Source organism: Oryza glaberrima, chromosome 11, assembly GCF_000147395.1.
Source record: "Oryza glaberrima chromosome 11, OglaRS2, whole genome shotgun sequence".
In the NCBI taxonomy this organism is placed as follows: domain Eukaryota; kingdom Viridiplantae; phylum Streptophyta; class Magnoliopsida; order Poales; family Poaceae; genus Oryza; species Oryza glaberrima.
The window spans coordinates 17,528,918-17,590,159 of record NC_068336.1 but is presented as its reverse complement, the minus strand read 5'-3'; the positions used below and the strand labels follow the sequence as shown (position 1 = coordinate 17,590,159).

The 61,242-nt window shown below is 42.4% G+C and overlaps 2 protein-coding genes and 2 pseudogenes across 2 annotated transcripts; 2 read left to right on the top strand and 2 right to left on the bottom strand.

Annotated features, from left to right (window-relative positions):
* Window positions 1-964: 964 nt before the first annotated feature.
* LOC127755639 (uncharacterized) lies at window positions 965-4,051 on the bottom strand. Its single transcript, XM_052281329.1, has 5 exons — window positions 3,940-4,051; window positions 3,743-3,857; window positions 3,341-3,650; window positions 2,540-2,650; window positions 965-1,158 (listed from the first exon to the last, which is right to left on the bottom strand). Exons 1-5 carry the CDS (start codon window positions 3,995-3,997, stop codon window positions 1,078-1,080), a joined length of 675 nt encoding a protein of 224 aa, XP_052137289.1. The 5' UTR covers window positions 3,998-4,051; the 3' UTR covers window positions 965-1,077.
* Window positions 4,052-4,187: 136 nt separating this feature from the next.
* On the bottom strand, window positions 4,188-5,197 carry LOC127755734 (uncharacterized). Its single transcript, XM_052281401.1, has 3 exons — window positions 5,156-5,197; window positions 4,543-4,913; window positions 4,188-4,227 (listed from the first exon to the last, which is right to left on the bottom strand). The coding sequence occupies exons 1-3, from the start codon at window positions 5,189-5,191 to the stop codon at window positions 4,188-4,190; spliced, it is 447 nt and encodes a 148-aa protein (XP_052137361.1). The 5' UTR covers window positions 5,192-5,197.
* Window positions 5,198-5,907: 710 nt separating this feature from the next.
* Window positions 5,908-25,863, top strand: LOC127755038 (uncharacterized; annotated as a pseudogene).
* A 24,872-nt stretch (window positions 25,864-50,735) lies between these two features.
* On the top strand, window positions 50,736-58,284 carry LOC127755567 (protein HASTY 1-like; annotated as a pseudogene).
* The last annotated feature ends 2,958 nt before the right edge of the window (window positions 58,285-61,242 follow it).

Genomic DNA, 61,242 nt, shown 5'->3' with positions numbered 1-61,242 from the left:
TTTTATAGCCGCCGATGTGTAGTCGGTTAGACCGCCAAACCCGATGAAACACAAACCGAAGAACTCAGAGTAGATGACAAATTTATTGCTTCTCTCTATGTTTACAAAGTGCAACAACAGCACTCCTTACAAAAAATCTCGACTAATCTCGAAACCCTAACTATACTATCAACTCAATTGCTCTCAAAAGCGATACCGGGAAGCCTCACGCTCCCTCTCTGTTTATACATAGAGTAGACAGCCTAGAGCCACGAACCAAACTCATACTAAAAGTCCTAATCCACTTAGAAAACCTTCCCGTACAAGAAACAAACTTTACAAACTCCAATTATACCAACTTTGGACTCCTTCCAAATTCGACTCCGCATCCCATATGCACACAATACCTCTATCGTATGACATATGGAATCTTCACCAACCACGTGCATTGAACTCTAGCATAAGTATCCCGCATGATATCTGACAGTCACGGACATCGTCTTATTCCCAAGCTGACTCCCGATCCATCACGGGCAATGCTCTCCCGAGGCATTAAGTCACCTACACATGAATCAAACAAAGAAACCATATTTCGAGACCAAGCTATCCTCAACTTGACTCATCGTTAGCAAACAACATTATTACACACGTATAGTTTCCATCTAGAAGCCATAAATATGAAACAATCACGAATATCCAAACAAACAACCCAAAATCGAAACTGATGCAGAATCGGCCGGTCAGACCGCGGGCTGGCCGGTCTGACCACTCGATCACCTCTGGTCTGACCGGCATACATAGCCCGGTCTGACCGGACCCAAATCATAGCAGTTCCTGTAGATCACCTGTAAAATCCAATCATCTCCAAAACCACTTCGCAAATAAGTTCCAAATATCAAAACCAATAATCATAGATGCCAATTATTCATCACAGAATAACAATAAAAAATACTTTGATTTTACAGAACACTCTTGATTTCCTTGCCATCCAAATGATCCAGCAAATCAGCATGAACACGCTGTCGAAAGCCATCCTGTAGCTCGTCCGAAAACGCAGTCTCGTGTTAATCAACCAATCTGGCAGCTTAGCACTGGCGTCTAATTTTGTAGGTTGTACCACCAAAATTCCTGAAAACCGAACTGATTTTTCTCGGATTGTGGATTCACCTTCGTGTGTTTCTGTGGAATTGCAAAGGGATCATTGAGCAAAGCAGTTATCTTGTATTGGGTAAAATGAATGGCCTTCATAGACCATCCAATTTGCCAGAGAACATTATATATCACGGTGAAAAGAGGCTAACTATACAGATATTTTTTTTAATGGAAAACTGTACAGATATAGACAATTAGGGATTAAAATACTGATGTGTACTATCACACCATCCAAACTAGCATGACCAAATAACGCTGTCATGTCAGCTAGATCGGTATAGCAGCGTTGTTTTGCCATGCTAATCCGGCTAGCATGACCAAAAAGTTTAGATCTTATAAATAAGTTTTAAAAGGATTTGTGTTTAAAAATTAAAAAGGTCCAAAAATATAAAAAGAATTCACGGCAAGGAGGCCACGTGCAAATTACCGCCCCCTCGGCTAGCGACCGTAGCTGAAGCCAACGACCATATGCCAAGTCACAAAAATATAAAAAACGCCCTCCCAAAAGCCTGAGGCAATTACATCTGTAATTTTTTTAAATGATTTAATAAAAAAATCAGCGTTAGGCAGGTTTATACGTAATACTCCTCAAACTGCCTAAATTAAATGAAGGACATTGATATTTAACGGTCTATATTATAGGTGACGTGACCTCATATGTGATCAGTTTTACAGGAGTTAAGGCCTCTTAGGCTGCCTTCGGATGGAGGGGATGGCTTATTAGAGCATAATTAATTAAGCATGAGCTAAAAAAAATTGAAAAAAATATTTTTTCTAAAGCAACTTTTATATTTAAAAAAAACACATTGTTTAGCAATTCAGGAAACATATACATGAAAAACGAAAAAAAAAATGAGAATATCCGTGCTAAACAGTGTTCTAACTATATAGAAAGAAAGGATACGATACATCCCACTCCACACGCAAAAAAGAACACAAGTGTGCTACAGAAGTGGACCAAAAACATCATATTGTAGTCTTTTTCCATCAAAACAAGCAGAGATATGGACACAATACGGCTTGTATCTTACATCTACTTGAAGTTCTGACAGCCCTTGTCGCAAGAGACAGGTGCACATGAGAATCAGCAGTTCTGCGGCATGCAGGCTCACACAAAAGAGATTATATTGTGACAGTCCCGGAACGAATTCAGCTACTGGTTGGTAAAAGCATGCAAAAATATCTCCAGAAAAAAACAGAAAATGTACCAAGCATACAATACAAGAACACGACTTGTATTGTAAGTGCTAGGAGTGGTTTTGGTTTCTAGCTGTTGTAACTAACTGTTGCAAGGCAAAGATTTTCTGCTTACTGCAAGAATTAATTTAGTGGAGTGGAACTGTTTTAGACTTCAAATCACAACACTTATGTACCAGGTGTGTTAGTAAGTAAGCTTTGATTTCCTCACAAAGTTCTGCAGTTTCAGGAAAGCTTCTGCCCATGCTTTCCTCATATACCATTCAAGATCAACTTCTTTTTCACCTTGTAATCGATCATGGTGAGTAATTCTCTTGATCAACTGCAACACATTATGGAAAAGGTAGTATTAGTGATTCAACTGCAACACATTGGGAGCATAAACGGTTGGAGTGTATTCATCAGATAATTGGCAAGCTTTGTGGCTAAAATAAGGCAATTTACGAGAGGTTGGGCTATGAAGGGGGCTATTCCATAAGAAGAAGAAAAAAAGAAGCTCCTAAGACAGATTGGAGATATTGATTTGTAAGGAGAAACAAGACAGTTATGGCCAAAAGAGTGGTAAGAATGGAACAGATTAGAATCTAAACTTGAGAATATACCACCCAATATATTCTACCGACAGCAAAGGGGCAATGAGAAATGGATTCTGCAAGGGGATTTTAATACAAATTACTTCCATGGGTGTGCTAATGGCAGGAGAAAATGCCATGTTTTCTACGGAAGAGGGATTTGAGGTTATTACTGACCAACGAAAAAGATACAGGAGCACATATATTTATTGTACAAACAATTATTTGGTTCAAAGCAGAACAAGTCCACCTCAATTTGAACTGAGGGGGGCAAATTGAATAGTTTTAGAAGTTAAGGATGAACAGTGTTTTATCGGGGTAAATTGAATGGTTTTAGATGTTAAGTGGTGAATAGTGCATGGTATATGAATTTAACATATCATGCATCACAACTGGCGAAGTAACTTAAATTTAACACAAGTATGGAAAGTAGCTAATACCATTGGTGACAAAAAGTCGACCTCATGTTCAATGAGATGCCTGATCATTCTTGAAAATCCTCTGTATGTATTAGGCGGATCTGTTAGGCTTGCAGCAAAAATCCATGAAGGCCTTGTGGAACTCCAATTAAAACTTGCATCCAGCCATTCAGGAGCTTGCACATTTTGCATCGTTGAAGCTGCTTGTGTTGAATCTTGTGCTTGTATACCTTCCTTTGGCCAATGTGTCATTGCGTGAAAGTCAAACACAAGCATGTTTTCAAACTTTTTCCTCACTGTCAGAAGAGCGCTGTGGTCTAATATGTCCATCCTACAAAAGAGGAATTGAAAGAAAGAAATGAATGAATAAATTTTTGTTTCACTCCACTATTGGATAAGAGGATTTTATAATGAAATCCTTACCCTTTCAAATTGCCAGATGACAACGAAGTATATAGATCGCGTGCCTCAGGGGTCCAAAGCCCTGTTAGCTTAAGCAATGTACCAAGATTTTTCCAATCTTGGTCTTTGTCATCATCTTCATTTGCAACAATGGAACAAACAATTAAAAACACCACAGCAGTTCAGGTAATTTCATTTGTCATACGAAACTTACTTACCAGATTTACACTTCTCAAAATTCCAAATCTTTGCACACATGGAATTGTGTTGTTTCATCACCGCGATGTTCTCGCCTTTCAGATTACTGCAACAGAATCCGGCGTTGTGTAATGCAATCATAGCCCTTACAATCTGGCTGTTATAAAAAGTAACAAAATGTTAGTCAATGAGAAACCTGAGTACCTGACTAAAAAAAATTAGTAACATCATCTGCCTAAGGAGGAGAAAAGTACACTAGCACTCCTTCCTAATGGCCATCTTTCCATGGTTTGATTAAGCTGATAAGCCTGAGTGGGATATGTGTCAATAGTAATAGACTTATAGGGAATATCTAACTAAATTCTCTTGGCTTATTATACTCATAATAGGATGATCCAATTACCATTGGTGCTATATGAGTTAATGCATGTGCCATTAGTCCACTACCCTAACTTTTTTTGTAACAGAAAAGCCTTAAAAATAATTCACTCCCACCATTCATCCATTCTGTTTCTCCTTATAACACTTAACCAACAATTAATTGCTCATTTGGTTAAAAAAACATGCAGATAATCATCCATATAAAAATGGAAATATAGATATATAAAGGTGGTAGTACATACCCAACAATGTCAATGAATTCCACTGTGAATCTATCCATATGAATGCACAGCCTCCGTTCCTTTGGAAGATACTCCGCGAGCGTGGTATCAAAAAAAGGAACAGCGAGGAATGTATATCTGGAGTGCTTTCCTAGTCCTCTTCCATAGCCTAAGCTCCTGATCACATAAGGATGGCTCAAACAGTTTAGATGATCGTGTGCAGTTTTCGCTGTATCACCTTCAAAACAGAAAACAGTTGCTTTGACTCCGGGTAGCCCTTCCATTTCACCACCAGATTTCGCTTCACCAACAAAATACTGAATACAATTTCTATGATTACTCATTTTCTTGCTATTGAAATCTGTGATAAGTATCTCCGTATGCCCATCAACCTACAAATATGCAAATATGATGCCAATTTTAGGTGAAGGCCGGAACAGCAAAACTACTAGAGCTAACAATTTAGGAGATAAATCCGTAATGTTAGGTCCTTTTTTTGGCATGGAACCTTACTCCATGCCCTGTACATAGTTTTCTCTTCTCTTTTAACACATACGAGGCAAACCTTTTGCCCTTCCTTCAAAAAAAATAATAAAAAGAAAAAAAGAGAAAAGTGTTGCAAAGAATTACTTACCAGAATTGGACATGTCGCAATCCTGCACTTGACCATCGTGAAACCGTGTTTCTGTTAGAACAATAATAACCGCTTGCAATGAGTAATCTTTTACAGGAAAAAGAAGATGGAAATTATTTAAGTAAGCGTCGATGGAGTTGAAACGAATGCACATACAGCAGGCTTGACTTAGGGCGGGGATTGGCCCGGCGAGGCTTTCACGGTGGGGACTGGAGAAAAGGTCGAGCACCGGCGACGAGAGGGCGCCCCCTGTCGAACCACTGGTACGAGAAGAAGAGACGACGCTGGTCGAGGTGGCCGAGAGGTCCGCGCGTCGGGCGGGCCCTCCAAGTGGAAGCCGTACGGCGACGGAGGGAGCGAAATGGAGGGCCTCGGTGGTGGCCGCCGTCGGCGGCTAGGGCTGGGCGGTTGGCGGAGTTTGTGAATTTGCGATTCGGGGCTTCGGCCGCTTGGCGAACGCAAACGGGCACGCGGATTCCTCCGGGAACCGGATTTTTTTTACAATCTGGTCCTTTATGAACATTCTATTTTCTAATAACCCCCTGTCTCCGGCGTGGCGTCTGCTAACCGCAATTTACCATTGGTGCCGAAACACGCCACCCGTGGCAGCGAGGCCTAGTCGCCGACATCCGGATGAACCCTCTTTCCTCCCCCTTCAAGGCGAGAGACTGTGTGGAGAGAAAATCGGATTTAACAAACGGGTGTAAGCCCCGTAGTACGATAGCTGGAGCACTAATCTTGGAAGAAATCGGATGGCCACAAATTCGGCTGACAAAAGGAAAAAAAAAACAGCAGAGGCAACTCGAATATCTTCCCCGTCCCTTGGCGTAAAAAAGAAAATCTCCCGTCCCGTCTCGCAGGCTCCTCGCGGCTGAACAGTGGAGGGGCGCTGATCTCCATCTGGCGAGCGGAGCAGGGGAGGAGAGGGGATCCTGGTGAGCATCCCCATCCTCTTTCTGATTCATCTCTCTCCCGCCGGGAGTAATTTGCTTGCGTTAACCCTAGCTCTTCTATATCTGCCTCTTTCTGATTCATCTCTCTCCCGCCGGGAGTACTTTGCTTGCGTTAACCCTAGCTCTTCTATATCTGGAAGAAGATCTTCTCTTAATTTCAGAGCCTAAACCTTAATACAAGTAACAGTTTGTTTGTTCCCCAAAAGTTTGGGGGTCCCAAGTTGGATCCGCCCCTGCGCACAAGTGTTAAACTTATTTGCATTTACATGTTTATGATATATCTGTGTAATAAGACTATTATTTTCTTACTCAAATGTCAGTCTAATTACTTTTTGTTTCTTTCATAATTGTATATTTCGGATGAATCATATACAATTTACACCTACATGTGTAGTTCAACTTGCAATTTGATACATGTAGTGCTGTACTCTGTTTGGTACAAATTTCTTAATCTTTCTCTTGAATGAATCCACCGGTAGGAGAAAATGGTGATGATGAATTTTTAATGCTCGCCAGTTGCACAACCAAAAGAAATTCTCAAATGGACGTGGCTCCTGTTGAACAGGATCAGGTGTTATTTTTATCTTGTGCTCATTTCCATTCCATGTAACAAGTTATCTTTGCAGAAACTGACTTTTTACTCTCCCAATCCCATTTATTTTGTTTCTATGTTCATTAGGGTCTAATGAAAATCAACAGCAGTGACTGCTCTGGCGATGGTGCAAGCTGTGAGAATGAAACTAATTACACTGATCATGGCAAACAGTCAAATGAGCTTGGTCATGCAAGAATATCGGTAAGCACATTATTGTTCCATTTGCTCTCAGTAGTCTGCACTTTGTCTGATATTGGTCTGTATTAATACTTGAAGAAAATAAGTTCTCTCTAGCATGCTTTGAAATGCGGGGACATGCCCAATTCTAACACTTAGATTAGGACACTTAAATCAACTTTGAAATTTTCCAAATATTTTACTGAGATAGGATCCAAAATCATTGTGTAACGATAAAAAAGAGGAGAAATTTGTTGTGAACAGTTATTTTCTCTCTTCCATTTTAAATATCAATCATACTTTTTACTCATTTCTTTTTGCACAAGTTGTTTTGAGCATGAATTTTCTACTCTTGCCGATGACTGTTAGGTGTACTAATGGCTGTCTCGTTAGTTTTTCTTTTGAATTGTATGTTACATCCTATTATTGCTGAAACCACTTATTGGTCCTGGATCGAAACACAGCATCTATGAAACTTAGGCCCCATGGTCATAGTAGTAATCATCATCTAGTGCCTCATATTTGCATAAGAGATTACATGTTATGTTGCATGTGGATATGGTTCCTCGAACTTAATATGAACCAGATCAAACTTTCCAGCATGTACTTGTGCAAGTTTATGGATGCTCATGTTGAGTTATCAAGTTCATAAACCAAACAGAACATCGTGCAAACTTAATAACCTAGCGTACAATCCAATAAATTTTAGTATCTGGAATCTTTTTGTTTGGGAGACTTTGATTAGTCATATTTTTTTATGCATATCTCCTATTTTGAAGGTGTTCTGTTCATTACACAGGTTACTGGTGGGGGTAATTTTCATCAGCTGCTTGCTGAGCATACCATTATCTCTGAAGCATTTCTTTCTGCAGCAACCTATTCATGGTACGTGAAACTGACATGACCTACAGTTACATTGCTAGATATGAAGTGTATGATTCGCCTTTTGAATGCAGGTTTGAGAAAGAGAAAGATTTGCTTTCCTCCCAGCTTAGTTCTTTGAAAAGAATTTGGTCACAACCTCAGTGGCAAGCTTGCCTAAAGCACTTATGCTGTCATGGTGAATTTAGGAGTGCTGTGCTGAAAATTATAAAAATATTTGAGGAAGAGCTTTCAAAGTGCAGAGAAGAGACCAATATGTTACATCAACCAGACCAAATAAGCCATTCAACTTTAATGTCCCTTGTTTCATTGATCATTCCTCCACTACTTAAGGTAAATATCATATAATTCTGTAAGTTTAATTAGATTAGTTGAATATTGTAAGTCTTAACAGTTGTTTGTATTGCTAATAACAACACTTAAGAATTGAATATGACTGTTGAATTTCAGTTGATTCGATTTGTACATGCACTATGGACGGATGGAGCTGTACTTAGATTCCCAGAAGAACTTATAGAAGCTAGAAAGATGAAAAATGTTGATCAGATCTTGAGGTTCCGAGGAGAAACACTGGAATTTCTAGATGTTTGGCCTGAAGAGTTGGAAGAGGGATTAGCACAATGGTTACAGCTAATCCGAGAGAGTGGGTACGCATATTGTTTATGATAGCTGATTTAGATTCTTTTTTTTTTCGGTGTTTTTGCCTTTGTTTTGTTTCCTGCTGTCAGAGAGTGCTTACTACTGAGAAATAGGTTTCATGAATTGCACCAACGTTTTCATTTTTCTTCAGAAGTATGTATTTCCTTGAGTCAAATTAGTTACTGCAGGAATGAACTTGATTTGTTTAATAGGCATGTTCTCTTTAATTTAGATTTAGAGAGAATGAGAGGAAAGAGATCCACAGGTCAAGTGGTAGAGGGGGAGAGAGCGAGCGTGAACTTACCCTGGCCTAGGTTCTACCGCCTATATCACCAGCCTAGTCACCTTGCAGTTGCTCACCTCTATTTGGTTTGAGTGTAGTGGATTTGATTGGAACTCTTCTTTGTTTCCACCAGATTTGATGCCACAATTCTGGGTTTCTGAGTTTATTGGTTTGACTGGATCTTTCTCCATTGCTTATTACAGTGCTTATTGAGGGAAGGCAAGTAATAATAGGAGGGAGACCGTATTTGTGTGTGTTGTATGGGGTGGTCCAGGGTGTCTAATCTACCCTTGTTAACTGTATGCACCTTGTCCATAGTAATGCATCACTCATTTTCTGATGACAGCTATTTAGTGGCAATTCCATCACATCTTGTCCAAAAAAATGATTAGCATTATATATGTAATTAGGTCAATGGAGGCAATGATTTTATTTGTGAACTGAGGTAGTAGTGCAAAAAAGTTATCATATATTTAGCCATATGCTGGTGCCTAGTTGGTAAATTTACAATGCAGTAATATTTAAGTATAAATGATACTGAATGAATCATAATTTGAATGTTATGCATAATCTAGTGTAATTACCATGTAGAAATTCATTTCTGTTTGAGTGTTCAACTTTCCGTTTTGCTCATATTTTGGCATGTCATGAAACTGTGTTTTCATGTGCTGCACATGAGCACATCCTATTAGTGGGAGTGACTCACTTGCAAAAAAAGAAGGGAGAGGAGAAACAATAGAAACATTTTGTAACCTTAAATTGTATGTACCATGTTAGCTGTTAGCACTGAAATTATTTAGTTATAAATTTTATTTTTTTCCATAGAGCTTTTTCATGTCATTGTTCACAACAAAGGCGTTCCACTCAACATTCACTACTGCTGGCATTGACCTAATGTTGTACTGTTATAGTTTTACTCCATTCCTAAATCTGTACTATAAATGGAGTTGCTGTTTTATTAGTCCGTTGTTTATTCTTTCTTTAGACTTTAAACTGATATGCATAGTTTTTGTTACAGCTTGTACTGTAGCCTTTTTTCTTATTCTTATTCCTTTAAATTTAAATAGGATATTTACAATACCTTTTTTTGGCAATTTGTTTTTTTGTATTTGAGCATCTTTGTTTATACTTTGCTGCAGGTACAACTTATTAGGTTTATGTGCAACTATCAAGGGCGCATTCTCAGAGCTGTTAGACAATTCATCAATCAACAATGCTATCATGGAAAACATAAGATCAATGGAAATTCGGCATCTAACCAAACTTATCGATCTTGTCATTGTTCCATTCATCAAGCATTGCCCTCATAATCTATGGGTAGAATGGATGTTGAAGCTCTTACTACCCTTATTTGACTACTGTGGAGACGTGCTTTACTACTCATGGTTCAGTCTTGTACATAATGGTCAGGCTAATGTTCCACTTTTCTTTGGTTATATTTGTGGATCAGAAGAAACTGTAAGCAAAATGGAAAATTACCTACTTCTTGACCTGACTCGTAAAGTATCCAAGTTGCTTGGGGCCTTAGCTTCGCAAGAACTGAATCAAGGTGTTTACCGTGCGGGTCTTGTCCTTGACATGAATAGTGCTTCTCATGATTTCAAGTGCACACCCTCTACCTCTTTAGTTGGGTATGCAAAAAGAGTAAACTGTTTTTATTTCCTTGGTGGCATTACATTATGTTTATGTGTCATCATTTGTAAATGTGGCTCTAAGAGAGCATATGCCCTTTATTTGCAGATATATTTTACTCAATGATTGCTTTACAAGGTTAAGCATGAATCTCTTTGGATGGTGGGTGGATGGTGAAGCAGCAATAGATTCCATTCCCTTTTGTCATTCTTTGGTTCAAGTCGCGGTTGCTACAAACAATGAAAAGCTCAAGCGATTTATTAAAGATGATATGCTTCCTGCTATAATCCGACGCATATATGATGATCTTCCATGTGCAGTTCAAAAGACCATCAGAAAGTTATCTCCCTTGATGAACTCAATCAATTGCAGGAAAGCCACCAAGGATCTCTTGGTTCTATGTCAGGAGATCTATAAAGTTTACATACGATGTCAAGTAGTTTTTCATGGCTTTGTTCTCATCCCCTTCTTATTTGTCGATTATTTGTATGCACACAGTGTCATTTGCTTATCAAGTCACGCAGAGAAATGATGATTTACTATTGGAGTCCACAACTGACATGATGTAGTCCCCAAACTAGCCTGAGCTAGTCAATGAGTAGTCAATTAGTCACCTAGCTGCACAACTAGATGCTCTTGTTGAGACCATAGTGCACCAGTCATGCTGCTAGGCCAACTTAGCAACTAGCTGCATGAACAGGGAACGGTTAAGCTTTGGGACCATACATGCTTTCCTGCTTTGCCTTTCCCTGTTCTAGGCACGGTCAGCATAGAACAGGGAACGGTCAAGCAGGCAAGCATCAAGACCGTGAGGCAGCTGAACCTGGTGGCACTTGGCACTGGTTCACTGGTCTTCAACTCTTCATCCTCTGCGCTGGAAGCTATATTCTGGTTCCCTCCTAATGCACTGCAGAGATTCTTCATGTGGCAGAAGGCGGATAAAAAGAGAAGCTCCAAGAGAGAGCTTTCCATCTTCCTCTCTCTTCTGATAGTTAGATATTCTTTATTTCTTTCCTTTTTCCTGATCTTGTCCTTCTTTCTATTTCTGCTATTCTGTTTTGCTCAAGATCCACGGCAGCAGCAGTAAGTAGTTGTATCGGTAAAAGCTACCAATATTAATAGACTAGTTGATGACTAGTCTACTACTGGTTGGCAAGTTGGTAGCATGGCAGCTTGACTTTATGACTTAACAACCACTTAACAACCATTTCGGGATGTCGTCTTACCTGATTGTAATGTCATATGTTATATCAGCTAGTTGGATTAAATTAGTTTGTTATAGGTTCGGTACATATAAGGCATGCCACATATTCCCCCCACATTGAGCAAAGAATAAACCAAGACTGGTTGGTAATCGGAGAAGTGGGGAATGCTACACCTGAGAGTAATAATATAGTAAAATGTAAACTCTGTATTTTTAGTTCCATATAAAGTGGAAAATGGTTAGATTGTGCTAGCTATACTGATCAGGATTTAACATTGTAGGACAGTAGATTCTATGAACAGTCCAGGATCCTGTAAAGGGGTGTGTAGTTGCTCAATTTATATATATCGCATTAACTCTTTACTCTTATATTTTGAAACATTGATGTACATAACTTCATATCTTTGTGTATATCCATTAGAATTTGGAAGGTGAAGACCAGGATACTGATAACATAGCATACTGGTTTGATGATTGGTTAACAAAGCAGAAGAAAGAACTTTGTGTAAAGGCATCCTATGCTATTCCTGATGAATTTCCAGCTACGCTGTGGAATTGGGAGGTTCATTTCTTGTTAACTTTGTCTTAAATATAATTTTTGAAACATTGCGTAGCCTAGTTTTTGTGCTTATTTTTTCTTTTAAAATGGTTTTTTAATGCTCTAACCAGTTTGAAGAAGAATTTCAAAGGTATCTTCCTACATATCTTGATGTGCTGCATGAAGTTGATACAACGGATTGTCAAGAGGTAATTGTTTTGTTTGAACTGGAGTACCTGCACCATAATGTTCATTTCTCAGTTAAATTCATTTCCCAATAGAAATAGCTAACAAAATTGTATAGTTGATCTTACACTTGGGAGTAGCAGTAACTATTTTAAGTTGAGGAAAAAAGAACAGGTGTAGTACAACTTCCAGCTTTAAAGCTTATTTATTCTCACCAAATTACTTGATCTAAAACTAGTTGAAGTAACTAGTTTCTTGGTGGTAGTCGATCTTGCACTTGGGTGGTAGCAGTGACTAGTTGAAGGTTGCAGAAATATGTAATTTGGAAAAAAAAAAAGAGAATAGATCGAGTGTGGCTTCCACCTTTCAAACTCATTGGTTCTTGCAAAATTTTCTGACTATTTCGTGTGTCCACAATGATATACTACTACAAGTTACCTTGATTTTTCATTATATAGTGCTTTGCTCTATATGAGCTTGCAGAACTTGACATAACCATGTCAACTTCTGTCATAATCTCATTTTTCTAAAGTAGTATTTACTAGTAGAATAGCTTATGTGGTTTTTTAATCAGATTATTTATGCATATCTCATATTACCCTTCAAAAAGAGTCAAGGGTGAGATAGGTTTTCTTTTGTCTACACCCACCCCCCACTTCAGATCTTCTGTGCCTGCAAATATGTAGGCATGCATGTGTTATTTGTAAGATTTTTACAGAAAAATATTGAACAAATCCACTATATGCCATTGACAAGGCTAATATTTTACAATATACAATCAACAATGAATGATTCTATTATATACCATGGTACAAGCCATTTTCTTCCTTATTGTATACCATCACCATTATTACTCCATCCATTAGACACGGTAAAAGACTGATTTGCTCATAGGTTTGGGAATTTTCAAAAGCTGAGAGTTTATGTAAAACAGCTTTGCAGCAAGCAATTTGCTTATGCTTAGTAACACTCAGATGACTTTCAGAAAGGGATTTAGAAATGTTGGACCATATGCAATGTAAAGATATGTGGTAAATGCCTTGGTGATTTCCTTATGAAGAGAGCAGTTTGTCTAATAATCTTTTCATTTGCAGTGTTGTTGTTTGGATAGCGCCAAGATTTTTGAGAATCTGAGCCTGGAATTTCGATCCAGGCATGGTGTTAGGAGCCATACAGATCATGTTGTTTGGATGATATCAAATTTGTTACAAGTATACAATACTCGGCATAACTTCACACATACATTTGTGTGCATGTATCTTGCCTAACATTAATTAATCTTTTTACATTCTAAAGCGGAAGATGCCTGGAGCATATTCAGAGCAACGTGCTGATCGAATTTCCAAATGGACTTGTGAACTTATTAAATCGAAGCCTTACATCAAGGTGCTTTTCTTGCTTACTATTTTTTTTTGAGTTAAAGTATCATAATATACCTGGATGTTTCAATACTGTATGTGTACTTGAATTCTTTGCAGCTCTCTAATGGTTGGAACAATGCTATGAATCGATTGAAGGAAAACTTTGTGATAAATGTAGATACTAAACCAGATGCAATAGATGCAGTTAATGTGCGTATTATCCTTAATTCAATGTTGTTGCTAAAAGTATTATTTGGAAATTATTCTGACAATTGTTGCTCTGTTAGATCTTCTACAATTCAATATTGCTTCTTTGGGAACCTCAGTTTCATCCTTTAATCAGGGAGGTGAGCTGCCCTTACACCCTCCAAAAGTCCCTCTCTGTTTCTTACTGTGCATCTTGTATAATATTTATAATATACAGGGTCAAATGGATGTACTTGTAGAGATAGCTCGTCAGTTAGCTTTTGCAGAAGAGAGAAAAAACTACGAGGTTTTTTATTTCTCCTCCATATCCATTTTCCTTGTTTTTTTTTTTGACCTTGTCCCTTTTCCTTGTTGGACTATTCAATGTTAATCAACGTTTTTTCAGCCATTGGAACCAGATTCATTAGATTTCTTGGACCATTTGCAACCTTATGCAGAATTATACATCTATAGAAAGAAGACAGAATCTGGGGTATGTTCTCATTAGTTTGTACATTTACATGTGCTTTTGATTTCCAGTCTGTTTGTAAACAACATTTGTGCTGTCTTAAGTTAAACTATACAATGTGCTTCTCTTTGCCATTGTTGTGTTGTTATTCTTCTATTGTGGTTCTTGTTGTGACTGTAGATCACTAGATCCGTGTTTACTCTTAGTGCCTTTTACACTGCAGTTTGCAAAAGATCGCTTTAGCAAGTACCTTGCGCTATCTCTCTACAAACTCTACATTGTTAATATAGGCTCATTACAATCTAAGGATCCACTTCTTACGTGTTTCAAAAATTTTCCACATTGAGTTTCCAAACTTGAAAGCTAACTATATCGAATAATACTATACCACTCTTGGAGAACTGTTGCTAGTTGTGGGCTGCTGCTTATATGGTCTTCTATTTAAATAGTTGCCACTTGGGCGCTTAACTTGAATAATAAATACTCTACTTACTTGCATTCAATTTCTACTGAGAGTCAGTTTGCTGCTGCTGTTTAGTGCTGCACAGCATTGTTAATTATGGATAGCATTACAAATTACAGTAAGTGTTTATTGTCATGGCTCTAATCCTGTGTTTGAGAAACAACTACAATGCCCAATGGAGCCTATGTTAAATGTGTAACAATTTACAACTGCATTCATCATAATTGCATAAGTTGTCATTATGTTCTAGTGTAGGAAATTTAAATAACATTCAAAAGGAAATCTTTGAATATCTTATTGTAGTCAATGCAGAATGTGAAACCAAGGTATCAGATGTGAAGTAGATTTGTGAATGTGAATCAAATAGTCAAATGTATCATACTCGTTACAACATCAAGAAAGTGCTCATAATGCTATCCAAAATTTTCATTCTCATAACACCTAGAAAGTATTGTGCCAGACAGATGCCTCGCATTCATAACAGTCCTATAAAGTAACTACAGCACTGATTGGAATTCTTTTGAGCCCATGTGTTGCTGCAGGCTTGTTTATGGTCTCAATCTTTTAAGTAGCATTTTCCAATTAATTAGAGTATGTGGTCTAAGAAGGATTTTTTTTTTTGTAATTTTTGGCCCCATAACTTCATTATGGACCACAAAACAGCTCTTCAATAAAATTAGGAGGATTTATTGTGATAAATGATTACATACTGCAAGCACCTACTAATTTCTTTTGCATCTTATCATAATGCCAAGACAACACAAATGCTATGGATAGTAAAATTCAATGTTAGTGGAATATATCACATAGCATAAGATTTGTGATTAATGAGGGCATTTATGTTTGTGTCAAATTAGAAGCAGCAAAATGTCCAAAGGAATTAAAATGTGAGTTGTTTTGGCTGAAGAAAACGGTAGTATTTACTACTTGCGGAGCATATTATATACATGACTTACGAATTTATATTAAAGACCCACCATCTGGCAAAGCACCACATCTGATGTGGTCATCAACTAACCCAAGAGACTTGTGAATTTATATTGGAGACCCACCACCTGACAAAAGCACCAAGTCTGATGTGGTTCAACTAACTCAAGAAATTTACAGGGCTGAAAGTCTATTTTCTTGGGGCAAGGCTATTTGATGATGAGCTAAGCTGGTTGGCCGGCTTCTCCTCAGTTGCCAATTTGCCATCACAAAGTTACCTATATGATGTCACTGTCCATGACCAGAGGTTGCAGAATAGATGCTAGTAGTACAAAGATGTGTACTGATAGAGAAGGGTCTGTAGATTTGTTTCTTAGGTCAAACTTTTGGGTTTATATTTTGTTAAATCAAATGGTTCTGAAAGGTGTAGAGATGTAGCAATGAGCCATAAATTATGGAAGGCAACTATACAAAGGGCCTGTTTAGTTCCCCAAAAACTTTTCCCAAAAACATCATATCGAATCTTTAGACACAAATATGGAGCATTAAATATAGATAAAAAGAAAAACTAATTGCACAGTTTGCATGTAAATCGCGAGACGAATCTTTTGAGCCTAATTAGGCCAGGATTAGACATAAGTGCTACAGTAACCCACATGTGCTAATGACGGATTAATTAGGCTCAAAAGATTCGTCTTGCGGTTTCCTGGTGAGTTATGAAATTAGTTTTTTCATTCGTGTCCGAAAACCCCTTCCGACATCCGGTCAAATGTCCAATGTGACACCCAAAAATTTTCATTTCACCAACTAAACAGGCCCAAACAGAACGGAGAAAACTACACAACCAGCTATACAATACAGCAAACAGGATCAACTTCCAGGATTGATATGTTGCTTTCGCCTTTGTTAAAACTTGGCATACTTCCATAATACAGTTGAGCATTTTGTCAGCAGGTGCGCTCTTGGCATTTTATCTTGAAGAGTTATAAAAAGATTTCTTGTGACAGGTCGAAACAGAAGCAAGCACAGAAGTGTATTCTTAACTGTTTCTTTTTCATCACTATATATATGTTGATTTTATCTCTGTTTTACTAGATAATCTAAATCAAGACTGCTGTTTGCCTTTGTGAATTTAAAGTATTAATGTGCAGTGATTTTACAGTATTTTACAGCAATAGAACAAGTCCAGTTGCATAAAGAATTTGACAGATACTTGGCTTCAGGCGTTTTGGATGGTGATATTTGTAAATTTAGTTCATTCCAGGTACCTACATTGTTGTGATACTTCAATGGTACCATCATACATAGCAAAGCTAATATGTCATATTTGGGTGGTGGAGGGGGATGATTTTATTTTATGTATTCCATTAGGCTATGCTAAATTATAACTACAGTGAAAGGAAATGCATGTTAGTGTTTCTCTTGGTAACCTAATAAATAACCTCAGACTTGCTTCCTGTCAACTGGGTAGAACTAAACCACGTGCTAGCAAATCTAGCTCTTCAATTCACCACTCCTTCCTTGATTGCTTTCAAGGTCTTATATCCCCTAAGCTCCTTTACCATGTGATTACTCATCCCTTGTGGTTCTGTTCTTTGGAATCATGTGAATCATGTGGGTCCATTTGTTGCAGAACATAACATTTTAGTGGTTTGTCTCCAAATTAGCATCTAAATATGCTATCCAAATCAATTCGATGTAGTTACTTGTTTAGTGTTTTGTCGCTCGCTGCTGTTGGATAAGTCTTTGTGGTCCTTGGTCATGATTCTTTTTTTTTTTTTTGCTTTTGGGTAGTTTCACCTTTTCAGGACAGCATCTACCTTTTCGCATATTTTTCAGTTGCTAGGACAGCTGCGGTTAGTAGGACAGCAGCAGTTAGCATCTCCTTTATGCCTCCTTTATGCTTTATTCAGTTTGGATGCCCTCTAGGACAGCATCCCATTCAAATTTCGAATTTTAGACTAGGAGGGTGCAGCAATAGGCTAGCAGCCAACTATGGCTATATATATGTATCCAACCTCCCTCGGGTAGGTATGGCTTTTGTGTTTTGTGAATGAAGAAAACCAGAAAATTGCCCTATCTCGAGTGCCATCCTCTTCTCAATGAGAGTAACCATTGAAATTCTAACATCTGGTATCAGAGCTACACTTTCCTGTAGGCTAAACATCTCTTGTTCCACCCCTTCCCAAGCTCGGTTGAGCTCTCAGCCAGCAGCAGCAGCAGCACCGGTTGCTCCTCCTTCCCCTTTCCCTTCCCCCTCTCCACGTAGCACCCCCTCGGAGGTGCGCCATGTCCGACGCTCGGTCTCGGCGTTCGGTCGCCTCGAGCACTCGGCGTCAGCAGGACGCCGAGCTCGCCGCAGCAGAAGAGCGCAGGCGAGCAACGGCTCAGACCGCTGCAGCAGCAGCGAGGGCGGCCAGACTGGCGGCAGCGGAGTTGGCAGCAGCCAGGGCGGAGGCGGAGGCGGAGGCGGCGGAAGATGCGGCACGTGCGGCGGAGGTAGAGGTTGAGACCTTGCGCAGCAGCATCAACGGCTCCATCGCCGGGGACATCACCGCCGACAGGGAGCTTGAGGAGCTGGCAAGAGGAAGGGCACGGGAGCGGGCAGAGCGGTGGGCAGCAGCCCACCTCCACGGCGGCGGCGGCGGCCCAAGGGACCGTGCGCCCACCGACGGGAACCCAGACGGGCGCGGGCGTGCCGGCGGCAGCCCGGAACCCACACGCGGCCCTCGCAGGCAGCGCGGCTCTCTCTCCCCTGACCGGCGCCATGGTCACCATGGCGTCCAGACGGTGGTCAGGGACTTTGGTCCCGGCGGTGGGTGGCCTACCCTCACCAAAACCAACTACATCGAGTGGGCTGCGGTGATGAGGGTGAGGCTCCAGGTGCGGCACATGTGGGAGGCAGTCCGGTACGGCGACGTTGACTACGACGAGGATCGGCGGGCACTGGATGCCCTCATCGCTGCAGTCCCGCCCGAGATGCAGTTCTCGCTTTCCCAGAAGCGGACTGCCAAGGAGGCCTGGGACGCCATCGCTGCGGCACGCATCGGCAGCGACCGCGCCCGCAAGTCCACACTGCAGGCACTCTGCAAGGAGTGGGAAAACCTGGCCTTCAAGCCAGGTGAGGATATTGATGACTTTGCTCTCCGTCTCAACACTCTCTTGCAGAAAATGGTGCAGTATGGCGACGACACCTACGACGAGGAGAGAGCTGTCGAGAAGCTCTTCCGCTGCGTCCCTGAGAAGTACAGGCAGATCGCTCGCTCGATCGAATCTCTGCTGGACCTCTCCACGATGTCGATCGAGGAGGCGTTAGGTCGCCTCAAGGTCGTCGATGGTGATGAGCCACAGCCTCTCTCGGGGCCCATCACCATCGGCGGGAAGCTCCATCTCACTCGGGAGCAGTGGGAGGTCTCTTAGGGTGACGGGAGGAAGGGGGAGTCATCTTCCCCGACAGGTGTCCAGCTACGGTGGGCGCGAAGACGTGCCGAGGGTGGCGCCCGCAGAGGCGCCCAGGGCGTTGCCACCGGCAACCACAAGCCGGCACGAGACGACGCCTGCCGCAACTGTGGCAAGCTTGGCCATTGGGCCAAAGACTGTCGACAGCCACGACGCGGCCAGGCCCACGTCGCACGGGTGGAGGAAGAGCCAGCTCTGCTCCTGGCTCACGCAAGCATCGAGCTACCTCCAGCGGCACCGGCCGCAGCGGCTTTCCTCCACCTTGATGAGCCGAAGGTACTCGTCTCCCTCTGCAACGGCTCCAGCAACGACAAGGCTGATGGGTGGTACCTCGACACCAGCGCCACCCATCACATGACCGGCCGACGGGAGTTCTTCACCGAGTTCGACTCCAGCGTCCGAGGCTCCGTCAAGTTTGGGGACGCCTCCGGCGTGGAGATCAAGGGTGTTGGCTCCGTCACCTTCACCGCCAAGTCCGGTGAGCACAGGCTGCTCACCGGAGTCTACTACATCCCCACGTTGAGGAATTCTATCATCAGCGTGGGACAGCTGGATGAGAACGGCTCACGCGTGTTGATCGAGGACGGACTCATGAGGATTTGGGATCGCCGTCGTCGCCTTCTTGCCAAGGTAACCAGAGGCACTAATCGACTCTACATCCTCAGCGCGCAGGTCGCACAACCAGTTTGCCTCGCCGCTCGTCGGGACGACGAGGCGTGGCAGTGGCACGAGCGCTTCGGGCACCTCCACTTCGAGGCCCTGAAGCAGCTCAGTGCCAAGGAGATGGTGCGAGGCATGCCGTGCCTTGACCACGTGGAGCAGCTCTGCGACGTCTGCGTGGTGACGAAGCAGCGGCGGCTCCCCTTTCCCCAGCAGACGAGCTTCCGAGCCAAGGAGCGGCTCGAGCTCGTGCACGGGGACTTGTGTGGCCCAGTGACACCGGCCACACCAGGAGGACGACGTTACTTCCTGCTGCTCGTCGACGACCTCTCCCGCTACATGTGGGTGATGGTCCTCGGCAGCAAGGGAGAGGCTGCGGACGCCATCAGGCATGTGCAGGCTGCTGCAGAGGCGGAGTGCGGCTGCAAGCTGCGCGTGCTACGCACCGACAACGGCGGCGAATTCACAGCGGCTGAATTCGCGTCGTACTGCGCTGATGAGGGCATTCAGTGCCACTACACCACGCCGTACAGTCCGCAGCAGAACGGCATCGTCGAGCGGCGCAACCAGACGGTTGTGGGGATGGCTCGGGCCCTCCTCAAGCAGTGAGGGATGCCGGCCATCTTCTGGGGAGAGGCGGTGGTGACGGCCGCCTACATCCTCAACCGCTCGCCTACCAAGGCCCTCGATGGCAGGACACCGTACGAGGCTTGGCATGGGCGCAAGCCGGCGGTCTCCCACCTGCGGGTCTTCGGCTGCCTCGCGTTCGCCAAGGAGCTTGGCCACATCGGCAAGCTCGACGACAGGAGCACCCCAGGGGTGTTCATCGGCTACGCGGAGGGCTCGAAGGCCTACCGCATCCTCGACCCGGAGACACAGCGTGTGCGCACTGCGCGCGACGTTGTGTTCGACGAAGGGCAAGGGTGGGTATGGGACAAGGCGGTGGACGATGGTTCGACTCCGATGTATGACGACTTCACCGTCGAGTACGTCCACTTCGAGGGAGCTGGGGGAGTAGGCAGCTCTTCTTCACCGAGCGTGTCTACCCCAGCCCTCGAATCTCCACCGACTCCGACACCAACACACCCTCGGGCCACGACTTCGACTACGATGAGCTCTTCGTCGACACCACCCCAGCCAGTGACTCCACATGCTCCAGTACCAACAGCCACTCCTCCAAGCATGTCTACTCCGACGCCAGCTCGTGTTGAGCGCAGCCCGGTGGAGTTCGCTACTCCGCTCTCCCACGACGGGGAGCGCATCGACGCGTACCACGACGGCGAGCAGTTACAGTACCGTACGATGGAGGATCTTCTCGGCGACCAGCCGGTGCCGGGACTGGTGCCTCGCGACCTAGAGGCGCAGTTGCACCTTGTGTGCGACGACGGTGAGCCTCGGTCTTTTGCAGAGGCCGAGAAAAACACGGCATGGCGTGCTGCGATGCAGTCGGAGATGGACGCGGTTCAGGAGAACCGCACCTGGGAGCTTGCTGACCTCCCTCGTGGTCACCGCGCGATCACCCTTAAGTGGGTGTTCAAGCTGAAGAGGGATGAAGCCGGAGCCATCGTCAAGCACAAGGCTTGCTTGGTGGCACGCGGTTTCGTGCAGCAGGAGGGGATCGACTACGACGATGCCTTCGCTCCCGTGGCACGGATGGAGTCCGTGCGACTCCTTCTTGCGCTGGCTGCTCAGGAAGGCTGGGGCGTCCATCACATGGACGTCAAGTTGGCGTTTCTGAACGGCGACTTGAAGGAGGAGGTCTACGTGCACCAGCCGCCGGGATTTGTGATCACCGGCAAGGAGGGCAAGGTGCTACGCCTGCACAAGGCCCTCTACGGCTTGCGGCAGGCACCGAGGGCGTGGAATGCCAAGTTGGATTCCACGCTCAAGGGGATGGGCTTCGAGCAAAGCCCGCACGAGGCGGCCATCTACCGGCGGGGCAATGGAGGAAATGCCTTGCTGGTGGGTGTCTACGTCGACGACTTGGTGATCATCGGCACCAAGGATACGGAGGTCGCGGCGTTCAAGGAGGAGATGAAGGCCACCTTCCAGATGAGTGATCTGGGGCCTCTCTCCTTCTACCTGGGGATCAAAGTGCACCAGGACGACTCCGGGATCACGCTTCGACAGACCGCCTACGCCAAGCGCGTCGTTGAGCTGGCTGGGCTCACCGATTGCAACCCAGCTCTCACTCCGATGGAGGAGAGACTGAAGCTGAGCCGAGACAGCACGGCGGAGGAGGTGGATGCTACACAGTACCGGCGTCTTGTGGGGAGCCTTCGCTACCTCACCCACACACGGCTGGACTTGGCCTTCTCCGTCGGCTACGTCAGTCGGTTCATGCAGCGACCGACGACGGAGCACCAGCAGGCTGTGAAGAGGATCATCCGCTATGTTGCGGGGACTCTCGACCACGGTCTCTACTACCCGAGGTGTCCTGGCAAGGCACACTTCGTCGGGTACAGCGACAGCGACCACGCCGGCGACATCGACACCAGCAAGAGCACGAGCGGGATTCTCTTCTTCCTTGGCAAGTGCCTCGTTAGCTGGCAGTCGGTCAAGCAGCAGGTGGTGACCCTGTCCAGCTGCGAGGCCGAGTACATGGCGGCCTCCGCCGCTTCGACCCAGGCGCTCTGGCTTGCTCAACTGCTTAGTGATCTCCTCGGCAGAGACACTGGAACGGTGGAGCTCAGGGTGGATAGCAAGTCCGCTCTGGCCCTGGCAAAGAACCCCGTTTTTCACGAACGGAGCAAGCACATCCAGGTGAGGTACCACTTCATCCGAAGCTACTTGGAGGAAGGGAGCATCAAGGCGAGCTACATCAACACCAAGGACCAGCTTGCGGACTTGCTCACCAAGCCTCTTGGGAGGATCAAGTTCCTCGAGCTTTGCTCCAGGATCGGGATGACCCAACTTCCCCACAAGACGACGCACAAGACTTAGGGGGAGAATGTTGGATAAGTCTTTGTGGTCCTTGGTCATGATTCTTTTTTTTTTTTTTTTTGCTTTTGGGTAGTTTCACCTTTTCAGGATAGCATCTACCCTTTAGCATATTTTTCAGTTGCTAGGACAGCTGCGGTTAGTAGGACAGCAGCAGTTAGCATCTCCTTTATGCCTCCTTTATGCTTTATTCAGTTTGAATGCCCTCTAGGACAGCATCCCATTCAAATTTCGAATTTTAGACTAGGAGGGTGCAGCAATAGGCTAGCAGCCAGCTATGGCTATATATATGTATCCAACCTCCCTCGGGTAGGTATGGCTTTTGTGTTTTGTGAATGAAGAAAACCAGAAAATTGCCCCATCTCGAGTGCCATCCTCTTCTCAATGAGAGTAACCATTGAAATTCTAACAGCTGCAGGATGACTTTATTGAGGAATTCGCTGATAAACACATTGCGAAAAGTCAATTTGTGCAGTTGGACAGATAACTCATTACATTGTCTTTGGAGGTACAACAACCCTTTTTGCACAATTACTTGGTTGCTTTTGGTTACATTTTATCCTTAAAAGTTTATCTTGCTTATAGCAACGAGCTCAGATTCTGGAGAAGCAACGCCAAATAAACACTTATGCTGAATGCTTGAGAAATATCCTGACAGATCTGAAGGTATGCTATTTTGGTGTCTTTGTTTCATGCAATCTTCCTGAAAATTAGTCCAAGTTAGTCCAGTGCATTGTAACAAGAAATGCCAACTTGCAATAAAAGATGAGCATGTAGCTCAATGATAATGCACCCAGTAGAGGTGCTAATCTTGCCAACATGACCATAGGTAATCGACTGTACGAGTAAAATCTCTAATGGTACATGAAAGATGACTTGTTAGAACCTTATTGGTGATTTGTGGACAATTGAAGTGATGACATTCTGATAGTTTTTCTGCATTCTCACTATTTATTTATTTATTTTGGAAGAAGTCCATTTGAGTCTCCCCTATTATTTCCTGAGCATTGTTTTCAACTGTCAATTATTATAACGGGCACTTCAACCACACTCAAATATGTAAACCAATCGTTCTTCGCCATTTGGTTGATCTAGCTTTGCTAATTTTGCCACCTGATGGACGTATTTGAAGGTCAAGGGGTGCTAAAACACTGAGTGCTTTACTGTATGAGGTTGAAGTAGATTTTGCAGTAACTGGGAGTGGGGTTTAATGGATTGTTTATCTTCATTTTATGTCATAAACTATCCTTTATAGGACTGATTCCATCATTTACTTTGAATAAACATAAAATGGTGAACATCAAGGGTTAAAACCATTTTAGGGAGTGTTTGAGAGGAAGGGAAATGAGAAGATTAAGATACCCAAAATAAGTAAGCCATTAGCACATGATTAATTGAGTCTTAATTATTTTAAACTTGAAAAATGGATTAATATGCTTTTTAAAGCAACTTTTCGATAGATTTTTTTTACAAGAAACACAGTTTAACGGTTCGGAAAGCGTGCGCGCGGGAAAACAAGGGACTAGTCCTCTCTATCCAGTCGTAACGAACGCAAGTCTGGTCTTTGTATATGTTCATTTTTGTTGGTTGTTTTGTGCATTGGAACGCTAATGTTGTGGACTTGGATCCATGACGAAATAAGCGAGGGGGAAACTGAATATGCTCATGTTATTTTGTTGGGCTGTTTTCTTTTTATTTGAATTTATAAAACGAATCCCAGCTGAAAGATGGTCTTCAAAGTTTGATGAGTGAGCTAGAAGTGGAAGGTTTCTTCGACGTGAATAACAATTGCACAGATTGGGTATGCCACTCACCGAATTTAGATGCCTTCTATTTTGCTAAATATTTCAATTGAAGTCATGTTCCTATTTTTTGTAGGAGAAAGGGTGCTTCTTACGACTTATTGACAATTTTGAAGATTTAGTTTTCAGAGGACATTGCTTTCCTAGATACCTTGTCATTCAAGGAATTATGGTAACTCATTCAATGGTGCTGTTTTCTTGTCTATTCAAATAGTGAGTGAAGCTCAACATAACTTATGAATAATGCAAGGATTATTGGGAAATGTCACAACGGAGCGACAGTACCTGGGAAGATTCTTTTGAACAGGTAACTTCAGTTCTCCTGAAAACTAGCCTTTATTAACTTCATTCATAGAATGCTCCTTCCGTGAAAACATACTAATAGTTGGCAGTTTGGCAGGTTGTTGAAGTATTATGCGATAATTGGAGACAAGATCTTACACAGGTATGTAATAATCTCCCTTCTTCTGTATTTAGCACAATATTTGATCATTTTTTCTTGTTATTCGTGTAGATTTGGATGGAAACAAGATACTATGAAGGCTTATATTATGATGTACTTAGGAAACCTTTAAAAAAGGTTGGTGTCTTTATCGCGCTGACATGCACTACCCTGGAAAATTCAATTTCTTCCTGTTGCCTAGTTATTATCTGTAATATGGCTGCAGTGCTACTTTGCTGTTAAATCACTATTTCTTCCTGTTTGACTTTTGGAGGAACTACTTCTATTATTGTTTTGGAGGATAAATTTACTAGGTCACGTCGCATCTTATATTCTATATAGGTCTGGCACTGTTTTTCCAGTTTCTAAAACCTCTTTGCCTGTCACCTAACATGATTTATTAAAGATTAAACGCTACTAGTTTGGTAATGTACATGTTATCCAGCTAGATATGCATCTTAATGGATTGTGGAGTGTGTTACATATTTTTACCTTTTGAAAATTACAATGCAACAATATCTTTAGTTTTATCCGAAACCATGTTTGGAAATTTGTTTTGAGGGAAAGTCTGATTTGAAAGTCGTGCTAGTTGTCATATGATCTGACAATTGGCGTTTGAGTCTGATGGCAACAATTTATTCGAAATGTTCTTTGTAGGCATTTGATCTGGTAAAATTTTGGAATGATTTGGGCTATTGATCTGTGATATCATTGTCGTACTCCTGATTTGGACGTTTCTCATGGTTTCTGTTGCTTATATTTTTCATTGTCGTACTGATTTTGACGTTTGTCATGGTTTCTGTTGCTTATATTTTTCCTGCCTTTTTATGGCAAGTTCTGGATTAATATAGTTTTTTCTTTTCCTTTTAAACAGATCTTAATGCGGAAGATTGAAGCTTCAGAACTGTAGCTACAGCTTATATGATAAGTACGACATATGCATGCCAGCTAGCATTTCTAGCAGTAAGGGCCGCCACTGTGCTAAACCTGAAACTGAGTTGTTTTCCTTATTCTGGATGTAACCCCATTATAATATAATCCTTGGTCCTTGGATTTATAGTCTCGATCATATTTCAGTTGTCAGATATATGGTGTCTCGTTCTAAACTTCAACATGATTCAGATTATTCCACGGTTTTCGTTAGCACATTTTTCAAACTACTGTGAAAGCTTTTTACATAGAAGTTGCTATAAAAAAACAAATAAATTTATTTTTTTCAGTTTTTAATAAATAAAATTTAATTAATCATGTGCTAATGATTTAACTAGTTTTGCATGCGTATTTAATCTTTCTTCATGTTGGATGTTCGAACGGGACAATAGGCCTTCCCATTCTGTTAGCAAAACAAGGAAGGGTCTGTTTAGATCCTAGCAAAATTTTTCGTCCCGTCACATCGAATGCTCAGACACGTGCATGGAGTATTAAATATAAACGAAAAAATAATTAATTACACAGATTGCGTAGATTGCGTGTAAATTGTGAGATGAATCTTTTAAGCCTAATTGCTCTATGATTTGACAATGTGGTGCTATAGTAGATATTTGATAATGATGGATTAATTAGGCTTCATAAATTTATCTCGCAGTTTACAGGTAGAATCTGTAATTTGTTTTGTTATTAGTATACATTTAATACTTCACCATAACCGAAGCCACCATAACATGAATATGTAATCCGTATATCTGATGTGATACGCTAAAACTTTTCACCGCTGGATCTAAACATAGCCGAAGCCACCATAACATGAAACAGTCTGTATTGGCTGCTGGTGGGCTAGAATCCAATACAAATTCACACCCAACCCATCTCATCACGAAGCAACTAACCGAATCAACCCACCCCATTTCCTTAGGGAATTTAACTATTTGCCACTTTTAGGTTTGGCACTTATTCAAATACCCCTTTTAGGTTTGCGCTTAATAATTTGTCACTAGAGATAGATGATTTCTTAACTATTTGCCACTTTTGTCCATGTGGAATGCCATCGTGGCGTGCCCGCGTGCAAAAGCAACATGGATCCCACCCGTCAGCCCCTCCCCTCTCCTCCCTCTCTCCAGCCACTACACCCCGCTCCCCTCCTGCCAGTGTTCATCAGCAGAGCGGGTGGAGATCGATTGCATTCGTTTTATGGTTGTTTTGATGAGTTTTGTTTCTAGGTTGATAGCGTCAACCGCGATGGCGTGCTGCTGGAAATGGTGCAGCTGCTCACCGATCTCGACCTCGTCATCTCCAAGTCGTACATCTCCGATGGCGGCTGGCTCATGGACGGCAAGAACCCTTCCATTGGATCGTTGATGTCGTGGGAATTTATTATTAAAAAGGGATTAAATTGTGGTGTGTTTGTGCAATGCAGTGTACCATGGAAGGAGCTCTTCTAACTTAAAGTCAGAGGGCGGGCCTACATGTCAGTGACAGTGTCCCTCTAACTTAAAGTTAGAGGAGCCTCCTCCGTGTACCATGTGATGAACCAGATGGGGCGGAAGCTAACGGACCCGTCGCTGCCGGAGTTCATCCAGCGGGCGGTCGTCCCATGCCAGCGCCCCGGCGGCAACGGGCCGTCGCCCAGGTTCACGACGTTGGGGAGGGAGAAGGAGAGGGGAGGGGCTGGCAGGTGGGGTTCACGTTGCTTTCCACGCGGACACGCCACGTGGGCAAAAGTGGTAAATAGTCAAGAATCATCTCTCTCCAGTGGCAAATTATTAAGCGCGAACCTAAGAGAGGTATTTGGATAATTGTCAAATCTAAAAGTGGCAAATAGTTAAATTCTCCCATTTTCGCGGCACATTTAACTATTTGCCACTTTTAAGATGTGCCAATTAAGTGTAACATCCTGAAAATTCCCAACAATAAAAATCACTAAAATTTCGAACTTTTTAAAACTTTTGCATCATGCTGGTTGTTATGATTGCTATTGCTTGCCAAACCGTAAATGATCATAAAGAAAGTAAAGAAAAGATCTACATTTAAGTAATAGATATAATTTATGAGAATATGTTATTTATTATTAACCCTACAAATATTAGTGCACAAGAAAGCAAGCCAAATCAAGTATAAGTCAAATATTAATTTCTGTTATAAATCATGGATCAAATATTAAATATTTGAACCATGCTGGTGGCTTGATGCCATGATTAGCTAAAATAAATAGTAAAATCAAATCTAATTCATTTGAATCCAATCTCACATGAAATATAAGAACACATGAAATGATGATCACCACTATAATGATCGTGTTTATAAATAAGTAATTCATCAGCATATATAGATTGATACTTAGAACATTTTACCGAGTTCCTCATGACATGAAAATCACTCATATAAAATAATGGCCATATAAATAAATTAAGCTTTATATATAAATAAGAATATGTGAGTGTTTAATTGAACAATTAGATTATTGTTGTACCGAGTCTCAATTTATATTTATAGAATGAATAGACCCACATAAAATGCATTGTTATATGAATAAGTTCATTCAATGTGCTATTGTAATAATAATGGCCACATTAGGATATTTTAATTAATTTTAGAACCCTCAAAGCCTCCAAAATTATCTAGGTTAATTTTAGAATTAGACCTCATTTAAATAATGCAATAGAAAAATATATATAAGAATAAAATATGGGTAATATTAAAATTTGGTAAACTTTCATCTAAATTAGAACATATATTGGGTAAACTCCATTTGTGTGAAATCTAGAATTTATGGGACAAGTTTTAATAGGAAATAGGCCCCAAAATTGGATAAATAGGAAAAAGTCACTGTTCATTAGCCCCTAGCTGTTCGATCCGGTTCCTAGCCATCCTAGCTCTCTTCCTCCCCACTGCTAAGCCGCCCTAGCCGGCCTTGAGCCACGAGCTGACATCGCCGTCAACGTCTCGTCGCGCCATCGCCATTCCATCACCTCGAGCCCCGCCCGCACCGGCATCGTCGCCGTCATGTCACCATCACCGTGTCGCACCTCTGCCGTGCTGTCGTCGCTACCGCGCACTGCTGCCGCCTACGTGCCCTCGCGCCCCGTCGATGCCTCGCGCCGCGCGCCGCCGCTGCCACGCCGTCCCGCGCCCGTGCGTCGCGTCCGTCGCGTCGCCGCCTCGCGCCCCACCCCGCGCCGTCGCCGTCGCGTCGCCTCATGCCGCCCCCCCCCCCCCCCGCCTCGCGCCCCACGCCCCGTGCCTGTCGCGCGTCGCTCGCCGCCGTCCCGTTGCGCCGTCGCGTCGCCGCGCGCCATCGCCATTGCCGCTGCCGCGCTGTCGCCGTCGCCGTCGCGTCTCGCCCCACGCCGCGCGCCACCGCTGCCGCGCCGTTGCCGTCGCCGTCCCGTCGCCGCGCGCGCGTCCCATCGCCGCCTCGCGCCCCACGCCGCCGCGCCGCCGTCGCGTCACTCGGCCCCCCCTCTTCCCTCTCCCCTTACTCCCCCCCTCTCCCCTATAAAAGCTCCACCGTTCTCCCCTCTCCTCACTCTATCCCCTCCTCCTCTTCTCTACCCACTCCACCGTGTCGCCGTCGTGCCGCCGCACCACCGCCTTTGCGCCGCCGCGTTTAAGCCGCCGCGCCGCCGCCCTCAGTGACGCCGCACCGCACTGGGTGCCGCGTCGCCTGTGTCGGTCGCCGTCGTCGCCGCTGTCGGTAGGCCGCCGCCCCCCCCCCCCCCTCTCGTTTCGCCGCCGCTGCCGCCGGGGAGCGCAGCCAAGAGAGAGAGGGAGGAAGAGAGAAGCCGGGGAGAGAGAGAAAAAGAAAGAGAGGAGAGAAAAAGAGAGAGAAAAAGAAAGAGAGGAGAGAAAAAGAAAGAGAAGAGAGAAAAAGAAAGAAAAGAAAAGGAGAGAAAAGGGAAAGAGGAAAAGGGAAATAGGATAGGGAGGTTAATAAAAATAGAAAATTTAAAATAGTTAATGATTTAAGTATAGATTAATTATAGTCGTAAAGTTTCGAAATTTAACCTCTATGAGTAATTAATTTGCGGTAGGAATTTAGATTTATTTAAGAACTAACTAAATGTGTCGAATTCTTAGTAATTTATCTTAGGTTGAGGGATAGTCCTCTTTCGCGAATAATATAGTTGATGTAAAAATTCGCCCCTCGCGCTCGCTTTTCGATTTGGACTTTATTGGATTTTATTTGAATTCTAATGGAATTCAAATCAATTCTTCGCACGTACTTTTAGAGCCTGAGGGAGTTGCGGATCCGAGCGAGGGTCAAGACCCGCAGGACTACAAGCAAGGCAAGTCATCACTATTCCTTGAACATGTTGATCCCAATTGCGAAATTATTTTTTTACAAATAAAATTGCATGCAATGATGAACATCCTACTTGTGATTATGCCATGCCTTGATTATTGCTACACCTTATTCCTTCGTAACCATGTTTACGTATGAGTCCCTAGTTAATTATGACAATTGCTTAGAAATGCTATTCTAGAATCATGCATACTCATATTTATCAAATGCTAAATGCTTGGGCAATTACCTTTGGGAAGATAATTGAGACGCGGCATGTGGAGACATGAGCGCCACATTGCCATGATATTGATGACATGATTTGTGAAAGAAAAATAAAGTGAAACAACTGTTTTCGACCGGGGCGGACGGAGGATTTGGGTGGTATCTGGAAAAGGCTAGTACCGTCCCCAGTCAATTAAGGATGGAGCCATGAAGTTAAGCATGAAACGACCCCGTACAACCGCACTTCTCGTATGGGTATAGACCTAGCGGAGTAGATAGCTGAGCGGAGGCAGTATCCATGCATAGTGGTTTCTTGATGTGTGAGGCAGGGGCTCTACGGTGGGGCAGCCATTGGTAGGACTGCGAGGCGGGTGTCTACAGTGGTGTAGCCATCGGTAGGACTGCCATGTGAGAATTTAAACATAATTATAACTTAATGCATGTGTGAGTCTTTCCTTTCCGGGTGCACCAGAACTCCTCTCACTGCTAGAAACCGTGTATGCCTAGAGTGCATGAGGATGTAAAGTTCATGGAGCGGATACTGCCAATGCGAGGTTATCGAAAAGCTTTGCCGTGACGCGTCTCATGTGTTGGGACGAGGCTCATGTGTTGGGCAGTCGCGGAGTGTGGGTAAAGTGTACATCCACTGCAGTGTGAGTAAACCAAATCTATTCGAATAGCCGTGCTCGCGGTTATTGAGCACCGGGATGTGTATTACACTTGGCTAGACTCTAAATTCTTAACTTGTGTGGGATGGGATATTGCATGATGATTTTTATGCTGTTGGAGCCACTTCTTGGGAGGCGGGAAGGTGGACGTCCTCAGAAAACCATGACGACTCAATGGCGGGAAGCTATCCTTAGGATTACAATGGATGGTGGACAGAACCGTCGTTGTTTAAATGTGAACACAGGTACTAAAATTTGATCAGTCAATGCTAGGTCTTAGGCTTGTGAAAAGAATTACAAAACTAGTTTTGCGCAAAGAATCATAGCCATCCTTTAAATACCCCTATCATGTGCATTGTTGCTGTGATGGCTTGCTGAGTACGGTTGGTACTCACCCTTGCAATATATAAACTTAATCAGAGGCCGGAGACGAAGCTTCAGAGGATCCCTACGCGTACTACGAGGAGGGTGATGAAGACGATGGTGCTCAGTAGGTCTTAGTTACGGTCGTTGCCTGTGGCAATGACGTGCCGCTGCCTTATCTACTTCTGCTTTTGGAATGTATTCCGGACCGCTCAGTCCGATGATCTAAGACTATGCCTGCGGGCTTATAATGTAATAATTCGCACTAGACTCTCGTGTATGTGCATTTGATATTTCAGCTACGAACTCATGTGTACCAGACTACTTGATCCAGAGAAATGGTACTGTTTACACGATTGATTCCTGTTATAAAAACGGGGGTCCACATTAAGAATTTGCCATTTGTTGTCTATAATATATAAGTTCAGTGGTAAATCCTTCTGAAGCACTCGTAAGAGTGGTAAATAATTAATTATTCCCATTTCTCCTGTTCTTAGATCCGATCCAAACCAAACCAAACCACCTTTAATGTCAGTCCAAATCGTTCCACTGAAATGGGTTCAGTCCATTCTGCCAAAATTGATGGTGCCCATGGATCGACTGCTGCCTTGTCGCTCAGAAGAACACCGCCTTGCAGCGGCGCTGACCTTCACGCCATCGTCTACCTCTAACACCCACACCCTGCACCCTTCTGCCCCTGCTGTTGTGCCTCCACCGCCGAGCAACCGTGCTGCCCTTGTCCATTCCAATGCTCCCAACCCACTCTCTTCCATCCAAACCGCATCGGTTTGCTGTGGGACATTGGTGGAGAAATGCTCTTTACTCCTGATTTAGAACCCAACCGGAACTACAAATCCGGTACCAAAGATCGCTATCTTTAGTCTCGGTTTAAATAACCGGGACCAAAGATCGATCTTTAGTCTCGGTGGGTAATACCAACCGGGACTAAAGAGGGGGAATCTTTAGTCCCGCCCCCTCTTTAGTCCCGGGTAGCGGCAGTCCCTCGAGGTCCCTTTTTTTTTCATTGTTGACTTGCTAATGGCTAGAGTTAATCCTTATATTTTCTCCCAAATTGGGTGGGATGCACATCCCCAAATCAACATCCTAAATATTAAGTTACTTATACACACAGATCAAATATATCACAAATCCTACACACAGATCAAATACATCACAAATCCTAAAAAACTACACACAAATTAAATACATCACAGATTATACAAGATTATACATCCCAGATCCATGCGATGCAATGAATCACAAAATCTAAAAAAATATACATCCAGTGAAACAGAAATTATATAAAAAAAAGCAAACAAGCCGGCTGCCGCCCGCCGCCGGCCTGCCCACCGCCGCCGCCCGCCGCCCGCCTACCTGCGCGCGGCCGCGCCGCTGCCCGCCGCCCCATGTGTGGCCGCGCCACCCGCCTCCCCGCGCGTGGCCAGGCCACCACCGCCCGCCGCCGGCCGGCTGATGGAAGAGGGAGTAGAGGGGAGGAGGAGGAAGGGCCAGCTGATGGGAGGGAGGAGAGGGGAGGAGAAGAGGAAGGGGATTGGATCTGAGAGGAGGGAAAGAGGGGATGATCCAATCTTATCTAAATATCTATCTGGACTTAACCAATCAGATGTGGGAGAGAAATATTTAGTCCCGGTTGGTAATACCAACCGGGAGTAAAGATCAACCGGGACTAAAGTGGTAATATTTAATCCTGGTTGGTAGTATCAATCGGGACTAAAGATCCTCGGCTCCCTGACATACATCTAACAGAAGATGAACCGGGACTAAAATTCATCTTTAGTCCCGGATGGTGTTATCAACCGGGACTAAAGATTAAAATTTTTTTAACTGGGACTAAAAATCGTTTTTAGTCCCGGTTTTTAATGGAACCGGGACTATTATGGAATTTAGTCGACCTACCAAAGATGGTTTCTCCACCCGTAGGAGTCTCTACTAGTTAAAAAATCTCTAGTGGTGGTGGTGAGTGCTCCCTAATCGAACGGCTGAGATGTTTCCTAGGATCCTCCCACTAAATCAACGCTCCAGACGTCATCAATCCGCCACGCTCTCGCATCGCACTCCAACCACCCTTCCGCATCCATCGCCTCACGCCTTGCGCCATCCTCCCCCTTGCTCGCGCATGCTCGCCGCCTCGCCCTCGCCGTCCTCGGTCGCGCCAGCGTCGCCGCCGCCATCGATCCTTCCCGACGCCCTCTCCGTCCTCCTCACTGCCGCCATCGCCGTCCTTCCCCACAAGCGTGGACGCCGTCGATCCTCCCGGGCCTCCCCGTCCTCGGTCGCGCCAGCGTCGCCGCCGCCGCCCCATCGCCACCGCCATCGATTCTTGCTGCCATCCTCGCCGCCGCCATCGCCATCCTCCCCTCCCGCGTTGCTTTCAATTCCCCTAACCGCCCCGCGTAGCTGCCGCCATCGATCCTCCCCGACGCCCTCGTCGTCCTCCTCGCCACTGCCATCGCTGTCCTCCACCAGCTCCCTCCCCCACTGCCGTCCTCGCCGCCGCCATCGCCGTCCTCCCCCACCTGCTTCGACGCCGTCCATCCTCCCCGCCGCCCTCAGTGTCCTCCTCCTCCAGCGCTATCCTCCCCCACCGCGCCGCTATCGATTCAAGGATGAACAGGTAATATGTTTGTTCGTTTACCCCTTCCCTCTTGTGAATTGTATGTTCAATTGTTCAATTCATGTACTTCATTTCCATTTTAGCCTGATATGCAGAGGTTTGCTAACAAAATGAACCACTGTGAAAACACTACCTTTTATTTTATTCACACCAATTAGCCATGTTCCTTACTGCTTTCATCTGTCTAATACTGAGGGTCAATATATCTTTCTTCTGAATATTTAGAAAAATGAATGTGTACAATATCAGTCACCCTAGAAGAAAAATGAATTTGTGATTTAGAAGTAAAATAAATGTGTACAATATCACTGACCCTTGAAGTCAGATGTGATACATCTTTCAGTGTTGATCTTATAATGCTGGGTATAATCCAAAGTCAGATGTTATATGTTGCTTGTTCATGGAAAAATATCATAGATGAATCCACAAAGCACTGAATTTATAATGTCGACGGCAATGCAGCTTAATGTAGAATCTGTTTTTATACATCTGTTCATGTGGATTTACTATTCTGAAATCTGCTTGCGATTTTTCTTCATTTTTTTCTGATCTACCAAACTGACTGAGATCATATTTACATTTATCTGAATCAAATTTTCTTCCTGTTATCAGATGAAAAGTTCAAAAGCAAACTAATCAGTGAAATTCTTCTTGCATGTAACAAGCCTGCCGCCAGGCCTTGGTTCTGGGGTTCGCCTCCGCCATTCCAGTCTTCGCCGACACTGCCGGTGCCTCCATCCACCGCCCCCGGATTGGAACTGCGCTTGTGCTTCTTCATATTCTTTGCAGCTCATGAATACCTCGTTTCAAAACAAAAGATTCATTACCTGTTATACCCTAAGAGCTCCCCTTTAGCAATTGGTTATATACTTTGCAGTAATGAATTTTGAACATGAACAGATGGATGTACAAATTATATGCCCTAAGAGCATGTGGATTCCTGTTTACCATGCAACTTTGAATAGGTTTTGCACATGCTTATGGGTACTCCATGCATGGGCTATTTTAGCTGCACATGTACCGCTCCAATTTGAGCTATTATCTACTAATTAATTATTTTATTATTCTCTTGATTCTCTGATTCCTCAAATATTTATTTTTTTGCACCTTGTATTTACCAATATAGCTATTCCTACAACAAAATAACTGACATGTCAAATACTTCTTGCAGGTAACAATCCCGCCACCAGGTCGTCCACCGCTGATCGCTCGTCACTGTCCACTGCCTGCCCGCGGGCCGTAGGGGTTCAGTCCCAGCTCGCCGCTGCTAATTTATATGATGACATTATTAGACTTGCTAATTTATATGATGACATTGCGGCCTTTTAGATCTTTATAGCATAACCCTGTGAGTATTTTTTTATTAAGATACATGTTTCATTTTGCTATTAAGATAGTAGAAAACCCGCCCCCAACACATCCCGAATTGCGAAGACTTAAAGTATGCCTCAACTTTCTGCAAAAAATATGGTCAAATCTCTGCATTAGGCTGCCTAATGTAGGCACATGCAGAGAAATATAATCTGGAGCGATGCTCTATAACTGTAAGTAATTTATGGTGCCAGCTTCGAAATTTGCATTGCTCATGTAGACAGGGGATAGATTATTATTTTGTCTAAAACATTTCTGAAAATATAATTCTGAAATTATGGTGAAGTGTAACACTCTCATTTCTGAAAAATTCAGCTGATGTATGGGTTGCTATTAGCCTAATACATGGGTTCAATTTTAACCTGCCAATGTTTTCTTCGGGTTCTGTCAAGAAAGCCTTTTCAGTCAACAAGATAATTTTTTTTGTACCATGTGCTCTTTTGTTTGGAGTATTATGTGCTTATATAGCTGATTGAGCAATTGACACTGGTCACACCATAAATTTTGATTTGTTTGTACCATCATCACAATGTCCAGTTTCTGCTGTGAAACAACAAAAACTTGTATTGCATCTGAAAAAAAAAAACTTGGTATTTAGGATGTCAAGACCACCGCCAACAATTCATTGCATAAAGGCATAGTCAAACATACATGGGGTATATTGGGAATGTTATATTCAGTGTTAGATATATACAGTGCACGGAAGCAATAGTTCACCGATTGGGAGAATAATTTGGTGTAATGCAAACCTCACTTGTAGCAGTGCTGCAAAAGTTGATCTAATAATGGTACTAAACCTTTAATATAACTGAAGTGGTTTCAGTGCCAAGTGTTTCTCTAATTAGATTCATGATGCTATGTAGCTTAACCTTGTCCAGGAATTTATAGGAACTAAATTCAATGTGTTGCATTTTTGTTAAAAAGGTGTGGAATCAAAATAAGTGCATAACAATCCAATTGGTCCAGTCAATCATGAAGTAAAGCATTTGTCCAGGGCCACGATTCTGAACAATGCCATGAGAAAAGACGTACTACAGAGTGATCACGTGATCTTACTCTGTTTCACAACAAAATTTCAGAACACTTCATGAATCAAGCCATTCTTAGTTACTGTTGTTACTAACACTTAAGCCATGTTCCTTATGCAAAATAATGGAATCAGTGTGTTTCCTTTATATGGGTGTTTATTATGACGTCACATTGTTTTGCAAGACCATTAAGAGTTGTCTCATGGAATAAATTTGCTTTTTTTATTGACCAAAAAGAGTTGTATGGAATAAATTTCCTTAGTTTATTGACTCAGATTACTTGTTTCTACTGCACACCAAATTTGCAGATTATTTCAGAATCTATCATCACGCCTGGACTTTGTTTCATGGTATATTCGTGGACTAAACACATACATATCTATTTCATGGTATCCGTTTGTCACACTCCACAAGCACATTTTGTAGCTGATGAACTTCAGCCTATGCCTCCGTACCACTAGAAGACCATCCTACACCTACATGTTTCTCTATCAGAATTCTCCAGGAGTCTATGGGAGACATATGGTTGGCTGGTAACTGCTTTATATTAGTAGAGGGCCATCAGGACAGTGATGAACATAAAGTTTCAGGAAAAAAAAAAGCCAAGTTGGGAAGGTGAGAGCATACTAAGATTGGGGTAGGGTTTCAGATTGTTGTTCCGAAACATTTTTCTCCAAAATAATTCAGTACATTTGTTATAGGACGTTGTATGTCTCCTTGTACCTCCATTTGAGGAATAGTTTAGGGTCTGTGATTAATCAGCTAACGCATCTGATTGGCTGATCTAACATTCTTTGAGTATTTTTCTGAACTGCATAAAAGTACATTGACCTTTATATGCATTTTTTTTACAGTTCAATGGATCTATACTCTGCAGTCTGTACAATATGTTCGGCTGCGTTTAGTTCCAAACTTTTTCTCCAAACTTCCAACTTTTTCCATCACATCAACCTGTCATACACACATAAACTTTCAATCACATCATTCCAATTTTCAACCAAACTTCCAACTTCAGCGTGAACTAAACACAGCCGACGTGTCTTTGCAAGCAGTTGACTTTGATACAGAAATGCGCATAAAACCCAATGGAAATTTCTGTATTCAAATTCTAGGTACATGAAGTATTTCCTCTTCAGCAATGACCCTGTTTAGTTCCAAAGTTTTTTTCCAAACTTCCAACTTTCCATCACATCAAACATTTCATAAACACACAACTTTTCTATCACATCGTACCAATTTCAACCAAACTTCCAAACTTCAGTGTGATCTAAACACAGCCAATATGGGTCACATCGTAACCTGCAAAATACACATCCAGGAAATGCAAGAGGGGGTTTGAATGTCCGTCCCTCATGTATGATGCCCTAGCAATGTGAATATTTAAGTGTGTGTGTGTGTTATGGTTTTGAAATGACTGATTCTAGGGGACATGTTATCCTGAGATGCGATGTGTGGTTGGGTGGTACCTGTCTGCTTGAGTTGCACACACTTTTTTTAATAGGTTTTATCTTTTATGGAGATTTCAGACATTGAATTTTGTTGGGCATATAAACACCAGACATGTTTTACTGTTTGATGCTGGTGCCTGTATCCAAAACACTCAATAATATTTTTTATACCATGTCCTTCACTGACTTACTAATTTTGGTAACATGTCCTTCACTGAGTTACTGATTTTGGTTAATAGGAGGCTTTTGTGCTCCCCGAACATTTTTGTTTGGCTAAGTCAAGTATTAGTATTAACATTAGAAGGAATTATTTTATTTATTACTGTGAGGTTTTATTCAACAATTTTTGTTGTTTTTGCAAAAAAAAAAGAAGATATGATATAACAATTGTGTGCTATATTAAGGTCTTCGTTACAACAAACGTACACTCCGATTATTTGACATAATTTTACTTCGTGTTATTTAAAGTTGATGCATATATTTTTTTGTCCCGTTGCAACGCACGGGCACCTTACTAGTTTAGTATGATACCAATAAGTAAAAATAATGTATAAGATAGCTAACATAAATTGTTGTGGTTTACAATAATTTAAATAGTATATAGAATAATGATTTAAATATAAAAGTAAGTGATGTGGCTTTAGAAGAAAAGAAAAGGAGGGAGATAGTTTGGACAATAGATTAATCATCTAAGAGCTAAAAATAATTTAGGTGATATAGCTTAATGAGAGAAAAAAAGAAGAGAGATAATTTAGACCATAGATTAATCATCTGTAGACAAAAAAATAATTGATGTGATATATCTTAATGAGAAAAAAATAAATACCATTAACTAAGTGAGGATGAAGAGATATTATAAAAAAATAATGGAGAAATATATTGAAATATTATGTGAATTATGTGGATGATGATTTAACATGCTTGCATTATAAAGTTCTAAAATTTAATAAATTATAGAATTTTAGATATTTTAGCATGTTTGCATGATGTTTGAGATGTAATAATTATCAGTGGATGATGATATGATATTTTTGTATGTTGAGCTTTAGGATTTAGTGGGTTGTAACTTTATAGTAAGATACGACAGAAAAACTGGTAATTTGCTGAAGAGGACACTTTCGATTCAATTAGAGAGATAAATTCTTAAGAAAGATGAGAATACCCCTAGAACCATATGCTCCAACATGGCGTTAGAGTAAAAATTTAGAATTTATGCAACTCTAAATTTGCCGTCACCCTTAATACATCACTAGCATATATCATTTTCCATCTTCATTCCAGCCTTACCTCAAAAGCTTTGGACTCTAGGGACATTCTCATCTTTTTAAGAATTTCTCTCTCCAATTGAGTCGAAAGTGTTATCGAACAAATTACCAGTTTTTTAAAAGTATCTTTTGGTCATGACACATTTTTACGATGTCTACCAGTAAATTACACAAAATTTGAGTGTCTTGTAGCAAATTTTGCTATATAAACCCATTCCAATCCAATCAAAGCCAAACTCCCAAAAAAAAGTTCTCAAAAACGAACTCATCGAAACCAACCCAAAGGAAAATTCAAACAATAATCCATTTGCATCCCTCTATTGGCGCATCATTGTTCTTGTCGAGTGCCAATGATCTAGCAAGAGCGTCGGAAGCATTAAATCTGACTCCACAAAATGTTGTATTACATGAATTTACCTACTATATTGATTTTGTAGGATATAAGCATGCATCTGTACCAATCACATCAAGCCACCACCCACCAACAGACAATGCAAGTTACATGTAACCTTTTCTAAGGTTTAAGTAATACTTCATCCGTCCCATAAAAAAATAAACCTAAAACAGAATATAACGCATTTCAGTACTATAAATATGGACTGTTCAGATTATATAGATTTATAGTATTAATGTATCGCATATTATTCTAGGTTTATTTTTTATGCAACGAAGGAAATATGATGGACGGATAGTATTGGATAGTATGAATCAAAATGTTCTTTCACAAGAAGTCAAAGAGCACAAAAGTTCATCCATTTGCTCAATCGAAGATCTGGCAATCATTAAACCAAATTAAAATATTACTAACATAATCACATCCGTGTGAAGGGTGTCAGTAGTCAAGACTCAAGAAGAGTAATGCTGACCTGATGAACTGCAAAGTAACAATAAACAAGAACCAGTCTGTCGTGCTTCTACATTTATGCAGGAAATTGTAGGATCGAATCACAAGAACTAAGCCAACCAGAGGGGGGGGAATGGTTGATATACCCAAAAACCGAAAACTTTTAGCAGAAATAAAAGTTACCCTCGAAATCGACGGATAGCGGTCTAACCAAAGTTACCCAGCCGGTCTGACCGCTGGTTGCCGTCGGTCTGACCGAGATTAGATCTCCGGTCTGACCGCCGAGATCAGCTGCTGCTCGCTGTCGCTGCCGCCGGTCTAACCGCCTTGCCACCGCCGGTCTGACTGCCGCTTGCCGCCGGTCCGACCGCCGGTATATCGCTGGTTAGACCACCGAAACCTGGTAAACGCAAATCGAAGAACTCTTAAAGTGGATAACGACTTTATTGATTCTCTCTGTGTTTACAAAGTGCACCAACAGCACTTCTTACAAAAATTTCGACTAAACTCGAAACCCTAACTCAAAACTCAACTCAATTGCTCTCTAAAGCGATACCGGAAAGCCTCACGCTCCCCCTCTATTTATACATGAGGTAGGCAGCCTAAAGCCACGAACCAAACTCATACTAGGAGTCCTAAACACCTTAGGAAACCCACTAGTACAAGAAAGAAACTTTACATAACCAATCGTACCAAATTTGGACTCCTTCCAAATTCGACTCCTCATCCCATACGCACACAATAACTCCATCGTATGCCATATGGAATCTCCATCAACCACGTGCATCAACTCTAGCCTAAGTATCCCGCATGATCTCTAACCACCACGGACGTCGTCTTATCCCCAAGCCGACTCCCGGTCCATCACCGCAAATACTCTCCCGAGACATCGAGTCACCTACACATGGAACAAAGAAACCATATTCCGAGACCAAGCTATCTCCAACTTGACTCATTAGCAGCAAACAATAGTATTACATACGTATAGTATTCATCTAGAAGTCATAATCATGGAATAAACTCGGATATCCAAATAAACAACCCGAAACCGAAACCGACACAGTGTCGGCCGGTCAGACCGCGAGCTGCGTCGGTCTGTCCGCGCATTACACGCCGGTCTGACCGACTACCAGAGTCCGGTCTGACCGGTCCACATAAAATGATAAAATCCTGCGATCACCTGTAAATCCAATCATCTCCAAAACCACTTCGTGAATAAATTCCAAATAACAAAACTAATAATCTCTAATGCCAATTGTTCATCACAGAATAATAATATAAAACACATTTGATTTTACAGAAATAATTGCTTGGAGCTTGCACAGTTCCAAACCACGCAAGTATGGTAACCTTTTTTGGATAATGAGACAAAATATCCCCAGCCTTTTCATACATAGATGCACAAAGCCATAGTTCACTCATTACGAGTTCTCCAAACCAAGCGGAATCAGGCATGTCCAATATATGCCACCCAATCACTTAATCACTGGGCCAATTTTTTTTATATGTATGTTGACCATTTGTAGGAATAGCTATAATGTTAGTCATTGTGACGGATATAGGTTACAGTCATCGGAAAGAGGGTGAACTACGCTAGCAATCTCATCCTGCTGTAGTGCTATGTACTGTTGTACGCCATACTTGCCAGAAAAATTACAAAGAAAAATAATAAAGCCTAGCGAATTGATTTTGGAATTATAGAACTTTGCTGCTGTTGCTGTCCAGCTTCAGAATTAACCATGCATGTTGTTCCTGCTGCTCCTCGAGTACAGGGATCTCCCCAAGTCCTCATCATCACTGCTCTTATTTGATTCATCATCAGAAGAAGATGAGCAGAGCTAGTTAGCATTCAAGGAATCAAGTCATATTTATGGAAGTTGATCCTAAAGCCAGAGATTTGCTAAAAAAACAAGACAGAATCCATTTTATTTGTTTATTGTAATTTCTACGTCCATGAGAAAGAGGGTACAATCATCATCAGCAGCATATTGCTAGCTGACAATCCTGACATCGGACTACATATAAGATCAGCATTCGCAGCTTCATATAAAACTTGAGAGAACACATCGGCAACCAAGTTAAACAGCAACCTGGAGAGGATCCCTTTGTCAAACCCTTACCAGTTACTGTACACATCATTCAATCTAATGCCAGCAGAATAATTATAAATAAGGGCTTTAAACTGTTGAGATTATAGGCATATAATGATTTAATCTATTCCATAAATAAATCATGACATTACAGATGTAAACTAGCATGAACGCATCATTAGATCTACACATGTAAACTACACAGTATAACATGAACAGATCAAATATGCGCAACATATTGAACACGTACCGAGGTGACGGAAAGACCGGCTGCTTGGTCGAAACTTTTCGCAGGTGTCTACGAAGGCACGAAACACGCGAGCGAAGAGGAAGGCGAGCCGTCGCGAACGAACAGGGAGCAGTCGCGCGTAGCGCTTCCCAAAAACCTTATTGCCGCCTTCTCCCGGTGCAGGACGTCGAAGGCAGAGGTTCCGGAGACCTGCTCTCCCGATCGCCGGTGCACGCCGGCGAGCGAGATGGAGTAGTCTACGAGCGACGGTGCAGTACAGAGTAGGAGGCAAACCCTAGATTGATTTCGCGTGTGTTCCGTGAAGACGGCAGGTCGGTTTATGTAGAGAAGGGTCGCTTGATCAGGGCGCCCGCACGATCTCTACTGCGCGTAACCGAACCGGATAAGTCGCGCGTAACTTATCCGGACTCCACGCCGTTTGCACGCACCGAATTTTTCGGAACGTTTCCAAAACAAAAACGAATCCGAATTTGCAGCAAAACTGATCAGGGCGCCCGCACGATCTCTACTGCGCGTAACCGAACCGGATAAGTCGCGCGTAACTTATCCGGACTCCACGCCGTTTGCACGCACCGAATTTTTCGGAACGTTTCCAAAACAAAAACGAATCCGAATTTGCAGCAAAACAAAACTGCAAAAGGAGGCTGCATCTGCGCAAGGGTGAGAAGCCAATTTTTCGGACCATTCGACGCGTACGTCGTGCACGCGCGCCGCCTGCCTTGCCCAGCCCAGCCCAGCCCAGCCCAGCCTAGGCGAGGCGAGGCGAGGCGAGCGAGCGCGCGCGTGTGTTTCCCCTCTTCTCTCCACCACACATGCTTCAAGTGGCTAGGAGGGCATCCTCCCTTTTAAGGAGGTCCCCCTCTCCTAGAATAAGCAAGGTGGTACTAAACTCCACATGCATGCCATGCCATGAGGTGGGCTTTTGTGATTTTCCAAAGAATTAATCTTCGAGTGGGCTAAGGCCCATTCATTAATTCCAACAATCCCCCACCAAATCTCAAAATCCCACTGAGATTTGCCTTTTCCAATGTACTGTTTATATACCAGCGGTTCGATGGAGACCGATTAAGGTTGAACATCCACCTAGAACTCCAAGCTACACTTACTCACAACTTGAACAATGGACTACGCCTTGAATTGCAAGTCTTGTGCAAGCAAGTTTCACTCAAAGTCTTATCTGGTACTAGACCGTCTGTAGACTACCCCTCGGGTGGAGCGTATAAGTCATACTCCTAGGTCTTTAGTAAGCTTCCTAGAAGATTCACCCAAAAACTTCATAGACTGCGACCAACAGTCAAGCTCACAAAGGTGAGTTCTTTCAAGAATGCTTTGCAGGACAACATCTTCGCTAATTAAAGCCAACAGAACTCATTAAGGCATAGCCAACCTGCCTTGCAGCTCACGAGAGTACATGCATCTTCACTTGGAGAGGGTATATATTGGTACTCTCCTCTAGTTTACTAATGATTTGTTCTTCCCAGGATCTAATTCACGGGATCTCCGATCACATAGACTGGGTTACCACCATAGTATAACTCACATAGGTCTCAAACCCATCTCCTTCGATGCATTGTCTATCACATTTCGTGATAGTCCCTTCGTGAAGGGATCTGCCAGGTTTCTCGCTGTTTGGATGTAATCCAATATTATAACTCCGGAGTTTCTTAATTTCCTGACAGACTTCAATCGTCTTTTCACATGTCTAGACGATTTCATATTATCCTTAGAACTATTCACTTTGACAATTACCGTTTGATTGTCACAGTTCATAAGGATAGCCGGCACCAGTTTTTCAACAATAGGCAGATCCATTAATAGATCACGCAGCCATTCTGCCTCAACAGTAGCAGTATCCAGTGCCGTCAGCTCTGCTTCCATGGTTGACCTCGTCAAAATGGTCTGTTTGCAAGACCTCCATGAAATAGCACCACCACCCAGTGTGAAGATATATCCACTAGTGGCTTTGATCTCATCCACATCAGAGATCCAGTTAGAATCACTATAACCCTCCAGTACCGCAGGATACCCAGTATAGTGAAGCCCCAATTCCACAGTACCTTTCAGATAGCGCATTACTCGCTCAAGCGCACGCCAGTGATCATCTCCTGGATTAGAGGTAAATCGGCTCAACTTGCTCACAGCAAAGGAGATATCAGGCCTAGTTGCACTAGCCAGGTACATCAACGAGCCAATGATTTGGGAGTATTCCAGTTGATTCCTAGCAATTCTCTTGTTCTTGCGAAGCAACAAGCTAGGATCATAAGGTGTTGGAGAAGGCTTACTATCAATGTAGCCAAAGCGATTCAAAATCTTCTCCACATAATGAGACTGCAAGAGTGTAATCCCATTCTCACCTCTAATTAACTTAATGTTTAAGATAACATCAGCTACTCCCAAATCCTTCATATCAAAATTTTGAGACAAGAATAATTTAACCTCATTTATCACCTCAAGGTTTGTTCCAAATATCAGTATGTCGTCAACATACAAGCACAAAATAACTCCCTCACCCCCACCATGGCGATAGTACACACATTTATCTGCCTCATTGACTGCAAAGCCTGCAGATGTCAATGTTTTGTCAAATTTCTCGTGCCATTGCTTAGGAGCTTGTTTCAGACCATACAAAGACTTCAACAATTTGCACACTTTGCCTTCTTGACCTTCAACTACAAACCCATCAGGTTGATCCATATAGATCTCCTCATCCAGCTCTCCATTAAGAAAAGCTGTCTTAACGTCCATTTGATGAACGAGAAGACCATGTGAGGCTGCTAGGGAAAGTAGCACATGAATTGTGGTCAATCTAGCAACAGGTGAGTAAGTGCCAAAGAAATCTTCGCCTTCTTTCTGAGTATAGCCCTTAGCAACAAGCCGAGCCTTGTACTTTTCAATAGTACCGTCAGGCCTAAGCTTCTTCTTGAACACCCACTTGCACCCCACAGGTTTACATCCATAGGGTCGCTCTGTCACCTCCCAAGTCCCGTTAGCGATAATGGAATCCATTTCACTACGGACAGCCTCCTTCCAGTAGTCTGCATCAGGAGATGCATATGCTTCTGAAATTGACATAGGAGTGTCATCCACGAGGTACACAGTGAAATCATCACCAAAAGACTTAGCCGTCCCTTGTCTCTTACTCCTTCGAGGAGTTTCACTGACATCCTCCTCAGAGACATGTTCATGTGTATGTGCAGTTTGTTCTGGTGGTGTAATTGAACTGGGAATTATTTCAGAGGGTTGGTTCGAACCACTATGTGTATCCTTCATTGGGAAAAAGCTCTCAAAGAAGGTAGCATCACGAGATTCCATAATTGTACCAACATGCATGTCCGGTACCTCGGATTTAACTATTAAAAATCTATAGGCAATGCTATGATGAGCATATCCCAGAAAGACACAGTCCACAGTCTTGGGTCCAAGTTTGCGCTTTTTCGTTATTGGTACATTGACTTTCGCCAAGCACCCCCATGTGCGCAAATAAGAAAGTGATGGTTTTCTCCCAATCCATATCTCATATGGTGTTTTGTCCTTATTTCTGTTAGGAACTCTGTTTAACACATGATTTGAGGTCAACAATGCCTCCCCCCACCATGCCTTAGGCAGTCCCGCGGTGTCCAACATGGCATTCACCAAGTCAGTCAATGTGCGGTTCTTCCTTTCAGCAATCCCATTAGACTCGGGAGAATAGGGAGACATCCTCTCATGTATGATGCCATGTTCCTCACAGAATAAGTCAAACTCGTTCGAGAAAAACTCTCCACCACGATCAGACCTAAGCCTTTTTATCTTTCTGTCAAGTTGATTTTCAACTTCTGCCTTATAAATTTTAAAATAGTCTAGAGCCTCGTCTTTCGTTTTCAACAAGTACACAGCAAAATCTAGTGGCATCATCAATCAACGTCATGAAATATCGTTTTCCACCCTTCGTCAACACCCCATTCATTTCACAAAGATCTGAATGTAGGAGTTCTAGTGGTGCCAAGTTTCTCTCCTCGACAGCCTTGTGAGGCTTGCGAGGTTGCTTCGATTGCACACAACTATGGCACTTAGAACCTTTGACAATGGAAAACTTAGGAATTAAACACATGCTGGAAAGCCGAGACATCAAGCCAAAATTAATATGACATAAACGTGAGTGCCAAACATTAGCCTCATCATCCACACTGCCACAAATATGGTTCACAGACTTATTGCAGAAATCAGAAAGGGAAAAGCAGAACAGGCCTCCGCACTCATAACCTTTACCAATAAAATATCCATGTTTAGACACGACTACTTTATTAGACTCAAAAACCAACTTAAATCCGTCTCTAGTCAGACGGGAGCCACTAACAAGATTCCTGTCGATAGAAGGGACATGCTGAACGTTCTTCAGCTGCACGATCTTTCCCGAAGTAAACTTTAGATCTACCGTGCCAACACCATGAACAGAAGCATGTGACCCATTCCCCATTAGGACGGTGGAACCCCGTGCGACCTGATAAGAAGAAAACAATGAGATGTCAGCACAAACATGTACATTGGCCCCAGTGTCAACCCACCAATTAGTAGACTGATTAACTGAAAAAACAGTAGGTAGATTACCATACCCGCTTCCATCTCCAGTGTTGCCAATAGTCACATTAGCAGACTTAGAAGTCTGCCCTGCAGGTGCCTTCATCCCCTTGCGCTGTGGACACTTCCTAGCCAGATGACCAACTTGGCCACACATAAAGCAAGTCCTCTCATCCTGATTAGGATTGTTGTTGTTCTTCTTCTGCTTCTTGAAGTTGGTGGTCTGCTGAGCTTTGTATTTTCCCTTGCTCTTGTTCTGGGCCTTGTGCACAACATTGGCACTGGACTGCCCACCATCGCCCTTAGACGCGGCATCCTTTTCCCGAGCTTTCTCCTCAACATTAAGAGACGCTATCAACCCCTCAACGGAGTATTCCTGTCTCTTGTGTTTGAGTGCAGTACCGAAACTTCTCCAAGATGGAGGTAATTTCGCAATAATGCACCCGGCCACAAATTTGTCGGGTAAGACACACTTAAGGAGTTCGAGTTCCTTAGCCATGGTTTGTATCTCATGAGCCTGTTCGACTACAGAACGGTTGTCAGCCATCTTGTAGTCATGAAACTGCTCCATGATATACAGATCATTGCTAGCATCAGTAGCACCGAATTTAGTATTCAGTGTATCCCACAACTCCTTAGCGTCGGTCATATGCATATACACCTCGACCAGACGATCGCCAAGAACGCTAAGAATGCATCCCACAAAGAGAGTAGTGGCTTCCTCGAATTGCTTCTGCTGTTCAGCAGTAAGAACTCCTTCAGGTTTGCCAGTACTCACCCAGAAGCATTTCATAGCTGTCAGCCACAGAGTGACCCTGATCTGCCATCTCTTAAAATGCAGACCGGTGAATTTATCCGGCCTCAGTGCATCGGCAAAACCAGCCATAGTAAAATCACAGTGCCTATAATAAGGTTTTTGGATTGTTGAGATTATAGGCATATAATGATTTAATCTATTCCATAAATAAATCATGACATTACAGATGTAAACTAGCATGAACGCATCATTAGATCTACACGTGTAAACTACACAGTATAACATGAACAGATCAAATATGCGCAACATATTGAACACGTACCGAGGTGACGGAAAGACCGGCTGCTTGGTCGAAACTTTTCGCAGGTGTCTACGAAGGCACGAAACACGCGAGCGAAGAGGAAGGCGAGCCGTCGCGAACGAACAGGGAGCAGTCGCGCGAAGCGCTTCCCAAAAACCTTATTGCCGCCTTCTCCCGGTGCAGGACGTCGTGCACGCGCGCCGCCTGCCCAGGCGAGGCGAGCGAGCGCGCGCGTGTGTTTCCCCTCTTCTCTCCACCACACATGCTTCAAGTGGCTAGGAGGGCATCCTCCCTTTTAAGGAGGTCCCCCTCTCCTAGAATAAGCAAGGTGGTACTAAACTCCACATGCATGCCATCCCATGAGGTGGGCTTTTGTGATTTTCCAAAGAATTAATCTTCGAGTGGGCTAAGGCCCATTCATTAATTCCAACATAAACCACTTAATCCAACTCTGTTTTAACCAAACCCCTACTCACCAGTCACCACTGTGATGAACAACATGCTCTAACTAATGAGCACCAACCACTCTCCTAAATGTATCTCCCCTTTTCCAAAGCATTCTGGTTAGAAGAAACCAACCTATCCATATTCCATAAACTGAGAAAATGTACCAGTAAAAGCCTTGTAAAGAATCTTAAAGCTACAGTTCAAAGACTAGGAGGACAAAACTGTCCATGCTCATCCTTCTTTGCTATATGATGTTCCTAATTATATTTGGGTTTGTCAGGTACAATTCTATGGTTGGTTCAACTTAATTCTTTGGATTTCTGTTCTTCCTGACTGGAGTATAAAGGATGTTCTTTGTAATGGCTCAATCAAACATTGGGAGATTCATCAGGTTAGTGCAAGTATTTATTTTGTTTTATTGATCTTTCAGTTCAAAGTAGTACAAGTTATTTTGTTTCTATAAACACGATCTTTCAGCTCTAATGGATGATTAGTGTTCTCAAGAAAGAGAGAAAATTAAGATTGAGAGTTTTCTGATATTTTATTCAAATATGGTTATTACATACACTTTCTTACAACACAAACAATTTTTTTTCTCTGAATATACATCATGGTAAAGGGATTGCACAATATTGATCCAATAAGTTAATAAGAATGGATAAAAATAATAAAGCATAAATTTAGGGAAAGTCACCAAGAACATTGTCATGCATGCAAAGCTTTTACTTTTTTATATTTCTCTTGATATTATTTCTACCATATGAACAAACATGAAAATTTTGAAGATTAAATTTGATTTATTTTTCATCCTTCACTTAGCTACATGTAATCATTTAGATTAAACAATCACTTTTCCCACACAAATTAAGCTACTGACTCTGCTAAAATTTCTACAACCATTATATCACCTTCTCAGTTTTACTTCGTTGGCTACCATTCACTCGGAACTGTTACTCTAGCTAGATACATATCTATTCTTTTATTGTTTCCAAATTTTCATTAGTGTCTCAACTGTAAGTTCGAAAACATAATAATTAACTACCCCGATTGTAGCGTTTAATGCTAATGCAATCAGCAATCAACAACGAATCAAACATATTATTACTATAATATCCATAATTTTATTCGCACCATTATTGATCGACTTATCTAAAGTATCACACACACCGTTTTGTTTCTCCTTGCAAGATCGACTTTCCTTTTTCAATTCTCCTAATTGTCATCAACGCTATTCTCATTGCGACATATGGATCTTGAACAAGAATAACCAACCAACAGGTCACCACTAATTAATTAACAAATTTTATCACATTCATTTCTCTATTCCTCACGCCTCAGCATTTTCTGTTGTCGTGCTAACTAGGAGTGGGGTTATCAAATCTTCTGTACTTCATCACATATACTGATCTTTTTCTTTAGAAATCCACCCAAACATTCACAAATGTTTTTTTATCCTTAGTCCACAATCAAATGGCAATAGATACCTGGATACACTTGCCGAAATGTATTCTTCTACGAGCCAAAAGATTCAACTGAAGCTACCTCACACATGCATGCAGGTCTCACATACAAGTCGTTTCAAGGGAAGAGGTCGTCAGTAACAATAATCAAAATTAGTTGCTCTTGCATTTTATTACTGTTGAGAAATTTGTGTCTCAATCTTCACATCCTGTTGCTGCTTCAATTTAAAGATTGTATCACAAGAATATTGGCTTTTGTTTGCTGATATAGAATAAAATCACCAATTCCCGCAGTTATCCATTATATTTATCTTTCACCTCCATTTCTCTACTACAAAATCCCGCAGCAGCGGCGGGGTATCATCTAATTTATCAAGCTGTTGCACCTGGACGTTCAATTCTCAGGTTATTGCGCCATATCACACCCACCAGCTAAGGCCCCCTTTGATTCAAAGGAAATTCATAGGAATTTTAGAGGATTTTATTCCTATGGGAATTTTTCCTATATAGCCCTTTGAATCAAAGGAATGGATCCTATGAAATCCTATAAAATTCGTATGGAATGCCTCTTCCCATGCAAGTTTTGGAGGAAATTTAACATGAGGTAGAACCTCTTGGTAACTTTCCTTTGAGTCTATCTCTCTCATCCAATTCCTGTGTTTTTCCTGCGGTTCAATCAAACGGTTATTCCTGTGTTTTTCCTGCGTTTTATAATTATATGTTTTGCACTTACATTCCTATCAAAATCCTACATTTTTCCTATTCCTACGTTTTCTCAATCCTGTGATTCAAAGGGGCCTAAGTTGTTAGAACTTGGGTGCAATCTTAACCTGAATCAATGAGGGCCACCTAACCCGCCCCGATCGAGCCCTTCCTTCTCCCAGAGCCGCCGCTCGATCAGCCGCCCCTGGAGGGAGCGCCCATGGACGCCGCCAAAACGTCCGTCCGCGCCGTCGACTGCAATCCCGTGCCGGTGAGGGATTTCTCTGTACTGCCTGATCGGTGGCGGTCCCCGGTCATCGTGATGGTTCGGGGCTACGCAAATTTTATCTCGCTTTTTCAGGCGGGGCTCTGTCCGATGAGTTGTGCAACAGAATTTGATCATTTTTTTTATTTCTTTTTGCTTGCTTGATTTGACGCCGCAGGTGAGGGATGAAGGGTATGTCGATGCGTTGGTGAGGGCGTCGCTTCATCTTATCAGGAAGGATTTCCCTCATGAGGTCCGGGGACATGGCGTCAGATTGCTACAGGTCGTTTAATTTAATTCCTGATATGCTGACATTATGTGCTTTGTCGTGGACTTGATCGGAGGATAACCTTTTCGTTGTGTGCTTCCATTTATCTGCAATTTTTGCCCATCCTATTGCGTCTAAAATATTGGGTTGCACGGTTTAGTGGGAAGGGGAAGTGGATGAAGTTCTCAATATTTGCCTAATGATCAAATACTTTAGTGAATTGCAACTAAATGGCAGCATATAGCAGATGATATTCTCCACAATGACATTGCAGATAGAAATTTAAAAGGAGTTGAGGATATATGTTTCGTATCAAATTTAGGAAGAATAATCGTGTGATTAATCTTGGATCTGATTCATTGCATTTTACTACCAACATGTCCTTTGAAACAGTTTTATGATTCATTGTATTATGCTATCATCATAATTATATCATTCACCAGCCACCTTTTGATTTGTCTTATCACATAAGGTACTAACTGTGACAAGTTCTGATTTGCATCGCATAAATTCATTTTGGTTTCTGATACTTGATGATCGGCATGAAGGAAAACCTAGTCAAATCTGTCAAACTAAACAGACCAGTTATTTCTCTATATTGTTTCTATAAACTTTACCACAATTTAATTGTTTTTCCCTTTGGTCATTTCTTACTTTGAACTCCCATGATGATTAGTAGTAAACCCCCCTTCAACTATGTCTGAGAGAGCTAGTTCCTGCAACTGTTCCTGGTGATGCCAGGATGACCACCGAGCAGGTCTCAACTGATGTTAGTCTTCACCTCGTGGAGCACTCTAATGGTAGAAGTGAACATGGGATTTGTTAGTCTTCACCTCATGGAGCACTCTAACGGTAGAAGTGAACATGGGATTTGCAGTTTCTGGAGAGAATTAATGTTGTGGCAGGTGGATGGGAGACTCAGAGCGGCGGACAACTCCGGGAATAGACAGGAAGGAAGGGTAGCTGGATGGGTTGCTAGTTGTGAGCTTGTGTGTGCGGTGTGGAAGACAACGTGAGCAGTGTTATGGTCATACATAATGGGAGAAGACGAAAATGTCAAATAACTTAACTTTGTAAACTGTCAATTGCATTAAAATGTACCAGTTACTTTTGGTGGTATAAATCTAACTCTAGATCTTTCAGTGGCACAAAACCAATTTTGCCTTTCAGTTACTTTCAAGTTTGGATGTGTCCTGAAAATTTGTACTACAACATAGGATTTTACTAATCATGTACGTATTTTAGTCTAATTCTTGCCATTCTGTTTGACATATGCTCCAGAATTGCTTCAAGTGATAACCATTATCGTTCTTTAATTATGTGTCATGCAGGGAAGAAATGTTAAGGTTGATGTCTAGAATTGCACTAACAAGTTTGCTAAATTTTGGTTATATCTAGTTGGCTGCCCCCATGTTTCCGAAAGAATAGTTGGAGAGACCTTGGAAAGGGATTCTGATGAAATTCCAAATCTAGTAAAAATAGTTGCCAAATTTTTTTATCCACTTCCATGGGCCTCAGAACAAAATCCCCCTAGGCACTTAAGTAATGCTACACCTACGTTGGATGTGATGTGAGCTGCAGCAGCCAATTCCATCTATAGGGTTGTGCCAACTCTTAATGGATCTGACTGGGGGAACAATGGTCAGATGATGGTTATTGTGGACCGATTAATTTATTGATCTCATACCTTTCATTATTTTGTTGCTATCTAATTCTCGCCATTTCGGAATTACTCTATTCAAGACTCACACTTGCAGTATTTACTATAATGAAGAATTATGAACACAACCTTTCACATCCTGTTTTCCTTTATATTAGATGCAGATAAGGCATCCGTAGTTGAGATTTCGTCCATGAGTTCTTATGTCAGGCCTGCCGTTGTTTCCAATGTTTATGCTATAGAACTGTGTATTCATCACCTTCTGTATTGTTATTTTGCAGCATTTGATGAGATTCAGGTGGGAGGAAGTTAGCATCATAAATTGAAGCAAATTTGCTCATGTTTTTAGTTTATTAGGAGTTGAGTTGGGAGTTCCCGATGATCTGGTTTGGAAGAATGCAGCAGCTGATTTAGTTGCAGAGGTTATGATTTAATCTTATTTCATTGTTTGCGTTGGTACCGATTCATTTCTTATGTATTATGTTGAAAATTCATACTATTTCTCAATAACAATTTAATGTAGCAGGTGGTTTGGAGCCATGGAATTTCTCTCTTGCATGACCTAATCCCATGCCTCGTGTGTCTATCAGCAAAGGGTGCTACTGAGGTAAGTTTGTCTATTTTAACCACCACTTTGACCTATTTGTACTGACATTTGTGTGACTAATATTATTTTGTTTTGTCGTGTGAATTGTTAGACCGAATTAGTTTGCTTTATTCTGAAGTCAATTTCTGATAATCGAATTGCTCATGTTTCACATTCTGGAGGTAAGAATTATAATTCTTTTATGGGTAGTAGTTCAACTAACAGGTAAATTGACACCATTGGTTTTAATCGGTGATAAAGGCAAACCGCTTTCCTTATCTGAGTTCCTTCAGCAGATTTTGCCATTCATTTCCTCTGTGAGTTTTTTCTTGGCTATTCATCAGTAGTCTTGGTGGTTTACTGTTTTATGGAAACATGGATTTGATTTTTACTGCACTCCGTTAATTGTCCAATTGTAGTTGCTTGAGAAACACGTTGGAGCTGCTTTGGGTGAGAAAAGCGTCAGGTGGAAGTAGCTGAGGAACATGCATCTGTAGTAAAAGCTGTCCTAGATGCAGCCAATGCATATGCAAGGTGGGCTCATGTTATTGATCTGGGGATGCATGGTCTAATTAAGGGGTATGCTATCAACAAAGTTGAAACAGGGTGTTACATAGTCAATATTCAATGCTAACTATTGTTTTGCTTTATTTTGCAGATGTGGATGCCTACTTTCTTGCAATGATTTCTTTGTACACGCATCGCAGTTTTTCAAACATATATTGCAGAGGTACAGTACATATGTTCATTTTGTCTCCACTTCTGCCTTTTTCTCACTAGCTTGTGCCTGTTCATGTTTCTCCAGGAAAAGACCTGTTGCTATTGCCGTTGCAGATCATGATTTTGCAGTGAGTCATTTAAATATTACTACTAAACATTCACAAGATACTTTGAAGTGCATTGAAGTTCTCAATTTTTTATTGTTTTCTTTAATCCTCTAATGTGATAACAGAGAGTTTTTCCTCATGCAGGATTATCTATTCTGTCCACATACCACATTTCATTATGTGCCAGCTTTACAGGGTGCATTGAGTATCTCTGCGAATCCAAAGGATACAAGTAGTAGTAGTTCCAGCCGCTACAGCAATAGCTCTGGTACAATATTCCAGAAAACTAGTGTGCAGAAGAGACTGAGCAGTGGAAGCAGCAGCAGCAGCAAAAACAAACGTAGCACTGCAGTCGTAATGAGTTCTCCTGATTGTGAATTAGATCTCCTGGTAGGAATATTTATCATGGTTTGCATATATATTTTTATCTCATATTATCCCTATCTAGCAACTAAATCTTCATTCTATATCTACTGGAGGTTCATGACAATTGACATGTTTGATACTGATGAGTATTATGATAGTTATTGGGGAATGATGGGCATGACAATGATAGTAGAGATAACATGCTGGATGCCGCAGACCCAAGAATGGTAGTAACTGCGTTGCCATCTAATCCAATAATATATTTATTTGCTGTTTGGTGTTCTAAATCAGCTCATGAAGAACACAGCAGATTCTAACAGTTCGAATTTCCCATATAAAACTATACCTTCCATAAGAAGTGTCACAATTTGCTAAGTTTTGTTTTGATTTTCCATGGTAATTAGGTATTTCATTTATTGTAACACCCCAGCCTCTGTATTGTTCCCTGTCTCTTCCATGGGGTCAGGTTCACATACGGATAGCACTCGAGTACTCGACTTTCTCTTTTGTCCCTTCTTCATGTGAAAAAAGTTGTTAACCCAGAAGTGCTATTGTTGGAGGCTTGCAGCACTCTCCGTATGGCACTAATCCCATCATGTAGCACATAAGTTTTCACTCTAATGGGCGATGATACTACATGTTAATGAAAGTGTTTACCCTTCAACTCTTTCTAGAGTAGCAATCATTTTCACTAGGTATTAGATGCACATGCTTTTAAAGATGCACACTATGTTGTATATGTATTCTATTGTTCTATTATGTTGTATGTAAGTGTTTCTATTGATGTTTGATGGAGCTAGACGAGCAAACTCTTTCCACCACTTGGGCTGTCTACTCCTTGCAGAGCATAATATTATATCTGAAGCATTCCTTACTGCGTCATCCTGGTCTAGATGTGTCATCATGTAATTTGTTATTATCTAACATTAATTGGGTGGAGCTACTATGTGCTACCGTAGTAGGCTTCATGTAGTAGAAATAATTACTTGCATCATATTCTTTTCTCTTTTAGGATTCAGCGATTCAAGGAAGTTCTTGTATACTCAGTCCTCTTAGCAAAATTTGAACCCAGCCAGAGTGGGAAAGCAAATACACACATTATGCATGGTGCCTCGCACGTCTATTTTCTAATAGACAGTTTGTGAAGAATGTTCATGATGTGGTGAAGACATGGGAAGGGCAGCTCAAAAGGAGAGCAGAAGAGTCTCATGCAATCCAAATGCCTGATAAATACTCAGAGGTAGTCTCTTAGGGTTGATCCTTCCATTGCTCCTAAGGGTATATCTCCACATAAAAGTTCACATTATCATAAGATTATATACATAATGATGTTGAATTCTTGTTTTATTTCTAGTTACTTTTGAATCTTGTGAATTATTTGTATATCTGTTGACTTGAAATTATTGTCTTTCAGTTCCTTCAATGTGTACATGCCCTCTGGAATCGAGAGATTACTTATGATCTATCAAAAAGGTTTGCAAAAGCTAAAAGACTTGGGATCGATGAGGAGGAAGGTTTCCAAGAAATTGAGATGAGACAATGGCTACAGGTTATCCGAGAGATTGGGTATGTACCATGCTTGCTCAGATACTCATGCAGATTCTACTTGCTGTGTTTTCCTCTATTATATGTATTTCATGGGTACAAGAGTTTTTGACATTTTATTTTGTCCTGTGACAAATGATATTTTTCTTCAGAAAATGTATTAAATTGCAGCAGGCACACAAGGGCAAGATTTGTACATGGAATTGGGAGGTATGTTCTCATATTTCCTTGTTTTCGATGATCTCAACTACAATTTAGTGGAACCATGATTTTTGGATTTTATCATCTATTAAAACATATTTTTTGTTTTATGCAGTTTGAAGATGAATTTCGAAGATATCTTCCAGTTTATTTTGATACAATGCAAGAAGTGGATGCAATGGTTGACTGTTTGGAGGTAATTTTTCCGTGAGCAAACATACTACAATGCAAATAATGCTTATTATATGTTTATTTAAAGAGTACTACAGAATGCTTGAGTGTTCAATAGTTTAGCTAGGCATTAGATAGTTTTATCCATTAGTGTTTAGGGCTTTAATGTGATTGGGAGGTGGGACATGGGCGATAACTGTGGCAACAGATCTGTGCATCTACTATGTAGTGAGCATCTATTAACATCCTTACGAACTGCAGTAGTTCTAGAAACCAAATATGATATTGACAAGGTTCGAGACCTGCTCCCATATCTTCTATGGTTGCCCCTACACTCGGGAGGTCTGGGGGCTGGTCAGGGGTCGTGTCGGCCTTCTTTACGCAGCACCGGATGATGTCTTCTCGTCCTGGTGGTGTAAAGTGCGAAAGGCAATCGCCAAAAAGGATAGGAGATCTTTCAATGCGGGCGACATTTTGGTGACCTGGCTGATTTGGAAGGAGCGCAATGCGCGTGTATTTGAGGGTCGAGTCTGCTCGCCTGTCAACCTTTCTGCAGCCATAGAAGATGAATGGAGAACTTGGATTGCAGCGGGCTTGATTGTAGCTTCGTAAGCGGCAGAGGCGGCTGTGTGCTGTAGCCTTTTCTCTTTTCTGTCTTCTCGCCCTCAGTTTTCACTCTTTCTTAATATACTCTGGACGGCAATCTTTTGCCGGCCCGGCAAAAAAATATTGACAAGGTTAAAAAATCAATATAGTTGGAATAGCCAGCTCCATGTGCTATGATGCATGGACACAGATGCGTATCTCTGAAATATTCTATTGCATGCTGCCTTCAATCTAGTGTAGCTACTGAATCCAACATGCTGAACTTAGGAAAGAACAAGATATCAGAACAACTCATGAGAGAGGGGCTTGTGTGCAACTTTTCTGCAGTGTCAGTGCATGTGTTATTGGAAACTATGTTCATTCATCTTAGTGCCGTGGGCCACTAACTCTACTGGCAGTTGGTAAATCAGAAACTACTGTGTTCTCCATGCCTAGTTATTTATGCTCTAGTCTGCTAGCTATTAACTCTCAAAGCTAATAGTGCCTAGAGAAGACAGCCATTAGGAGTCTGCAGAACTATTCAGTAGGGATTAGGTCTTTTGTGCTGTCTTTCCTGACTCCTGTTTGTTCAGTGGGTCTCAATATTCACATATGCATGATTCAGTATGTCATTTGTTCTGAAATGTTGTTTACTGGACCACCAATTTAGTGTGGTAAGGTTGGCGTTTTAGATATGTGAAAACTTAGGCTTCCTGTTACCGATGCAGAGTTGTTTAAAGAAGGGTTAGATAATCGTATGTAAATCCAATATGAAACTATTGGTTCTATCTTATTCAAAATGCCCTCTTTTTTAGTTAAATTGTGATGTAGGCTGTCTTTCATATGTTGACACAAATCTGTTTTGTTAGGACATTTTGTTTCAAGCTCAGAAATATTCTCACAGTAACATGGACAACAATGGTGATTTTCCATCCACATTATAACGTGAATTTGTTTGCACAATGGACTTTCAGGATTTAAGTGAACAAAGTAACCGATTTGATAATCTATACTTGCAGGTTGATTTTTTTGGACCGGGAAGTTCTATATAAGAAATTGAGGCCTGAATTTAGATCCATGTATGCCATTGACAGTAGCAAGTACCCTCATCTAAGGATCATCTCAAATATGTGAGAAGTATGCACTTGCTATGATTTCTGATAATCAGCTTGTAGGGTTCCCCGTAAGGAAAAAAGAGTACAACTATTTTACATTTTAGCATCAATTACTTCGGATCAACTATTTTACCCCTATTTTGATCTTCAATTTTGATTTTGCCCCTGTATTTTTTTAGGTTTTTCTTTTTGCCTCTACTTTTTTGAAATGAAAGCAAACTTTGCCCCTACTTTTTTTTAGAATTATATAGTACAACGCAGACACTTACAACGCACGCGCACTCACCCATATGAACGCGCACACACAAACCCTACCCCTATGAGCATCTTCGAAGACTGGACTGTCAAATCCTTGAGATTGACGAAGTCATCACAGACGCCTCGCTGTCGACGGGTACATTGACTACCACTAAAAGCACAACGCCGTTAAATCCTGGAAAATCCACTCCCATGGGAGTCGAACCCATGGATGGACACGTTGACGGAGTTAAATCTTTGGTGAAAAGACGATTATGCTCTTATTTGATATTGCATATTTGTCTCAATGTTTATTCAATAATATTTGCCCCCATTTTACATGAAACTTGCATTTTGGACAAACTTTTACAAATTTGACAATTTTGATAAAATATTAAAAATGAATTGGAATAATTTTGCCACAAATTTTTTGAAAAAAAAAATGACAGAATATGGGCACAATTTTGACATGTTTTTACATAGCTAACAAAAGGCATGTAGCAATCATAAAATCAAGCAAATCCAAATCCAAATCGCCTGCTCTCTGCATCAAGCCGTCGCCGCCTCCCGCATGAAGCCGCCGATGCCTAAGTCGAGACGCCGCCGTCGCTTGCTCCTCGCGTCAAGCCGCTACCGTCTGGACAAGAGTCCACCGTCGTCTCGTCCCCTCGTCGAGCCGCTGTCGCTTGGCTTGCGTCGACACGCGCAGCCTTCTGCTTGTCACCATTGTTTGGTTATCGGCTCACCAGGGGTATAAAGGTCCATCAACGAATTAAAAAACCATTATTACTTCTTTATTTCTCTACTTCTTTAGCTCCATAATCCCATGTCGACTAACTACGTCTATTCCATTAAAAAAGGGAAAAATTAAAAACCCTAATTTTTAGGGATAAAATTAATATTGGACATCAAATATGGATAAGAACGAAATTTTCCTATATATAAAATACGTTTTTCAAAAGTAGTAAAATGTGGCAAAAAAAAATCCAGCCGTCTATTGGGACACCTCCTAAAGCTAGGAGGAGGGGCCCCACGGTGCAGTTTCTCAGGTGATTGCGAACGACGCGAAAGCGCAGACCAAATTAGGGATGGCAATTTAACCCGTTTGCCTGTTTACCCGTGGGTAAAAGCCCTAATAGTGTTGGATTTGTTCTCCATTTAATACTCATGGGTTTTTTATTGGGTCAAAATCTGTACCCAATAGGCATACGGGCACGGGCATGGGTAGTCACTACCTACCCATGCCCGTTTCACCCGTTTACCTGCAAAAACCAACTAACATGTGATCCCTCAGTCAAATTAGTATAGATGCCACCATCTAGTATTGATGAACTTATGTTTGTGGCAATATTCTTTCTCTTTTTGGACTCAACCGCAAAGGATCCATCTAAACTAATTAGTAAACTCTTGCTTCGATTTTCTGGGGTACTTTTCAAGTGTACCAATAAATTCTTTGTTAGTAAGGAATCAAATGCTGGAGAATTCATTTCTAATAGATACTCAAATGAAAAATTTCGATACCAAAGTCCCTGTTACTTCTCTCATTGGATCTTTAGCAAAAGCTCAATTTTGTTCTGTAATGCTTGTATTGTTAAACTTGGTACAACTATACCTTTTCTTTAAACTATGATAATGTCTCTCTGCTTGTGGAGATTTGTGATTAAAGAAAGTGTTGAACTGTGAGTATGTGGCGGGTAAACGGGCATGTCCGCGGGCACATGGCGCCCGCGTGCAATGGACGTGGGTAGTGTTTCTTACCTGTTATGTAGTAACGGGCATGAATTATCTCGCTGGTACGGCGTCATGCCCGACTGCCATCAACCGGGTTCCGGATCCGGTGCGGTAGTGCCCCGTCGGAGTCAGGAGCGGGAGCAGGTCGGCCTCCGCCTCCGATAAGCGCACGCATCTCTGCGCAGCGCGAGGCCGCCATTCTGTTTTTCGCCTCGGGGAGCTAAGCCGCCGCCAACCCGCTACAAAACCCTCGCCCTCATCGTCGTCGCCTCCGGCGGCGGCCTCAGCCCCACGCACCGCCCGCTACCCCACCGTGCGCGCCGCGCTTGGCCAGCCCGGCCGCGGCCCCCCTCACCGTCACCGACCAGGTAGGGAGGGCTGGAGCGCAGCCATTCCGGAGAGTCGTCGCCTCCTCGCACCGAGCGAGCAGGAAGGTAGCGGGGACGCCGTGCGCGGCGACCAGGCAGAGACGGACGCGGGCATCCATCGCCTCGTCGGGCCCCTCCACTCCCTCCGCACCTCGCGCCGCCGGTTGACGCGGCGCAGCCAGAGCCCCCCCAGAGCGCGCGCTGCATCACCTTCGCCGGCGTTCGTTTCGCCCGTACCTGCGGAGGCGGGTCGCCAACACCGAGCGCCTCCGTCGACGCGACGCCGCGGCCTGTCTACGACTCCTCCTTTTGCCCCAAGGTACAAAATAGCAAACATATGCTCAGCATTTCACCTTCATATGCTTCTATTTTTGGGAATCCTTTTGTTTTCTTTAAGATAAACCAAGTTTTATCCATGTTAAACAGTTACATCAAGATAATACATTTACTATGGAGGCAATTACACTTTTGACTCTGTTATAAAGTCTAAGCCAATCTAACCTTGTTTTCTCAACTTTGCTCATTTCACCCTATGGACATGACCTTATTATGTGAGACAAACGTAATGGTGTTAACTTGGGGCCATAATGCATGCCATTACCCTATTCTCTCGGAATTTGGCACGTCGTATTGGAGAGGCATACTTGCTGTGCGCTGTGTGTCGAGACTTGAGAGTGATAGCTGCACATTGCATTAGCCAAGAGGCTCGGCGGCCTTCACACCAAAGAGACTAGG

Coding starts and splice junctions, on each gene's coding strand:
- LOC127755639 (XM_052281329.1), bottom strand. CDS start 3,997: ATGAAACAACACAATTCCATGTGTGCAAAGATTTGGAATTTTGAGAAG. Junction 3,651..3,742: donor TCATCTGGCAATTTGAAAGG/GTAAGGATTTCA, acceptor CCTCTTTTGTAG/GATGGACATATTAGACCACA. Junction 2,651..3,340: donor TCGACTTTTTGTCACCAATG/GTATTAGCTACT, acceptor AATGTGTTGCAG/TTGATCAAGAGAATTACTCA.
- LOC127755734 (XM_052281401.1), bottom strand. CDS start 5,191: ATGGTCAAGTGCAGGATTGCGACATGTCCAATTCTG. Junction 4,914..5,155: donor TTGCGACATGTCCAATTCTG/GTAAGTAATTCT, acceptor GCATATTTGTAG/GTTGATGGGCATACGGAGAT. Junction 4,228..4,542: donor GAATTCATTGACATTGTTGG/GTATGTACTACC, acceptor TATCCCACTCAG/GCTTATCAGCTTAATCAAAC.